The 72,089-nt window shown below is 34.8% G+C and overlaps 1 protein-coding gene across 1 annotated transcript; it reads left to right on the forward strand.

Moving 5' to 3' along the window:
• The first annotated feature begins 2,246 nt into the window (after positions 1-2,246).
• On the forward strand, positions 2,247-52,738 carry LOC129220214 (Y+L amino acid transporter 2-like). The gene is made up of 10 exons (XM_054854579.1): positions 2,247-4,418; positions 22,254-22,379; positions 25,870-25,969; positions 28,959-29,003; positions 32,240-32,363; positions 33,767-33,870; positions 42,355-42,451; positions 42,760-42,909; positions 47,212-47,389; positions 52,411-52,738. The coding sequence occupies exons 1-10, from the start codon at positions 3,944-3,946 to the stop codon at positions 52,572-52,574; spliced, it is 1,563 nt and encodes a 520-aa protein (XP_054710554.1). The 5' UTR covers positions 2,247-3,943; the 3' UTR covers positions 52,575-52,738.
• Positions 52,739-72,089: the final 19,351 nt, after the last annotated feature.

A 72,089-nucleotide genomic window follows, 5' to 3' on the forward strand; every position in this document is an offset into this window, starting at 1 on the left:
AAAAAAGGAGTTTGGTTTCACATATAAAAATCCCCTTTTTGTTTTAAGACCAATGGCTTTAATGGATAAAGTAGTTTTCTGATTGTCAGCTATTGTAGAACAGTTACATATTGAAAATAAAGCATCAGTAGATGATCTATACGATGAGTTTTCACAATAAAGGAAGTTCTTAATAGCTTAGTTGCAAAAAAACACGCTATGAACATTGGCTACAAATGGTAAATAAAAATTATTTTACTCATTCAGATTTCTCTATTGGCTGGGTGTGGCATTAAAAAACCAAGTTTTGTTCTACGATTTCTTGCATTACTATTTCAGATAAAGTAGCGAACGCAAGTAAAAAAATTAATTAGCACCTGTTCCTATCAACGTCGATCTGTTTACTGAACTTCGTTCTATTGCTTGCTTTTTTTCTTTGAGTTAAAGTTCCTCCAAAAATGTGCTCACCCATAAACATACTGTGAGGAATCTTCCGAAAGCTATTCAAATATGGTTATTTATCACCCCCTTAAAAATACATAACCAGTAATTGCCCTCAATCTCAAAAATATACCCCTACTCCCCACTCCTCGAAGCCTGTCCCGTATATACTGTTCTTAAATCTGGCAACCCTGGTCCCGACGGTCCGCACCCTGTTTACGGCACAATGTAGACGCACATATTCGGTGAAAGTGTAAAAGTAACTTCAGTTCATAACTAGTAATATGAATTACTTATAATATCTATCACTAATCTGCAACGCAAATTGAAAATCCCAAATATTATCTGCAGGACACACCGAATTTGGATTTATTTTTTACATTTTTTCAACAAAAGTTTAAAATACAACTAAATGATTGCTGAAATGAAAAACGGTGTTTTGTTTAAGGCTACATTTCTTGTACTTCATATAATAAGTGCCATCATGTAAAAACTTTTCCGGATTTATACAAAAATTAAAACTCCGTTGCGAAAACTATTGCTTAAGTGTCATTTTTTTTTTTAAAAAGTCGGGCGCTTTTGATAATTAATGTCTTCAATTTTCAAGAAAACTTCAGGTTGTATTTGTAGTACGATAATAAACAAAAGTGAAGTTTCTTTAAAAAAAAAAATCTTATTTATTTGTCCCTGAATAGAAGTCAAAGTTTAAGATCATGAATACATGGTAATAAATAAATGATCGTTTTGCTCCAAAAGCAGTGACTGACCCAAGCATTTTTTTGAAAAATATGGACACTACTTCATACTAGGTGCATGCTAGCATGAATAATTTGGTGACTCACTCTTGACTTTGGGGGCAAAGGGTCAACTAAAAATGCTATTTTTCGTTACTTTTTCTGCCTTGTTGATGTCCGGATGTCTACTAAAGCCGTGAGTGACCCTCGAAGGTAAGTCAAGTTTCAAGATTAATAACTCAATGCGCCAATTGTAAAAAAGTTGAGGCACAGCTATAGTTATAATTTGAGGTTATAAACCTATGGCATCTGATAAACTTTTTTATTTACAAGGTCTCAAAGTTGATAATTTGAAGCAAAAATAATGAAAATTTTAGGTCAAGTACTCTAAAAGGCCAGTGTCAATAACTTTGAGCAAGAGTTGTAATTTACGTGGTGTAGTTTTAGACTTGTTAAATAAATAAGCAACTCGTTCTTTAAGATGTACCGGTAGACCAAATTCTGTCTGAATCCTTGTATTATTTCTTGAGATATATCAGTCACAAATAATGAAAAAAAAGGAAAAAAAAAAGCATTCGACTGCTCCCCCCCCTGGTGCTATCGGCAACAGCATCTGTCCCCCCCCCCCCCCCTGCTGCTTCCTAACATTTTATTTGATTCCGTTTTCGAGTTCAAATATAATTTTCTGATCTTGTAATTTCTGAACAATTTTATTATATCTCTTGTTAATTGATTTTTTATTTATAATTGCCAACTACTTGCGTCAACATTTATGTGTTTTACCCTAGTTGTAAGGATAGGTTTTTGCCTTGCTTTTAAAACCCTAAATTTTCTTTCAAAATACCCTTTTAAAAGAAACAAGCTTTGATGATTTAATACTGAAGTTTCCATTTCATTGTTCCAGCTATGTATTGGAACTTTTATAGCATTTTCGTCAGGTGAAAGAATTGTTATTGTCTTCCCCCAAAATGTATGTATCACGAGATTCTCAGACAATGTGTTTGAAGAACAGTTCGTTTTTTCCCAGGTGCATAAACATGAACGGCTGTGACGTAAGAATATTACAATGAGTTTCACAAACGCTGCGGGTGCAGATCCAGTAGCTATGATTGCTAAATCGCGATGTTTTGGGAAATTGTCTCAGAAGATCTGATTAATTCTCTGATGGTGTCGAATTTGATATTTTCTCTGACGCAATGTGTTACAGTACTTTTTAAAAAACGTGTTTGATACTTTGCACACGAAAGTATCTATTACATTGGAACATAGTTATTTATCAGGAAAAGGTTTTGGACCGCGGAATGTCACAATTACGTGCGTCTAGTGCTGAAGGTAAATACCATTTTACTGTTCCAGACATTCTTATAATCTCACTTTTGGTTTATGATTCCTTCAGTAAATAAACTTTGAATTCGAAGCATTTGAATTAGTTTTCATGTTTACCAACCAAAGATTACTTCTGCATCATTATTTAAACACCTTCATTCTTCAACCAGCAATTTTATTTTGTAAATGACTGTTAGCGTCTTGCTGTGCTATGGATGACTTTTCAAAAACTGTTTGTTGGCATTATAATACGTGATACTAGTGTGAGTGATTGTGCAATGATATTATTAGTTCCTAGTCCCAATTATAAGCTGGTTGCTTTTTAGAAAACCTTCTCTGAAGACTCGAACAATGTTCGACAAGTTTAACATTTTTTGACGTCAGAAGATTTTTTTCATAGAGTACTTGTGTTGCGAACGAAGTTATTTTTGTTTATTTATTTATCCATTTTCAAGTACTTAAAACTAGTAAGGAAGACTAGTGAGAAGGAATTACTCCGTGGAAGCAGAGTACTTGTGAAGTTTAAAGAAAAATCATGAGAAATATATATGATCTATTTTATATGTGAGCAAGGAACGACATTAATGAAGTAACTATGCATATAAATGAAGGATCAAAATTGATGGCGCTGTCTGTTCAGTTGCAAATATCAAACATCAAACAACTTTTTATGTAAAATAAAGTAGTATTTATTTATCAATTCTTATCGTTTTACGTACCTTTGTGATTTTGAAGAAATCTATATTGTTTGGAGAAAAATCATCTGAAGTAATGGATTTGCTTTTGTTTTGTTGTTGTGGAGTTACAGGTGCAAAATGCTTTCCACTGAGATTGGAACAAAATTAATACAGCTAAGGTTATTAGTTGATCATAAGATTGTGCTGTTTTTATTTTAAAATGTGTATATGCATCTTCATGTTTTGATCAACACAATAGATGAAGAACAAAGGTGTGTGCTTATACGCTGAATAAACTCTTGTTTGAGTTGATCTTTTTAAGTCCAATTTACCCTTAAGAACGTTTTACGGAAGCTACGATGTGCAAGTATTTGAACAAAAAATCACAGATAAATAAGACGAAAATTAATTCACAAAATTTGAAATTATCAAAGCTTTATCAATCTGAAGTAACAGAACTTTTTTTTTTTTGTTAACGAAAGCTAAGATAACTCACTTTTTCACTATCGACAAAAATCTTACGTATCAGATTTAGAATTCTAAAATAGACATGAAGAACAAACTTGAGACGTTTCAGACAGTTCATACTGCAGCGTGCACTTTTTGGCTTGCGTCCAGTGAACGAAATACAGTCACTATACTCGCACACGGCTGGGAAAATAGAGCGATTTTAAAATATTTCAAAACAAGAACATCAGCTACGCTCTTTGGAAATCATCATCGAAATTCTGTTGTCTTTATCGACACGCATAAAAACTGTACGTCGCTTTATTCTGAAGAGAGAAAATGATAGAATTGGAAACTTATCCTCTAATCATGGAAAAAGCAAACGAGAAATCACCTCTAAAGAGCGTTTCGCTCCAAAAAAATCTGAACCTATTCAGTGGTTCCATGTTCACCATAGGCAGCATGATTGGAACAGGGATTTTCATCTCTCCTAAGGGTGTGCTGTTAGAAGCTGGATCTCTGGCCATGTCTCTCATCGTGTGGTGTGCAGCGGGTGTGACTTGCATGTTGGGCGCATTTTGCTACATGGAACTTGGAACCACTTTTCCCGAATCGGGATCAGACTACACCTACTTGCGGATCTGTTTTGGAGACTTCCTTTCCTTTCTGTACCTGTGGGTGAGGATGGTGCTTTCTTCGCCGATTTCAGGAGCAGTGCAGTCTCTGGTATTCGCCAATCACATTTTGGAGCCTTTTTTCCCTTGCCACTCTATACCACCGAACGCTTTGCGTCTGACTGCTGCGCTGGTTTTATGTGAGTATATCAATAAGTATTTTTGTTTTCCAAATTAAAAAATAAATATATCTATGAGTAAAAATATAACAATGGTTATACATGTACAGATGAAAGCAATTAAATTAGCTTACCTGAATAAAAACAATTAAAAAGAGTTTTAAAAAAAAACTCTGCAAACTGGTGTTTCGGAATTATAAAACCAAACCCCTTCATCAGTGCATAAAAGGACGATGAATCACAAAGTCCGACGACGGAACCGTCGCACAGACGAGCATTTGAGCCCGAAAACTGGCCATGAATTAAAATTATCAAATAAATGGTTATTATGCTCATTTTTCGCTTAAAAATGTGTGCTAATAATAAACTCGCTCTAGTTATATGTATAATTTTAATTATGCTTACTCAAATGCAACGCATAATATTTATATAGACTACGAACTGGCTTGGGCATATAAGAGGAAAGCTACCCAATTTAATAATATTAATGTGATTATCTAGTATATAGGTCATTCTTCAAAAAGTGTAACTTTTTTGTCACACGGCTTTTACTGTAAAAACATTAAGGAACAATTCATTAACAATGATTTTTAATTTCATCAAAAATATATCTATTTTAACCTGCGAACAATTTTTTAATTATAATTTTTATTTTAGTATATTTTTGGTTCACAAAATGTGAATTCTCACCTCCATGGCATGTCACACACCTGGTGTGACTGTTTATTATGCTTAATAATTGTTTAATTAAAAGTATATACTTATTTATTGATTATTCCTTTCACAAGTGTCTCAAATACTAATTGTTTACGTATATTTAATTTTTTAATATTGTGTTTTAGTTCGTTTTAGTAGGACAAGGAGTTATGTCGCACAATAAATTCTCACTTCCGTCACCTAAACAGAAAATGCCATTCCTCATTAACACGTGGCAGTAATGACATCAAATTTTATTTTCCATGATACAAGGGAGCCCCCTTGTTTATTTTTAGTCATAGTTGAAGTTGTGAAGTTTTTGTCGATAAGCAAGAATATACATTCTTCTTTAAAAACTTAATGTGGTAATTCTGACTTCTCACCTCCGTGAACTTGAATTTCAGGGATGTAAATTGATGTAAAAGAAGAAGTGAACATGTTTTCATATGCTTAACATGTGCTGATTGTAGCAACGAAGAAAAAAATTTCCCTGAAAAATGTATCTATTATTAGGCCTATATTAATGGTAAATTCCTCACCTCCGTGACAGACCATATGAATGTCATTATTTCTGAGGGGAAAATAAATGATGGAGGGGAAATGCATCAATAATAGGCATTCTACCAAAATTATAAATTGCCAGTATATCCTCAAATTTACTAAATACTATTTTTAACATACATTTGAAACTACTAACTAAACCGTACTTTAATTAAGAGAGCTTAATATTATATTCCCACTAATCATTAAAATAACTGATTGTTTGCACAATTAACAAAATTAATTCTTTGATATTATATTGGCCTCGATTTTTAAATATTAAAAGTTTTTTCTCCGTGAACAAGGCAGTTTTTAATTGTTTTGATTTATGAGTAAAATAAATGGAACTTAGCTAGGTCCATTGTTTATGGTTACTTCAAGTACGTAACACTTTCATGTAAGAATGAAAAAAAAAAAGGTTTCGAAATGAAAAATATTTGCGTTCAAAAATTATGTTTTCTAAGGAATGACCCAAATGTTTAGCAGTTATTCGACATAGTAAAATATATATAAACTAAAATATGCCATATTAATGGAAAATTTACACTTTTAAACGTAGTTGGGATGATGATGACGGAAGTCTACAATCTTTCGCCATCATTATAACTATAATCATCAAAACAAAAAGGTTTTAAATTTAAGGCTTCCTTTTATAGAGTTTCTTTTTCTTTTCATGTTGATCTAATGCTAACCAAAATCGGGTCAGAAGAAATGATTGTTTCTCGCTTCTGCATCCTCTTTCGACAACTGACCAATTGGGAGCCAAGAACGTGGTATAATACTCGGGGCTTACTGTTTGTGCTGTAAAAAAGTTGCTATAAAGAAAGTTGTAGGAAATTTAGGGTTCCTTAAACTTTGCATTAGAGATTTTTTGAAAAAAGTTTAAATAATTTAAATGTAAGTTTAATGTAACTAAGTTTTAATAATTTAAGAATTAAAAAAAAAGAAAAAATAAATAAAACAACAAGTTTCACATTATCGTACTCGTAGTTTTTTGTCCCCCAAAACTTTTCCTAGAGTGTTGGATACCTTGTTTTTTCCACCCATATGTACAAATTAAAAAAAAAAAAAAATCTTCTACCCCATTTTTTGCAAGGAACAGTTGTTTTGCAACTAAGTTTAGTCCAGTCAGTATTTAGTGACTGGACTAGACATTTTTCCGTTGTTTTTCAACTCTTCGATCTTTCACACGATTCTCCGAATTCCTTACTAGCTCTCCCTTTTGGTAAAAGAGCCGGAACTGACAATACTGGTAAAATAACCACTTTATTTAACCTTTCTTAGTTGTTTTCCCAAAAGTTGCTTTCCATTTTATTACATGCTGTCCAATGTCCATTTACGATTGTAAACAGTTAGAAAACTGTTAATGGTGTTTCTCAATTTGGGCTATTTTTCGGAAGGGCAATTTGTAATTTAAGCTAGTTTTGTATACTAATTATTTAAAACTTTCCATCAAAGGGCCTTTCTGTACTTCAGATTATAATATTATGCAGTTGCTTTCGAGTCATAGATATAGCTGAAGCCTGACAACCTAAAAATACATGAAATACATCGGAGAAGAAAAATAAATAAAAACCTCAATCTGCTCTATTTATGGCATTATTATATTTTCGGGCAAACTTTTAGTTTAGATTATTGAAATAGACACTCTGAAGTATCTTTGGATATAGTTTACAATTGGTACAAATGAGTACAACATGTTTAAATTCTTTCCTTTACATAAGGAAATGTAAAAAAACAACTGTCATTTTTGTGAGGTTTGAGGAACCACATTAACATAAAGAATAGCACTTTAAAATAATTAAAAACTGATAAATAGTAGTGCACAAACCGGGTATAAATTAATTTTAACGCACGAATTAATTCAATGAAGTTACTTAGAGTTAGAGAAATTGTAGTGCTGTAAACGAAGACAGCAGTATCTCGAAAGTATGCTAAGTTCTGACTGCTGGTAAATTGGACTGGTTAGTCTCAGTAAAGAGAGAACACTTCCACGAGATGCCGAATTTATCTACGTTTTTTGACACATGGGGTAAAAGTCAGGCTGTAAAGTTTGAATTTTCGACTTTTGGCCAGCTTTTTGGCTCGCTGAGTTTTTTAAAACTCTTTTTAATTGATTTTATTCAGATAAGCTATTTCAGAGATTTTCTGAAACAGATTGGGAAAGCGCTATCGTTGTAGTAATAGACAACCAGGCTTTAAAAAAAATGTGTAAAAATTTCCCGTCAATGTGTAGAAAGAGCAATTTTATGACTCAAAATTAAAATTTTTCATCTTGGATTTTTTTTTTTTTTTTTTTTTTTTTTCAATTTCAAAAATTCAGTCATTGTTATTAATAACGTAAACATTCCATTTCGCGGATTTTCTGTCGAAAGATCCTTAGGTGGTTCATCCCCCTTCCCCCCTCCATTGGGGCGAAAAAAAAAAAACTATGTGAAATCCTGACTATGAAACTAATGTGCAAAATTTGGCAAAGATCTGACGAAAACTGGATTTGTATAAGGAAACCCCGGAGGGTTGCCCCTATTGCGAACGAAAACTACTCTCTGTGAATTATTGTTGGTAATAAAAAGAACTACAACTTTTGTACTGGCACTTTTTTTAAATAACCTCAAAATTTATGCGAAAAATTCAAAAAACCGACTTTTTGTTTTTTTTAATTTTTATTTCCCATAAAAAAAAACGATTTTTTTCACTAAACATGATGAAAAGTTACCTTTTTATGTCTCAAATACACTGCAGTTTTTTGATGTAAAATAGTTATTGTTTCTTCCATTTTTGATTTAATATTAAAAAAGCATCATAATTTTCAAACAGAAAATCTCACGTCAAAAGATCTGATTTTTTAAAAAATCGGTGCGTGGTTTTTTTCGTTGGAATCTCTACTTTCTGATGGTATAAAAAAATGTATACACTAGTATGGGAAGATTTCGCAGAAAATGAAAAAACCGAAAAAGTTTGAATTTAAAAAAAGAAAAAAAGATCATTACGTAAAATTTTAAGCTATTTATCAAAATTTTCACTTCAATTACTTAAAAAATGTAAGTTTCCATGTTAAATTGCTAAATTAAAAAAAATGACATAGAGATTGCAAAAAACACGCGAAAATAGTTAACAAAATTCGACATACAATCAGTATGATAATGCGCTTTAACTGCAACTAAATCAGGCACATTTCTCAAACGAGCAACAATGTTTTTATCGAAATTCTGTGTGTTTTGATTTTGAATATGCTGTAATTTGTAATGCATTATCTCTTTTATTATTGTTTAAAAACCGTTCGTATTATTTCTTTTGAAATATTACAAAAAACAAAAGAAAAAAAAACGCCATGAGATTGGAAATTAAACGTGACAGCGTCTTTATTTATTTCTTTTCCTTCCTTTGATTTTCTTTGTTTTGAAGTACGAAAGGTAGCTATTGCAGTCTCATCAGGGGCGGATCTAGAGGGGGGGCCATGGGGGCCTTGTGATTGTAGGATTTTTTTTAAGGAAAAAAAAAAGAAAAAAATATTATGAGAAGATAACAAAATTTAACACATGTGTTTTACTGAAAAAGAAGTATAGGCCTTAATTGGGAGATAAATTATGTCCCTATCCTCAAAACAAAACTTTTATTTCCAAAATTTTTCTCCATCTTTTGCATCATTTCTTGATTTCAACAGACACTTGGACGATCTTTAAATGCTGCTGTTCTCCGAGTATACCTACTGTTCACAAGACCAAAGAGAGCCTTAAATTTCGTTTTTATGGCGTTAATTTCGAAACTAGTGAGAGAACCTCCTTTTCCCATACCCTTTCACAAATGCCTTTATATGTAGCAAAAAATTGCATTTTTAGTCTTTTATTTGGAAAAATGTCATCGGAAACTAGCTTATCCAGCCCTTATCACTTAACTTGCTTAAAAGCAACTTAAATGAAATTTTTTGAGGTGAGGCTGAGGGGGCGCTACAGTTGCTAGAAGGCGCTAGAGGGCGCTACAATTGCTGGGGAGTGTTTTTGCTGCTCCTGAGATAAGTGATTTTTTACTGTAATTGTTTATTTTACTACTTTAGTTTCAATATTTTTATTGTATTTTATCATATAATTAAGTATTCTTGTGCTTTTAAGTCTTATTTTTGATTTACTTGCTTTCTTAAAGTGTTTTTCTATTCTGTGTAGCTAAGCCTAAATTGTGCTGATTTCTTGTTGTTAATCCTGAGTGCTCTGTTTAGGGTGTAACTTGTTTATTTTAATTTACTGCTTGTCTTAGGATTTAGTAATATTTGTATCTTTTACTTCCAATGCTTTCTAATTCTAATAATTAGCATTATTTCTCCAATTTTGTATTTTTGTATTGACTTTTTAAGTGTACCATTTTGAGCTAGAATGGGAGTTATATGCATAATGAAGGAGGTTAAAAGTGGTAAAGGGGACAAGTGGATTTCTTGTGACCTATGTCAGATGTTCTGCTTGTTTAAGGGGAAGGATTAGTCTGAGAAGGATTTCATTTACACAAATTGTGTTGAAATCTCAGAATTCAGAGTTAGGATGCTTACTTTGGAGGGTGAGTTAGCATTAGGCTGTAGGCGTGTAGATGGGGTAAACACTCCAGAGGGAAAGGGGGAAGTTAGCAAAAAGGAGGTTGGCATTAGCTGTGTGTTAGATAGTGGGAATATTCCAGAGGTAAAGGAGGAAGTTAGTAAAAAGGATGTGGGCATTAGCTGTGTGTTAGATAGTGCGAAAATTCCAGAGGTAAAGGGGAAAGTTATTGCTGAGGCTACTGACTGGGAAACAAAGGGTATAATTTTGGGAGATTCAATGGTGCGTGAGGTGGGAAACTCAATAGGCAGAGTTAGACGTAAGATGGCTAGATGTTGTTTGCCAGGGGCTCGGGTGAGAGATGTTAATAGGGTTGCTGAAAAGAAGGGGGTATTTAATAAAGAGGATGTAGTTACTTTGTGGGTGGGAACTAACGATGTAGGCCATAGTAACAACGATGAGTTTACAAAGGAATGGGATTCCCTGTTGGACAAAGCAACCAACTGTTCGGCAAATGTCCAAGTGGTTGGTTTGCTTCCCAGGTATGGAGTGCATAGGAGTTGGTTAAACCAACGGGCTAGGTGTATGAACCTGGTACTCAAGGAAATTTGCGTTAAGCGTAGTATCAGGTTTATTGATGTGTGGAGTAAATGTAAACGAGATTGGATTGCTAGGGATGGCCTGCATCTGAGCTCTACAGGGGTCAAAATGGTGAGTGGTTTGGTTTTAGAGGCTTCAGAATCAAAAAACTAAGTTGGAATGGGGGGCATGGTTTAAGGAGCAGAATTCGAAAGGGTACTAACTATTGGGATTTTAGTAGAAATGGAAATAGGGTGGCTAATAAGAGAAAAGATTTTAACAGTTGGGATTTAAATAATCGTGCAGCATTAAATAAAAGTAAGATGGGCTTACTTAAGGTTTTTTATACAAATGCCCGTAGTATTAGGAACAAGATGGAAGAATTGAAAAGCATAATTATTGACGAGAGGTTGGATATTATTGGAGTTACCGAGACATGGGCTACCGAAAGTGATGATGATTTATTATCTATTGCTGGGTATAATTTGTTTAGACAAGATAGAGTAGGTAAAAGAGGTGGTGGGGTTTTATTTTATGTCAGCGACACTTTAACTTGCAATGAATTGGTAATTAATGATAAACCTAATGAGATTGATATGATTTGGCTGGAGTTGATGAGCAATAAGGGAAATAAATTACGTTTAGGGAACATTTATAGGCCACCCAACTTAAGCCAGGGTCAAGACGAACAGATGTTTAGTATTATTAGTGACATTTCTAGCAAGGGGTCAGTCATCATAATGGGAGATTTTAATTTTCCAGGAATTGATTGGAATAATTTTTACCATAGTAATAGCAGAGAAGAGGAATTTTTGAAAGTAATTGGTGACTGTTTCTTAGATCAAATTGTAACTCAGAGTACTCGACAGGACGCGATTTTGGATCTAGTTTTCTGCAACATGGAAGGCTCCGTTCAGGGGTTATGTGTAGGGAAACACATTGGAGATAGTGACCACAACAGTATTAGGTTTGGGATTAAATTTAATATGCACAAAGTAGAGAATTTCAGGTTTGTGCCCAATTTCAGAAATACTGACTTTGTGGCACTTCGGCAGAGTTTGAATGCAGTTTTTTCTTCTGGATTGGACAATAGCGATGTGAATCTTCAGTGGGCAGAGTTTAAGGAAAATCTAGAGTATACGGTTAGGGATCATGTTCCTTTTAGGAAAAAGGGTGTCAACACTAAAATTTGGCCAATGTGGTTCTCCAGGGAAACTAAAGACGCTCTAAATTACAAGCAAAAGCTGCTTTTCATAGGTTTAGAGAAACAGGTCATAGTGCAGATAGGCTCCAATATTGTAAGGCAAGGCGTAAATTTAAGTATTTGGTACGGATTCAGAAAAGAGAGTTGGAGCAAAGACTGGCAGATAACATAAACAGGAATCCCAAGAGGTTTTTTGCATATGCTAATTCGGGGAAAGTTCGAAATAGTCATATTGGGCCACTGGTTGATGAGCACGGAATTTTAATTCAGGACGATAGTGATATTGCTAATGTTCTTAATAACTTTTTTTCGAGTGTTTTTAACGATAACTGTATCTCAACAGTTGACACCAACAAGACACAAGCTATAGTACAGCTTGAGGACTTTGTATTTTCCAGGGATGACGTTTTACTTCATTAAAAAAAATTAAAGAGACTAAGGCTCCGGGGCCTGATAATATTTATCCGAAAATTTTAGTTGAATGTGCAGAGGAATTAGCAGATGTAATCGCAAACATTTTCAATGCTTCTTATAATTCGGGGACAGTGCCAGGGGACTGGAAGCTGGCTAACATTACACCGCTCTTTAAGAAAGGGTCTAAAGGGAGTGCGGGAAATTATAGACCTGTGAGTCTAACTTCAGTGGTTTGCAAAATTTTTGAAACATTGATGAAAATTAAGATAGTAAATTTTCTATTAAATCTATTGACTAGTTTTCAATACGGTTTCAGGAAAGGTAAATCTTGTGCAACTAATTTATTACATTTCTATGACAAAGTTACCATGGCATTGGACAATAAGAAGCCTGTAGAATGTAGATGTTGTTTACATTGATTTTCAAAAAGCTTTCGATAAGGTACCGCATGTTGCTCTACTTAGCAAATTAGCTGATATAGGAATAGGAGAGAAAACTTTCATTTGGGTAAAAAACTGGCTGACCGGAAGGAAACAAAGAGTAGTTGTAAGGGGAAATTATTCTAATTGGAGTAAGGTCTTAAGCGGGGTTCCTCAAGGATCAGTGTTAGGGCCTGTTTTGTTCATTGTCTTTATGAACGATATTCACAAAAATATTTCTGGGAACATGAATTGTTTTGCTGATGATGTCAAAGTTATGGGGACTGTAGAAAATGAAGAACAAGCAAATCAGTTGCAAGAGGATCTAGATCATATTACGGAGTGGGCTGATAAATGGGGTATGGCTGTTAATGTTGGGAAATGTCAAGTGCTACATTTAGGGCATGGAAATAAGTGTACAAGTTATTATTTGCAAGGTTCAGTCATTAGTCAGGCAGACAAAGTTACTGATCTGGGGGTCTTAATAAGTCAGGATTTAAAGTCTTGCCAACAGTGCAGCATTGCTAGCAACAAAGCCAATAAGATGCTTGGGTTTATCAATAGATGTATTTCAAACAAATCTAAAGAAGTTCTTCTGCCCTTATATAGAAGTTTGGTAAGACCCCATTTGGAGTATGCTGTTCAGTTTTGGTCTCCTTATCTTAAGAAAGACATTAATGTATTGGAAAGGGTTCAAAGGCGGACTACAAGGCCAATAAGTGGACTTTCCCACTTAGATTATGATTCCAGGCTCAGAAGGCTAAAAATGTACACTCTTGAGCAAAGAAGAGACCAAGGGGACATGATTCAGCTGTTTAAATTTATTAAAACGAATGATGTTACAGGGCTAAAGTTTAGCACTGAAAACAGGACAAGGGGTCATTGTTTTAAGCTATTTAAATCTCAGGCTAACATGGATATTAGGAAAAATTATTATTTTAGCAGGGTAGTGGAACCTTGGAACAGCTTACCGGAAGAGGTGGTAATGAGCAAAGGAGTAGACAGTTTTAAGAGGGCCATTGATCTTCACTGGGGATTGTAAATTGACTAGGACCAGTCTAGCTGGGCCCAGAGCCTGTTGCTGGTCGTCACTTTTGTATTTGTATTTTTGGGACTTCAATTACAAACGATTTTTGATAGGACCCCCTCCCTCCCTAGTTTATATTGTGATGATAGCTTTAAAAGGAGGATTTTGGAGGAGCTCACGAATCTTCCATCCCTTTCAAAATATGTATAAATATAGTTAAAAATCGAATTTTTAGAGCCTCAAAAACAAAATATTACTGGGAAGGAAGGATTCTAAGCACCTTCACACTTCCTTTAATGTAAGCAAACATTACCTAAAGGTGCATTTTTAGGCTGGACAGTTGAGGAGTTAAAAGAGCATCCCTCCTCTTTTCGAACTTCTCAATGCATAATGACAGAATGTTTTGGTTTCTAAGCTTTATTTTAAAAAAGTATTTTGGGGCCAGCGCCCGAAACCTGACCTTTCTCCGTACATCATCAAAAATTGACAAAATGCGTTTATAATTTCCTTATTTTCAAAAATTACTCGGAAATTTAAATTTTGAAACATTTTCGATAGAGATTCCTAAATCCACCCACTCACCTAATGTCTCGATACCCTGAAAATTGAGTTTTTAAAACTTCATTTTAATAAAATTTCTGGGGAGCTCGGAGTTTTTTCAAAAATTTCGGATGGCCCCTCCCAAAACAATCGGTTTTATCCGCCACTGGGTCTCATTATACTGACTTTGACAAGTTCGATAAATTAAAGCTGATGTTAAATTCTCAAATTTTTCGTGTTTATTGTCGACACTTCTCTTCATGGTGACGTCAGAGCATTAGTCGATCAGCGATATTCGCTATTCTATGTATGAGGATAACTTATATACTTGAATGGTCTATATAGAACGTTGTAGCCTTCAGCAGCGGCGTAGCGTAGGTTTCTGCCGCCCGGGGCAGGCACCAAATTTGCCGCCCCTCTTACATTGTCTTGCTATATGCACCCCCCCACACACACATACACAAATAAATAAATAAAAACGCATACACAACAAAAAAACGATGTGATTAATGTTTTACAGAACGAAAACAAGATTTTATTATCTGAAGCATGTTTTTACATTTTAATATAATCTTACTTCAACAGTTGTCAACAGTCAACAACTTACTGTTGGTCGAAAAATTCTAATAAATATTTTTCAAAAATTATTGCATTATGAGAGACAATATTTTAACTAGATAAAAGCATTTAAAGCGTCATCTAAAAATGTGTATACTGGTATAGTATTTCTTAAACCTTTTATTGAATAGAAGAAGAAGAAAAATATATGATTATAAACTACCTGATCGATACATTTTTTTTAAATACTTAAAAAGATTTTTTCTTTTTAACCTAAATTTTTTAAATTTTCTACTTTTTATCAACGGAAATTCTTTAACAACACTATCAATATCGATTGCATCAATCATTTCTGTGAAATGTTGCATAAAATGTCATTTTTTAAAATAACCCCCAGAATCCAAATATGCAGGCCCGGATCTGCGTACCCGCAGTATCCGCAGTGCAGGGGGGGGGGGCACGGCCTTGGGGCCCGATGACCCAAGAAACTGGAAAAAAAATTGAAAAAAAAAAAAACTACCACCAAGACTTATTAACGCTGCAAATATACACTGCTGGTCTCTGGGAAGAGGCCCTGCAGATTTAGTTGCAGGGGGTCCAAAATTTGCAAATATGACCACTATTTCCCCCTATTACCCACCCCGTTTTGGAGTTCTGGTGATCAACCTCCTCCCCCTCCAAACTCCTTCTAAGCCAAAAATTTTTATTTGGAGTGGGAGGGAGCATTATATTAATAGTTAACATTCTTCTGGGGGACTAGAGAAAAGAAAAGTTTAAAAAAATGAGCATTTTTAGGAGGAACTCTCTCAAGGTGGTACTCGCCCCTAAAATATTTAAAAAATCATCATAAAAACTGTTTTTTCTTTTTTCCACAGTTTGTTTTCGATTGTATTTTTTGATGTGCAATCATTTACTTTTCGATGTAAAATCCAAGTATCGGCTTCACTTCTATGAGCCCCATGTCCGGTAAAAAGTTCTGGTTGAAAAAAATATATATAAATAAATAAATAACTAAAATGAAATAAATATAAATTTAAAAAAATAATAAATCTTGAAGCACCGATCTTCAGTCACAAACTTTCCCGGATTATGTATATTTATTGAAGTTACGATCTTACTGAAGATTACGAATGAAATTATGTGTGCCTATAATTCAGCATTAATATCTTCTTTACATAAATAAAACACAAAATCCAAATGTATGTGCACCGGGGTAAATTCAGAAGCTACCGGACCGATTTCGTTAAAATTTTCAGATTTGCTAGGAAGAATTTAGGCATTTTCGAAAAAATTTCGATGAATAGTTCTTTCTTTATTCGAAATTTACGTTTTGGACCCAAAAATGGATCTTTCTACCAGGGCCGGACTAGGTCCCCTAAAAGGGCGCCAAAAATGACCTTCAAAGGGCGCAAAAAAAAAAAAAAAAAAAAAAAGCGCACAAGTTCAAAGGGCCAAATAAAAATTTAAAAAGTCGCACAGGTTTGAGGGAGCAAAAAGAAACATGCTCACAGGTTCGAGGGGAGGGTACAAAGAAAAGAAAACGAAGGCGCACACGTCCCAGGGCACGAAGAAAAAAACAGAAGAGGACGCATAAGGGGCAATTCCTTAACTAGGTAAGGGTCCCGAGGGGGAGGGGATTGGAAAAATCTCGACATACCCCTACTTGGGGAGGGGGGGGGGTCAGACCCATTCTTACGTAATATTTTCCAAGTCGATATTTTACATTAGAAATCGCGTGGTCAAGTGCAGGGATCATATTTCATTTAATTCTGGAAGGTAAAAAAAGTATTAGGATGAGTTGTTTTTTACTTGTTTCTCAAGAATGAATAGTGTAAAATATAATAAAAGAATCGCACTGTGTATGGAATGTCTTATTTTTAATTAGTATCGCATCATATACAAAAGATATTTGTCGAAAAACATGCAGTCTAGGTTCCTTTTAGTAAATATTTCTTTGCATAAAGTGGTTTTTTAAGAAATAAATAATAATAGTGAATTTAATAACGATTCCAGTGTTGTAAGATTCGTTATTTTATCATTTTGAAAAATGAAATGGAATCTTACGTAAGATGGGGGGGGGGGGGAAATCTTACTTACCCTGATATGGGGGAAGGGGGTCAAAAATCATCCTTACGTAACCAATAAATGGTCCCTAAGTTTGAGAACTCAAGAAAAAAAAATATTTAAAAAACCGACGAAGGCGCACGTTTTCAAGGTCGAAAAACAAAGACCCCCTCCCCCCCCCCCGAAGGCGTACAGGTTTGAGGGCGCAAAAAAAGAAACAGGCGTACAGGTTCGAGGGGGGGGGCGCAAAAAAAGGGGGAAAAAACCAAAGGCGCACATGTTTGATGGCACGAATAAAATAAAATGGAAAAAAAAAGGTTTGAGGGAGCAAGGAAAAAAAAAAACCGCTCATGTTTGAGAGCGAAAAAAGGGGGGGGGGAGCTCAGGATCAAGGGCGCAAAAAAAACCGAAGGCGCACACGTTCAAAAGCACAAATAAAATTAAAAAAAAAAACGGTTCGAGGGCGCAGAAAAAAAAGGAACTCAGGTACAAGGGCGCAAAAAGAAAAAAAAAACGAGGGCGCATGAGGTTTTTTAGTCCCGTCAAGGGAAACACGTGGAGGCGCAGTCACGTTAGGCAGTGACTGCTTGCAGAGGCGGACCGGCCACTGCAAGGTTGCAAACGCGGCTTGCAGAGGCGGATGCGCCCTCGAACGTCCTCTGTGTGCCTTCGTTTTTTTTTTTTTTTGACTTTCTCAAACTTGTGCAACTTTGTTTGCTTTATTTATTTATTTTTCGCGCCTTTGAACTTGTGCGCCTTCGTTTTTTCACGCCCTCAAACCTGTGCGCTTTCGTTTATTTTTGCACCTTTAAAACCTTTGCGCCCTTGAACCTCGCCTTGAACCTCAGTTCTTTCGTGCCTTTTAGTAGTAAAAGTTGGCGCCCGCTTGGGGGACCCAGTCCGCCTCTGCCTGCTTGTCAATCTTTGTGATTTATAATCATCTCTAACGAAATTGTCCTCTCACTTCTCGTCTTTCTATGCAGCGCCAGTGATAAGAGTCCGCATGCAAGTTAGCATCCAATATTTCATGCTCGTGCCTCAACGAGAAAAATTTCCTAAAACAAGTTAGAACTGAAGAGTAAAAAAAAAGCATTTTGATGTTAATTTAGTAATACTTCCCAAGCAAAGCACCGTCTTAATAAAAAAAAATTTAAAAAAAAAGCTTTTTCGATGTAAATGTAGTGTTACAGAATTTGCCGCCCCTAGCAATGTGCCGCCCGGGGCGAGTGCCCCCTTTGCCCCCTACGCTACGCCGCTGGCCTTCAGATAATATTTCGTACGGAAGTGGGAAATAGGTACCCGAACATTGAATATGTGAAGCTGTTAAAAATAACAATGCAAGAGATAATACATTACAAATTACAGCATATTCAAAAACAAAACACACAGAATGATTTCGATAAAAACATTATAGTTCGTTTGAGAAATGTGCCTGATTTAGTTGCAGTAAAAGCGCATTATCATGCTGCTTGTATGTCGACTTTTGTTAACTATTTTCGCGTGTTTTTAGCAATCTCTAAGTTCCATGGATTTTCAATTTTTTAAATTTAGCAATTTAACATGGAAACTTACATTTTTTGAGTAATTAAAGTGTAAATTTTAATAAATAGCTTAAAATTTTACGTAATGGATGATTTTTTTTTCTTTTCAAATTCGAACTTTTTTTTTTTTCATTTCCTGCGAAATTTTTCCATTCTGCTGTACAAATTTATAATACCAAGAAAAAAAAAGTCAACGAAAAAAACACGCACTTAAAAAAAAATATATATCAGATATTTTACCGTGAGATTTTTCGATTGAAAATTATGATGCTTTTTTAATATTAAATCAAAAATGAAAGAAAAAATAAATATTTTAAATCAAAAATATTGCAGTGTATTTGAAACATAAAAAGGTAACTTTTTACCAAGTTTCGTGAAAAGAATCATTTTTTTAATGGGAGATAAAAATAAATAACCAAAAAGTCGGTTTTTTGAATTTTTCGCATAAATTTTGAGTTTATGTAAAAAAAAGTACAATTATAAAAGTTGTAGTTCTTTTTATTACCAAGAACTTTGTCATTTATTTTTTTTTTTTTCGATAGGACTCGTAGTTTTGCTAGAAATCGTGATAAACCGTTTTCAACCCTTAATCCCGCCCCTCCTCCTCCCCCTTCCTGAACTCAGATCGACCGTAAATTATTTTTCCTATTAATTTTGTTAGTTTCTTTCTTTTCCAATGGGTTTCATCCTGCTCTAAATTTTTTTGGTCTCGAACATTATTGGCACTGTCCTACAAATGGGCCCACACTATCCTACACAGGTCGTCATTTTCGAATTTTTCAAGGGGGACTAAGGGTGTGTTCTCAATGCAAATTTCATAACAACAAAAAACCACGCCCACTTATGTGTAAAAGCACTAACTTTTCAAAGCTTGTGGAGGGGGGTATACACCCACTGACCCCCCCCCCCCTAATGACGGCCCGGGGACAGGGTACAAATTCAATACGGGGGGAGGAATATATTTTGAAAAAGGAAAAAAATACAAAAATGTGCAATTGCATTATTTTTCCAAAATCGGGGGGAAGGGCGCCCTTTCACCTTATTGCTTCGCTTATCAATGGAAAGATCATCCTTAGCCGAATTCATTTTCCTTCATACATTCACATCTTTTGCATTGAAAACGGAGCTCTTAATAACTCCGAAATGTAATTTTTAGTTCTGATGTTTATGCGTTATGATGTTTTTATTAATGGATTTAAGCATTTTAAGCTTTGAAAACTTGTAAACTAACAAATGTTCAAAACAAATTGTCAAACGTTTGCAGTTATATAGAGCTATATATTTGCAGTTATATACAGATATATGTTATATATATTACCTATATATTTGCAGGGGGTCTGCCCCCTGCACTATTTTTGGGGTTGATAACATCCAAATTCGTTTTCCGCGTGTCAGTACTTTTCAGAAAAACTAACTCTCGTAATTGTATTACAAAAATTGAACGGAAAACCACTCCCCCAGGGGCGGCAAATAGGGGGGTCAAGAGGGGGCAATCGCACCCCCAAATTTTTGGCGCAGAATGGTAAAAAAATGGGTGAATTCAATTTATGAAAGTCGCAATTCAATGTTTATTTAAAAAAATCTCGCTGGTTCTCAGAAACTATTTGATGAAACTCGACATATTCCCAGACTATAAAAAGTGTTTTTCGTTATTTGGATGATGACTTAGAAATTCATGAAGTATTTTCCGGCATTTTCAGAACATAGAAAACTGATAGAGAACCATGGTTAATGTTAACTAAAGAAGACATTTTCTCATATAGGCTAAATATTTCATACTTGTGTGCCCAGAGTAACGACGGTGTGTCTGATATGAAAGGCTCATCTTCAAAGATTCACCTACATGCTCCACAAGATATGCCAAGAATATAATATGAAGATCTCAATCCCGAAAACTAAAACAATGGCATTTAGGGGTAAAGAGCCAATTAGAAGTAAAATTGTTATTGATAATAGAATTATTGAACAGGTGAAGCACTTCAACTACCTAGGATGTGACATCACCTTTGACCACGACAATGATGTCCAAAACAAACTACATAGGTTTGAACATATATGTGGAACCCTTACAAGAACCCTAAAGGGAAAAACGAGAAAGGAAACACAACTGAAGTTCTATAAGGTTATGGCAGTGCCAATCTTACTATACGGTTCTGAAACATGGACTTTGAACAGTCAAGAAACTAGTTGATTTCAAGCAGCAGAGATGAAGTATTTGCGATCACTGAAGAACTGCACTATCCTAGATAAAATAAGGAATGAATCTGTTCGAAGGGAATTACAGATATTCAGTCTCAATGAAAAAATTGCGGAATATCGTAACGATTGGAAAAACCATGTTCGACGTATGACACGAGGGAGACTTCCAAGAGCAGCCTTTTATTACAGACCAAGGGGCAAACGAGACCGTAGTAGGCCCAGGAAGCGGTGAGGCGACCAAGAAGCCGGAACAGACTTTTTGCCTAATCCTTGAAGAAGAAGAAGAATGAGAAAAAAATTCATAGATGCTGAAGGGCATGAACCTTTTCATCATCTTTTATGTTTAGCTGTACTGGCAAAACAGCACGTCACTGGGTACTGAACACTGATAGATTAGTTACATGATTCCTTGCCTCCTCTGAATTCTAAAACTCATGCATTAAAACTTTTCCAAAAGGTATAAAACTTTAGTATCGAGATGTTTTGTATAACAACTTATTAGAAAGTGATTAAAAATTTTAATTGTTTCTAAACACTAATTTTTAGTCATATTATACCGATTTTATGACCACTTCCTGTTAGCTAATGTGTGTTTGGGACCGCACTGTGGTAATATATATTTAAGAAACTTGACCTCCCGAATGAAATGCTGAAATGCCGCCCCTGCACTCCCCCCCACCCTCTCAGCGCAGTCATAACCGCACCCCTGCACCATTTTTGGGATTGTCACATTCAAATGTGTTTTCCTCATGTCAATACCTTTCAGAAAAAAACTAACTCCCATAATTGTATCACAAAAAGAGAACAAAAAATCACTTGCCCCCCCCCCCCCCCGCCCACCAGCGCAGTTATAACCGCTACCGCACCCTTGCCTCCCTGCACCATTTTCGAGGTTGGCAGCATCCAAATTCGTTTTTCTCTTGCCAATACCTTTTTGAAAAACTAACTCCAGTAATTGCATCGCAAAAATTGCATGTAGAATTATACACGCCCCCCAGCGTAGTTGGTTCGCCCCCCCCTTACCCCCTGCACCCTTTTCGGAGTTGGCAACATCAAAGTTCGTTTTCCTTGTGCCAATATCTTTCAGAAAAACGTACTCTCGAAATTGTATCACAAAAAATTTAATGGAAGATCACTTGCTGCCCAGCTCAGTTATAACTACCCCCTTTGCTCCCTACACCATTTTCGAGGTTGGCAACATCCAAATTTGTTTTCCTCGTGCCAAAATCTTTCAGAAAAGCTAACTCTCATAATTGTATCACAAAAATCGCACGGAAGCTAAAATTTGACCATTTGCTCCTCTACTATATGGTATACAGGAAAGCAGGCTCGTTTAGTTCTGGACGGAACTTTTTGTTTTTTTCCACAATTTGAACTTTAATTCCATCCAGTTGACAACCATTATCAACAAACATAGCGGCACTGGCTATTGTTTCGTTGTATTAACACCTCGAGTCAACAATTTTTCCATGTCAGAAGCTCTTTATTTCTAATTTCAGTGTTTCCAAGAGTGGAATTTGGAAGATAATGATTACCATGAACTTTCATTTTTTAGGTCTTTTAACGTACGTCAACTGCAGAAATGTTGACTGGGTGACAAAAGTTCAAAATGTCTTTACTTTCGCTAAAGTTTCTGCTTTAATTGTGGTTATTTCAACAGGGATGTTCTTCTTAATACGTGGTGAGTATGAAATATAAGTCTTGATCACCTGCATTAATAATGATAACATTTATTTATATTTTTTAAAATTCTTGATAAAATATTGTAAGAATAACACATTAATACATAACTCCACATTTCTTCTTCGAAAGCATTAACGTACCTCTCTGAAAAATGTTCGAGTTCTTTAGACAGGGATAGGGCACTATCGGCACTGCCTAAAAAAGTGCACATACTACCAAAACGAATCAAAGTATTGGTGTTATTGTGCAGTGGATGAGTGGATGTGATCGCTTGTCAATGCCTAGAATATAACCACCATATTCAGCTCGGACAACTACTAGGCGAGCCGAGAAAGATTCATTGTAGAGTAGAAATAATATTCAAAGAGAAAAGCAGAACCAATCGTAATGCAGTGCAGGCATGAAATTTGAATGTTAGAAAACTAAAGTTTACCCTCTTGTCGTTTGCTGAACACTCGATATTTTCACAGATACACAGCACCTTATGGAGAGTGGGGCACATTGACACAAGGGCCACGTATATACACTGACAATGTGTTGACAATGAAACGAGTGAAACGTTCACAGAATGACATAGAGATGGTGCCAGTGGTGGCCCTGTTTCCAGCAAAGCTTCATCACCCATCAGTTGAAAGAAAGTTATCAAAGGGACACAATACGTTTCTGCACCTGCCGAGTAATTTTTCGCCGTTTTGCTTGTAAACACATTGCAGGTGTGGAATAGCGATCATCAACTACAGTTATATGCACAGGTTAGAACATTGGTATAATGAATTTATTGCGTTTTCCTTCTAACTTGTTAGATTTTTTACAAAAGCATTATGTTTTCAAAGTGGCCTCTAGGGGCTCATTGATACACTCGATGGTAGGGCACATTGATGTGTAGATGAAATTGAATATGCATCTTTAGATTCTCTCGAGACTTTCAGCGACCTTGACGTTGTTCAGTTGTGCTCGAGCGAGATTAATGTTGATGACTTTCTTCTCTTACAATTCCTAAAAAACCTAAAAAAGAAAGAGTATGGTACATTAGGTTGGTAAGATTCAGATTTTGTATGACCGAGATGAGTATCAAGTGTCCTATTTGCGATGGAAACAGGGTCAACTTCGTTACTTCGTTTGTGTTTTCCCTTTTAGTTCCAGATAAGGCATCTGTTTATTTATCAGATGTATGTAATTCGCAAACTGCCTCCTCCCTTGATTGCAAGAGGAACTAAGAGAACATCTTCGACTCTTTCATTTTCTGTCAATTTCTCTTTTTATACTATGCAATGACTCATGATGGTAAAATTATGATTCATAATATTATTATCCGATGTTGTTCAACCACCACTATTCACATATCTTAGCGTATTTTCTCGCCATTTTTTGCTCATAATTTGTAGTCAATGTGTTATCGCAAAGAAAAATGTATACCTACCTATTACAAAAAGTTGATTATGCAAAGTTTATTGACTTTCGCAACTTAAGATGTGTTATAAATGTTATTTTCGCGTAGCTTCATCAAAAGGTTTGTCAAGATTGATATACACTTGTTTGTGTTATTTTTATCACTGTGTTTAATCACTCAATGTACGCACCTTATATCAAACTGAACAAGGTCCGTATCAATGTGCCCCGTACGTGGGGAACATTGATACAAATGACTTAGTTCAAAAAAAAAAAAAACCCAAGATGGCATAATTAGCTCTTAGTTAAATTGGTTCATTTTTTTTTTTTTTTTTGACGATGATAGGAATTATACCCTAGAGGTTAACAACAAAAACGTCTGAAAATATGTGTGATAAAATACAATGGCTTTTGAAAACAGGTGTACGAACGTGCTCCACTTCCTCCTACATTGTCGTACGCTTAAGGCTTAAATATTCTCAATTCCAGGAAAAAGGGAATCTGTTAACCTGCATGCATAGTTATATGCACTGCGGTCTCGACACTTGGTCGTACAGCTGCTTTGTGACGTCATCAACAGGGCCTGATTACTGAATAGGCAAACTCGACCGTGCCCTAGAGCCCCAGCTTTTTAGCCCCCTCCCCCCTAATGGCAAAAATTGTTTTAGCCGATGGCTAAAATTGTCAGGTTTGACTACGGAGAGAGGGCCAAAAATGGCCTCCTGATACCTTAATCCGGCCCTGATTTTCACTAAGGGAAGAAAGAAAAGACGGCAAGGGTATATATCTCGTCTGCAAGGATCTACCATGGCCCCACTAAATACTCTTACAGCCCTTGACAATTCTGTGTTAAACCGATGCAGCTCATGCAGCCACCAATCATAATCAATGTTTCAAAGTTTGTTTAAAATTTTGATTGGACGTTGCCCATTTTAACCGCAAGAGGCGACACTGGGAACCACTGCATCGACCAATCAGTAGCGAGGTAATGGAAAAAAGGAGTGCCCTGTAGCGCCCTCTTTGTTGCTATGGGTTTCTGCGATTGCCACGACCCATAAGTATTAAGTGGGGTCATGGATCTACACATACTCTATAATATTCTAAGCCTAGTTCCATCAACATTAAAGATTGAAACTGCAAGGTGTTTTTTGCGACAAAAATGCCGTAAGACTACCAAAATGATTTATGCATTCAACTACCACGTTTTATCTAGCGACTTGCATTATGTCTATAGATTACGATATCTTAACACCTCCTCCACACAAGTAATATTCGTAACATGTGCAAATAATATGAGGGTCAGTCAATAAATAACGAAGCAGAGGCTATAAAACAGGTTTTATACGACTTTCTTCAAAAATACTGACCAAAATTTGTTAAATACTTATCCCTCTGGGAAATTAGTCGCTTAATTCTGTGCTCATAAAAGTCATTTTGCTGCTGTTGGAACCAATTGCGCAAGCACTCTTTATTTCATCGTCCGAATGAAATCGTTGTCCCCGAAGTCCTTCTTGAGTTCCCCAAAGATGTGGGATCATATGGGGATCGATCTCTACTATAAGGGGGGAGGGGGCAGGGATTAAGACTTTCCACTTAAAATTCCTCAGTTGCATTGGCTGTCTGTGGTCTAGCGTTATCGTGCAACAAGATGACAGTACGTGAAAGTTTACTGGAACCACACACAGCCAATGCAAAAAAGAAATTTTTGCGGAAATTTAAGTGAGAAGTCTTGAACCACTCTCCATACCTCCATATGGTCCAGATCTATCCCCATATGATCCCAGATATTTGGGGAACTTAAGAAGGCACTTCGGGGACAATGATTTCATTCGGACGATGAAATAAAGGAGTGCTTGCGTAATTGGTTCCAGCAGCAGTCCAAAGACTTTTATGAGCACGGAATTAAGCGACTAATTTCCCAGAGGGATAAGTGTTTAACAAATTTCGGTCAGTATTTTTGAAGAATGTCGTGTAAAACCTATTTATAGCCTCTGCCTCGTTATTTATTGACTGACCCTAATATAATTAACATCAGCATTTAAAACACGCATACGAAGTTGAGAGGAAATACGACATGATTGTTTCTAAATTCATTTCAGGATACAATGACAATTTTAAGGACCCTTTCGAGGGAACTACAACAGAACCTGGACGCATTGCTCTGTCGTTTTATTCAGCTCTTTTTGCGTACACTGGATGGTGAGTTTTTTAAACAATGTATTAGAGAGAGGATCATTCCACGTCAAATCGCCTAAATTAAATAGTTGACCGTGCCGTCTTGTCGCCGATTTTCTTCGTTATTTTTTACGAATAGATATCTATGAGATAAGCTCAAAGTATTTTTTTTTTTTAGATTTTTTGAATGAAAATTACACTTCGGAGATTTTTTTCAAAAATTCGATATTTGATCATTTTTTGGAATTACCGTTTTGGAATGAATTTAGAAAATCTCTCCAATTTCTTTATTTTTCAAACATTTAAGATGAATTTAGTGTCAATTTCAAGCTAATACTTTTTTTTCATTCAGTGTGAACAGCAGAAAGTATTCTGTGAATAGTTGGGTGTTGCCACTCTTTATCTAAAGTCGGTTTTTATGCTTTTTCAATTGGGATATTAAATAAGTCATATCTCCGGAGTACCTACTATGATCTGCATCAATTTTTTTTGTAGCATATTTAAATCATCCTCTTGCTATGTAGAAAAAAGTAGAAGGGTGCTTTTTGTTGTTTTGGAATTTAAAAAAAAAACTGTTTTGCAGAAAATACAAGTTTTCCATTGCTTTAAATCCCTTTAAAGCTTAAAAAAGCCCAAAAACTTTTCAGAATAATTAACACTGGACTGTCAAAGGATAAAAATTGATTTGTATCAATAGTTACTCGCTAAAAAAATGTTCACTTTGGAAAAGAACTGTGCAAAGTCTCCGTTTCAGAGTTCACAAAAAAAAAAAAAAAAAAAAAAAAAAAAAAAAAAAAAAAGAAAGATAAAAAAAAAAAAATTTGTGACCTACTTCCCCCAATTAACTCTAATTTTAATTCCGAAACTTTGAATTCAAATTATGTTTTTCGCAATCACGAGTTGCGACAAGACCCTGCTGATTAGAGTTATTGTTTCTAGAAACGGCTCCCCCCCCCAAGCATGTCCCTCCTCCTGGGTGGCTACGTGTGTATAGTTGTGTGTGTAGGCTTACGTGTGTGCACGCAGACGTGTGTATGTGTGTAAAGGCGTGCGCACGTAGGGGAGTGTATATGACCATGCGTGTGTAGGACATGGACGCCACCGCCCAGCAAAAGTGGATTCCGGTGGACAGTGCTCAGGACCAGCCGCACCGCCGCCGGTGGACGGTGGTGCTGCAGCCCTGGTCCAAGCTGAAAAAGGAACCGTAACGTCAAGGACAGTCAAATGAAAGCAATAAGCAATCGTGATTGCTCAAAAAAAAAAAAAAAGAAAAGCACCTCTGATTGAAAGTGTACTAAATATTAAAAATAATAATTTGAAGAATAGTGTAAAAAATACTTCTAATGGCATTATTTTGCTCTTTTTCCGACACTAAAAGATGAAAAAAAAATTTACTATTGAAAAGTTTTCATAGCATAACCTTGTTTGAGTCACGTTACACCTCACAATAATCTTCCATACTTGCAATGCTCCTGCAGCGGAACTCTAGATTTCTCTGAAGAATATTATTTTCGCTGACTGATATTTTAAAATCTCTTTGAAACTTATGAATAGAAATTCTGTTTTTCTCATCTTTTGATACAAAGGAAATAGTAATTTTTTTAAAATTAAATGCAGTCCGCACAAGCATGCCTTCACATTTTATTATCGTCAAAAGCTATGTGCCGATTCACTTTTAAAGCGAAAGAAGAATGATGCGTATTGCATGAGTGTTTTAAGAGTGTAAGATCATTTTCAGGTGTTAAGTAATCCAAACAAGTTTATGCTATAAAAATTTTTCAATAGTAATTGTTATTCTTTTTTTTCCATCTTTCAATGTTTAAAAAAATGCAAAACAATGCCATTAGAAATATTTTTACACTATTCTTTAAATTATTATTCTTAATATTTAGTACACTTTAAATCAAGTGTTTTTCTTTCTTTCTTTCTTTTTTTTTTTTTTTTGTGAACTCTGAAACGGAGACTTTGCACAGTTCTTTTCCAAAGTGAACATTTTTTTAGCGAGTAACTATTGATACAAATAAATTTTTATCCTTTGACAGTCCAGTATTAATTGTTCTGAAAATGTTTTGGGCTTTTTTAAGCTTTAAAGGGATTTAAAGCAATAGAAAACTTGTATTTTCTGCAAAATACACTTTATTTTTTTAATTTCGAAACAACAAAAAAACACCCTTCTATTTTTTTCTACATAGCAAGAGAATGATTTAAATATGCTACAAAAAATAATAATAATTATTATTATTATTATAATGCAGTAGGTTCTCCAGAAATATGACTTATTTAATATCCCAATTGAAAAAGCATAAAAACTGACTTTAGATAAAGAGTGGCAACACCCAGCTATTCACAGAATACTTTCTGTTGTTCACACTGAAACAAAGAAGAATTAGCTTGAAATCGACACGAAATTCAGCTTAATTGATTGAACAATGAAGAAATTAGAGAGATTTTCTAAATTCATGCCAAAACGGTGACTCCAGAAAATGATTAAAAATCGAATTTTTGTAAAAAATCTCCAAAATGTAATTTTTATTCAAAAAATCTAAAAAAAAAAATAATTTGAACTTATCTCATACAGATTATCTCGTAAAAAAAAAAAAAAAAATAACAGAGAAAATCGGAGATATGACGGCACGTGCGATTAGGCGATTTCACGTGAAATGAAATTTTGGAAATGTGTCCCTTTCAAATTTCACATAGAGTTGGTGGCTGGATCTTTATGGTTTATTTTTAACCCTTTATTATCATTATTACTGTTGTGTGAACATAAGTATAGTTACGAAGGGCTGTTCTATTATGAACGTGTGGGTCACTAATTGGATAAAAAAATTACGCTTTTTTAGCGACTTTTAATTACCGACATATCTTCTATTTCGAGATCTTCTCCAACCCCGGCTAAATCTAATGCCATGCATCCTTTTGAATCTGAAACATTCATCATTGTCAATCATTTGTTTCAAAATTAAGGAAGTGTTATTATTTTTATCATGATTGCATCTTCTATTTCTTTCAGGAATTTTTTAAATTGTGTAACTGAAGAACTGCATGATGCAAATAGGTATGAGCTGCATCTGAGAAGTGCAACTTCATAAATAAGTATCGTTTATATTTTACTTAATATCGTTTAGTATTATATCTTTAGAAATTGAAATTTCTGTGACTCATTCATTGTAAATTAAACGTGTGTTGTTTCATCGAAAACAAGACAGTACCGGAAGAGTTACCACAGTGTATTTCATAGTGAAAAATTATTTCCCGTTTGGTATAAGTTGATGTTATTTATTTTTTTAAATCGAAGCTGTAAAAATCGTTATTTATTTATTTATGTTGGGGGGTTTTTTAAGAGCGTAAAAGTATTGTATTTTTTCTGAGAACCTGCAAGAGTTTTTCGCTTTGATCAGAAGATACCGTAAACGGGGGCTACTTTGACCCAGATATTGGAAATTTTCTCATTTTCCACACAATAATTTTGTAACTATTCGTATTTCCAAGCTGTGGAAAACTTGTTCACGCATTTAGAGTTCTCTTAATGTAATTTTTGAATACTGATCACTGTGTTTCAAAGAATAATTACCATTTTTAATTGTTTTTATTTGGGCCAATTTTACCCTTACGTTTGGGTTACTTTGGCTCAAAGTAGTTTTCCCTATTTAAAACCATCGTAGAACTAACTAAAACCAAAGAAATACGTGTGTTCATATGGAAAACTATTTATTTGAAAGAAAAATACATTTTGCGAAAAGTTTGAGTCACACATATCTTTTTAAGGAAAGTTTTTTAAAAAATGTGTGTGCAAATCTAGTTATTGTTTCAGAAATTACCGATGGAAAACAGTCCTCTTTTCATTGGTTTTGGAGGTTTAATGATTTCATTAAGATAAGAGCATTCGTAAAACAAAGGATCTGAAATTGTCGGTCACTTCCAATGCTTTTTGACCTGTTTCATGGTCTCAACAGTAGCTCCTTTTCCTCTGGCATAAACAGCTATCACTGGAAACTTGAGCTCATTCCATTCTACAATAGCAAAATTTCATGAACTTTCTAACAAATTTAACAAAATTTGTCAGAAGTAGATGCATCTATCGTTTTCTAAACATCCTACAACTTTTATTTCATCTTCATTTTCTTTACTAATAATACAGCTGAAAGTCTGACGCACGCACATAGCACCTAGACCGTTCGGCCGATTTTCATGAAATTTGGCACAAAATTAGTTTGTAGCATGGGGGTGTGCATTTAGAAGCGATTTTTCGAAAATTCGATTTTGTTCTTTTTCTATTCCAATTTTCAGAAAATTTTACCGAGCAAATTATCACAACGTGGAATAGTAAATTACGGAACTATTATAACGTGGAACCGTAACATGTGCGAGCCATTTAACAAAGCAAATTGGCGAGAAATTCATCATCCATTATTTATAAATATTTTTCTACTACGGGCAAAGCCGTGCTGGTCCCACTAGCCCATAATAAAGGCCATGTAACTGAGCCTTAAGAAGTTGAATCTGCAATCGCTCTCTTAATTCGTTGCTGAGAATTCCTGGTTTTGTTTTTCTTGTGTTTTTCGTGGTAAGAGTTCTACTTTTAGCTTTTCATTTCTTTCCCAAATCTTTCTGACAGTTTTTTTTTTTTTTTTTTTCAAGTTTTTAAGCTGGGCCAAAGTAGGTCGTAATTTTCATGTTAGGAGATATGTTGTTATTGGATTTTTTTTAAAAAGAACATAAAAAGTACAACTATAACCTTTACTAATAATAAAGCTCAAAGTCTCTCTGTCTGGTTGTCTGTAGGATGTCTGGATTTGTGTGAAGCGCACAGCGCCTAGACCGTTCGGCCGATTTTCATGAAATTTGGCACAAAGTTAGTTTGTAGCACGGGGGTGTGCACCTCGAAGCGATTTTTCGAAAATTCGATGTGATTCTTTTTCTATTCCAATTTTAAGAAAATTTTACCGAGCAAATTATCACAACAAGGAATAGTAAATTACGGAACTATCATAACGTGGAACCGTAACATGGGCGAGCCATTTTACATAGCAAATCGGCGAGAAATTTATCATCCATTAGGCGAACCAAATGACCTTTTAATTTTCTTCTACGGGCAAAGCCGTGCAGGCACCACTAGTCCATAATAAAGACCATGTAACTCAGCCTTAAGAAGTTGAGTCTACAATCGCTCTCTTAATCCGTTGCTGAGAATTCCTTTTTTTTTCCTAGTGTTTTTCGTGTTAAGAGTTCTATTTTTAGCTTTTCCTTTCTTCCCCAAATCTTTCTGACGTTTTTATTTTTTCCAAGTTTTTATGTTGGGCCAAAGTAGGTCGTAATTTTTAGGTTAGGGCATATGTTGTTATTAGAATTTTTTTAAATAAAAACCCACGAAGTAAAACTATAATATTACATAAAGTATCGAATAGTGTTCATAAAAATGCAATTAACAAGCTCTTAGCTTGCGTAGAACAGCTTCTACATGTTAAAGCTTGAGGAGTTATAAAGACACATGTTAGCACAAGGAACGCTGAACCACTAGTGTTGCTTCTTGAGCAGAGCGAAGAACTGCTTGGTATATATTACTGAGTTCTTGGGACTGCTCTCCAACGGAAAATGTCAAAATATGTTTAAAAATTGCTTCCTGAAAAGGTTGACAGAGAGCGCTGTATCTCTTTCTTTGTTTAGGTCAAAGAAGAACCCCAGAGCCAAAGTAGCGCGCGTTTACGGTATTTGATACATTTTATTTAGAAAGAAATCCGGGTTGAAAATTCCATTTTACCGGATTTATAACCAAAATAAAAATCTGTATCGAATGTTGTATCAAAAGTTTTGAACGAATGAATAAGTTTTAAGAAATTCCTATTTATCTCAAACAGAAGAGTAACGTTTAGGGCTTTTTTCAATAAAGGACTTGGAGCTTGAAAATTCCGGTTATCTGGTTCTTGTCATGTTTTGAAAAACAAAAGATGAAATATATTTTTTATCTTAGTTGAATGATCTACTTATTCTTTCATTCAAAACGTAGGAACTATAGACAGAATCTCGCAGTACCTTCAAGAGAATAATATCCTCCCCCCCCCCTCCAAAGTTACCTATATGAAGATTTACACAAAAATGCTAACAACAATTAGTACTGTATGATATGAAGTGGGTTTCAGTCACTTAGTATCTATGTCATTCACTTGCTACTTAGCTGACGGAAAAGGGGGTGGGGAGAAAAACCCCAAAGAGTTTCCGCTTTTTCATTCACTTTCACTCAAATTAAGCAGCGGGTATGTCTCCTAAATAATACATTTAATTTATATTTTGCAGGAATTTGCCCAGAGCAATTCTTCTATCTCTCTCTTCCGTGATGGTCATCTACATTTTAACGAACGTTGCGTATTTCGCTGTCCTAACTCCAGATGAAATCATAGCCTCCAACGCTTTGACAGTGGTACAACGATTTTCTTTCTCTTTCTCTTTTTAAAATAAAAGCGAAATATGCATAATTGATTGGAAGAACATCCAAAAGAAGCTAATCAAAAATAGGGGCTTGCTTTGATCCTATATACAGTAGAACTCCAACGAGGTCGTTTCCAAAATTTTAAAAGTATTTTTTTTTTTTTTTTTTTTTTTTCTGAAAGAGCATGCTTAAAAAACATAGTATCTGACTTTAAAAAATAATTTGACTAAGTTTAATATTTTTAAAAATGCTTTTTTAAATCGGTGTGCTTTCATTGTTTACGCTTCTGCTGATGACATCCCAAATGATGAAATGCCATTCGCTGTTGCCATTCGCAGAGCACAATATTAATTTCGCTTCTTTAGTCATATGTGTTGGCAATGATATGGTTGATAGCAAGCGTAGAACGCTGTATTTAATTCGCTGCTTGATTATCATAACATGGAAACGCGGTAGACAGATGCGCCAAAGTACATCCTTTGTGACGTCATCAAGATCACGCCATATTTTCAAAATCGGAATTTTTAAGAAATTAATTAAAAATGAAGCGTTGGAAAAATGAAAGTTTTTTCCCGCCATAAAAAAATAAATGACTGAAATGTATTGCAAATTAACGAGTGTCTACGCTCGCTATTATTCCTTCCTCCGCAAAACTAGTGTAGGCGCACAACGAGCATTACTGGAATGATGATATGATGAATCACCTTCTCTATAAAAGTTCTATTATTATTTACTTCTGATGTACAGCACTTGTAAGTACGCTCAACGTGTAGAAGTGTTGACTTTTTATTTAATAAACTAAAAGTGATTAAAATAGTTTTTATTCCCATTTTCAACATAGATACAGTATTAAAATAAGCCCTTTTTTTCGGAAAAATCTAGTTACTCGATTTTTTGTTCATCCAGATGGAGTCCAGTGATTCGGATGGTTGGAGACCTACTGTACTAACGAAAAGTGTTCTTGAAGCATCGAAACGCATTAATGAAAAAACTCGTAATTTATGAAATTTTTGCTTTATAGAAAGCAACTTTGCACTCTTAAGCAAGTTTACTCTCTGATGGTAATGTTTCAACAAACTACATAAAGTATATCCAAATCGTCACCCTCCTGAGTTAAAAATTTCCTTTTTTTTTTAATCCAAAAATTCATTGCATTTTTTTTTTCTTTGATGTTCCCTGTTCTTTGAAAGGACAATATCCAATTATTAATCAATTACAATGCATCTTTCGAGAAAAACAATGTTGAATTTGAATCGGACTATCATCTCATATATTGTTAGGAGGAGATAGGCTTACTAACCTACAGACCGACAGTCATCTGCTTCTCCATTTCTTCCAAGTCAAGTGTTATTAACATCTGATGGTCCAATCACTGAATTATTTTTCTTTTCCAGGTATTTGGAGATAAAATACTGGGAATTTTGTCTTGGATCATGCCACTTTTGGTAGCAGTTTTTTCATTTGGTAGTGTTAACGTTCACATATTCTCATCTGCAAGGTAAGTGATGCTAAAGCTCTGGAAATCATTGTCTAGTTAAAGGTTGAAAATGAGTTTTTTTCTAGAAACTGCTTTGCATTACGAATTTTTTTTCTTTTTTACATTTCACTCGTGACTGTATACAATGCTGAACAGCAGGGGTGCTCACAGTGAGGGATTATGGCGCAGGTTGCGCCATCAAAATTTTTGTAGGAGAATTTTCAATTTTTAACTCCCGACACACAAAGGAAGAGGGTTATACGTTTGACGTGTCTGTGTATCTGTCTGTGGCACTCTAGTGCCTAAACGGATGGACCGGTTTTGAAAGAAAAAAAAAAGTTCGAAAGGAGGGTTTATCGAGAGTGTTCTTAGCTAGGTTGCATCTTTGGATGACACTAATTAACGAAAATATTAATTAAAAACCTCTAAAAGGTTTTCGCGATTTTTGCAGAGAAAACATAGCTAAAATTTTTGAAATTTAATACCAAAATAAAGAGAATTTTCTTTCCACGTCTGATAGAATATGTTTGAAACTTCCATGTTTCATAGAATTCGAATTATAACGCTTTTTTAAATCAGATTTTAATAACGGCTAAGCCTTTATTCACGCGATTGATAACTGAATTCATTGTTGGCCGATGATTTAAAATTTTTATCTGTTACCAGTTTCTATTTAATCTTTATACATAAAGGGCTACTTCTGTCCGGATGTCCGGGGTAAACTTCAAAACTACTGGACAGATTTTAACCATTTTTTCACCATAGATGGCTACATTATCAGGGAACAACTTAGGCTATAATTTATTAATTAAAAACTTAGTTTAAAGAAGTTATGTTGGAAAACAGTAAATTTCATGTAATTTCCCCATGTTATGATTAAACATAGAGTAAAGAAATATACATAGAGAGGCCACGTCTATGGTAAACAGGAGATAAAATTAAAACCGGAATTATGGGATACATACGGTGCAATGATGAGCGGGGTTATGATAACGTGATCGCTTCGTGAGTATAGTTTTCACCGATCTCGCAAAGAGACCGCATAAAGTAGCTGGCGGATTGGTTTGCATTTTAATTCATGTTTTAATGCAATTTAAAAAAATTGCTTCATAAACTTGCAACTATATCTAAGTTTAAATTAACAACCATTTGAGATTCAGTAATGAAATGTTTTGAATCAAGATGTATCTTAAAATACTTAGCAAGAATCTAAAGATCTTGGGATACAGCGATGCAACTTCCGGTATCAATTTCTTAGTATAGCAGGACCTCGCTTTGTAATTTCTTTATTCTATGTGATTAAATATAAAACCCATTGTTACAAAAATTCGTTGCCTAACAACAGCATAATTAAAAGTAATCATAATGAAAATTTTTAATCAAGACTTCTCCGGAGCAAACATGAGTTTAGTCATTAAAACATTTGGAAACTCTACTTTTCGCACGCTGAGGGAAACATAGTAGAGAGCTTTTTTTTTTCTTTTTGCGTGTGTATGTGTGTACTAATTAATTAAATGAACCAAGCGCACGGTTTTTTTAGTGATCCTTATTTTTGTTAGTTCATATTTCGGAAATTCTTCAAATTCTTATATGCTTAAATTTGTGCTTTTGTTTCTAAATGAATATTCGTTATTTTACTTTTATAGGAAATTAAGAAGCTCGATTTTTAATCACGTCAAAGCGGTGTGTTTTGAGTTCTTTCAGTTAAAACAGAAAACGAAAGAAAGTAGCGATTATATCTTACACTGTAAAAAAATTCCGAAACGTTACTGGTTATTTCCGTGGAACGTTTCGTGATTTCAGAGGTTTTCACCTAATTCCCCAAAAAACCAAGTATCTTCGCAAAAAAGTTTCCTGAATTTCTGAAAGATGCACGAATCAGACCTTGCACTGGTGTGAAAAATATTTTTTGCTACCAGTTTAAATATTGACGAAGCGTGTTTATTAAGTGTATCGGCTTTAGATTGTTTATGGTCCATCCGGATTGACTAAGCTTCCAACGGGAGTAAATAAGTCACTGGATAGCTACAGCTTTGCGAGGCAGAAATTGCAGGCAAGGAATATGCGTGGTTCTTGCTTGCAATTTTCGCGTAGCTTGGCCGTCGTTGCTCTAATATTTCTGGAGCTGTCTTGGTAAATCAGGAAGGTTCTAATCAAATAAATTAAACCTATTTAATCTATTAAGAAGGTTCACGACTGGCTTTAATAGGGGAGATTTCTTAATATTTCAGAAAGGTTACTGACTTTTATCGGAAATTTTCCTGGTTTTTGCAAGATGTGTTACTGGTTGAAATTGGGCACATCAGCTGCCTATTATTTTCCAGGAACGTTTCTGAATCGTTTTACAGTGTACAATTATTACTGACCCAGGCAACGCCGGGTATATTTGCTAGTAGAAAATAAAATACTTGACATTGATTTATAATAATATAAGGCTTTTAAAAGAATTTTCCCTCTTAATTCTACAGTTGCGACTCAATCCGTTTTTTTTTTTTTTTTAATTTTATCGTTGTTTAAGATTATTTATTTAAATTTATTTATTGATTTATTTTTAATGAAAGGTTTTTATTTTATTTTATTTCATTCTGTTTATATTTTATAGGGTGACTAGTAATTAAAGCGTTGAAAATAAATGTCAATTTTTGGAAAACTTTTAGACGTACCCAGTCCAATTGACTTTTGCTGTTTATTTTTCAGTGAAAATGTCGAGATGCAGCGTTTTTAAGCGCATTTTCACTGTTCGAAAATATTATTTCAACAGCAACTGCCCAATTGTCACTCAAAGAAAGTTTGCCACTTAATCCTAAGACAACGAACAGACTCACTTTTAACGATCTGTGGAAATGTTGAGAAATGAGTTCATTCCATCAATTCAAAGTGAGCTGGATTTCGAAAACAAGTGGTTCATTTAAGATGGCACAGCACCTCATCGTATCAATGAAGTGTTTGATCGCTTAAAGAGCACTTTATTGAACGTATTCTGGCTTTTGGGTACCCAAAATCGAAAAATATGGGAATTGATTGGGCACCCTATCCTCCTGACCTGAACCCTTGCGATTCCTTTTTTGTGGCATTGTGGCCCCACAGCACGTGTTTCCATCAAGCTCATTATTTTTAGAGTAAAAGTCCTTTACCATTCCATACGGACGGCACACTTTTGCTGACCAAACGATAATTGCTAATTAGGATCTGACTTTGTAGTGCTTTACACTTGTTGTACTGAATTCAAGAAGACTATTAATTTAAGTTGTATAAAATCAGTCCTTCCTAAACAGCACAACTTTTCCTCTTTGTCATAAAAGTTTAGAAGAATAAAGTCAATCTCGCGTGATTTCGCGGGATTGGCTTTTTACAATCTCAAAATCCCGCGTAACTGAACTTGGCGCGGGATTGGAAACCCTAGTACGTTGTCGTTAAGTCGTGATGGAACGTACTTCAAGTGGAACAACAGCATTTACGGGCAGAAGGACGGTGTGGCCATGGGGAGCCCATTGAGTCCTGTTATTGCCAACTTTTATACGGAGAAATTTGAAGAAGCGGCTCTCAGCACGGCAGAAAGGCAACCAACTTGCTGGCTCAGATATGTCGACGACACCTTCGTGATATGGAACCACGGAAAAGAAGATCTTTATCAATTTTTGACTCACATAAACAGCCAACATGAGAATATCCAATTTACGATGGAAACTGAAACTGACGGGAAGTTGCCTTTCTTGGACGTCATGATCAACCGTAGAGTTGACGGAACCCTAGGCCATTGTATTTATCGTAAGCCTACACATACGGATCGCTATTTGTACAAGGACTCCAATCACCATCTGCGACAGAAGAGGGGTATCCTGAAAACTTTATTTGTCAGGACAACAGAATCTGCGAACCAACTGCTATTGAGAAGGAACTTTCCCATCTCACAAATGTCTTCCAAGCCAACGGCTTTTCGAAGCAAGAAATTAAAAAAATTTCCACCCCAAAGTGGAAAGACAACCACCTGAAGAAGAACCAGTCAAATCTACAACACACCTTTCCTACGTAGAAAACGTCACTGACAGAATTGAAAGTCTCTTGCGCAAACACAACATCAAGACTGTTTTCAATCCTACTCATCGAATCAGAGCCTTACTACAATCAGTGAAAGATGCGAGAGACCCTTTGTCTGCGGCAGGAGTTTACTAGATCCCATGTTCCTGCGGATCGGCCTACATTAGAACAACAAAAAGAAGCGTTAATACAAGAATAAAAGATCACCAAAGAAATTGTTGTCTGGGCCACACTGAGAAATCAGCAGTCGCGGAACACAGTTTTAGTGATGGCACTCATGACATTAAATTCAAAGAAACCAAAATACTTTCAATGACTTCCCATTGTTACGCCAGATTAAACGGGGAAGCGATCAAAATTTTCAAACATCCCAACAATTTCAACAAAAAGGAAGAAGGAGTTAAGATCAACAAACCCTGGCACGCTACACTTAGGCAGATTATCATGAGAGATACTTCGAGCCAACCAGAAACAGCGACGGACGCCCAGCAGCCAATCCCCAACCAGAATGAAAAGAGCTCAAGTTTCAGCGAACCAGAAACAAGGACGAACGTTCATCAGCCAATCCTGGCCCATAACGAAGAAGATTCTTCCCACATAAATAGTGACAATACTTCGATGTCTGCATCAGTTGCTGGGAAGTCACTTCCCTGGAAGCTTCGACCACGCTAACACTGAAGATGACCGCCGCAGATGCGGCCAAAACGTTTGGAGTAACAACACTCAGACCACGGCACAACAGCCCGGAATCTTACAACATTATTGACACCGGTCGTGAAAGCCTGCATTCTTACAAAAATAGTTCTATCCACGACCAACAGATGGCGCTGTTGGATTTCTGATGTAGGATCATACAAAGCAACAAACGATAAAAAAAGGAGCACCTGCAGCAGATACTGGAAGTTGAAGCTTAGATCTCTCGAAATACTGTCCACAGTTGACAAGGCCCTCATAGTTAAACTGTAATATGGATAGATTTAAAAAAACTACAGCGCCATCTGTTGGTTGCCAACAGAACTATTTTTGTTTCGTTGCTACGCAAAACTCGGCTTCATTTCTATCCATTTAGTGCAAACCGCATCTTTTTATCTTTATTCGTTTTTGAAATATTCATTTTTTAAAGTTCGTCCTGACTTTTGGATCACCTGGTACATTAATAGTGATGTTCCGGATATCTGTATCCGTATCCGCGGATATCCGAGGGGAAAATAAAGATCTGTATCCGCATCCGTTACTTTTTTGACGCATCTTTTCTATTCTAAAAATTCTTAAATATTTGAATAAAAGACTATTAAAATCCGTTTCAATTAGGTTTTATTCCCTATTTAAATTATAAGGGATCATTTCCGAGGCCAATTTGTACCCCCCGTCGCAAAAAGGAGGTGATAATAAGTTTTAAAAATGTGTATATGTGCGTCTATTTGTGGTATCGTAGCTCCTAAAGAGATAAACTGATTTTGATAGTTCTTTTTTTCGTTCAAAAGCTGACTTGATCGAAGATGTGCTTAGATTAGCTTCGTTTTTGTAAAATTTGAATTACCGGAGTGCCAGAGATATTAAAAAAAGCCGACTTAACGTTTTTCACAATTATGGTAGTAAAAACTTACCCGTACGTTAAAAATATTGGAGCTAATTGAAAGAACGAAGTTTTCTGCGTTTTATATTTGTTTGGAACTTCTAAGTTATATACAGCAGGAGTAGTGTTGCCAGATGGTTAAATCCAGATTTCCCCAATTCCTTTTCAACTTTTCTCCAAAAAGCGATGTTTCCTATCAAAATTCCCCAAATTCAAAAAATATTTTTCCACTAATATTTTCATAAAATGAAGCGACTCCCGCTAATATTTTTGTCTTTTGAAAAAAAAAAAAAAAATTTCCCCAAATAGCCAAATTTCTTATAAAATTCCTCAATTTTTTTCTTCCCGTTTTCGCTTTTTTTTTTTTTTTTTTGTCTTCTTTATCTTTATCTTTACTAATAATAAAGCAGAAAGTCTCTCTGCTTGGATATGGTCCGGATCTCTGACGCGCATAGACCGTTCGGCCGATTTTCATGAAATTTGGCATAGAATTAGTTTGTAGCATGGAGCGGTGTGCACCTTTAAGCGATTTTCCGAAAATTCGATTATGTTCTTTTTCTACTCCAATTTTAAGAACATTTTCCCGAGCAAAATTATCATAAGATGGACGAGTAAATTACCAAGTTATCTAACGTGGAACCATTACGTGGGCAAGCCAATTGGCGAGAAATTCATCATGCACTATTTGTAAATATACAGGGGAACCAAAAGAACTTTTAATTTTTTACTACAAGCAAAGCAGTGCGGGTGCCACAATACATAATACAAGCGCCTGACCGGTAATAAATACAAGCGCCTGACCGAGAGATAAGAAATAGCCAAATATTTTTTTTCTACTCGCATTTACTACTCTGCTTCTGTATATACATTTACACTATGATTTTTATATATATTTATCCAAACATTCTTCATCACACTTGTTTTTACCTTTTTCACGTATCAACTAGTTAATCACGCAGAACATTAATGCGAATTCCGTAGCATAATGTTCCACATAATGCGAATTACATAAAGTTGAGCAAAGCTAAACCAACGCTGTTTGATACAAACAATGTAACTACTACTTCTTGACACGAATTTAAATAGGAAAAAAATTCTTTTTTCCCAAGGTTCCCCCCCCCCCCAAGAAAAAAATTTTCCCCAAAGAATTCCCCTCAAAACCCATTTCCCCAAAATTTCCCCAGAGAGCACCAGATTTCCCCAAAATGGGGAAAATTCCCCCAATCTGGCGACACTGAGCAGAAGCTATAATCTTGTTAAGTAAGTTCTAGGGGCCGCGGTAGCCTAATCGGTAGAGTGTCGGATTCGGGGCCGGAGGGTCCTGAGTTCGAACCTCGATGGATCGAAGATCCACCGTCGTCATTAAAGGGGACTGGGCGACATTAAATATGCTCGTGGTCTCAATGTCCTCCAAGTGAAACGATACCTCTGGGGGTGCTAGCACCAGGCAGCTAATAGCTCCTGGTCTAGTTCTAAATTCTCATTAACTGTTCGATGGGGTGATGGTGCTGCCATCTATCGGTATAAAAAATAATGGAGGCAAGGCACTTAGTATGCAGTCCTCGACATAAATACAGTTGTAGTCAGTTGTGACTCGGAATCGAAAAAAAAAAGTAAGTTCTAAATGCAATTCTAAGTCTTGATACGCGTGATTGATAGCGATTTCATAGTCGGAAAACAAGACGAAAAAGCTCAATGATTTAAAATTTCTATCTGCTGTCAGTTCATATTTGTTAACAATGTGTGTTCTGTCCCGCGAAATTCATCTTCATTTGAGGTCGGCCTTCGGGGACATGTTTTTTTTTTTCTTTAATTTAATATTGGCTTTTGTCATGTGTTTGGGGGGGGGGGGGTTGTTATTTTTATTTTGGTTGTTCTCGGCATCCTTCAAAAAAAGTGATACTAAATTCTCTATTTACTGATTGTAAAAGTGTTCCCGGCTCCGTTATTTCGTCGGTCGGGGTAAGTTCGTCGGAATGGGTCAGCGCTGCATTTATGCTGAAATAAAATGCGAAAAACTATTTCTAGCATGTCCAGAACCAGCTATACACTCTTGCTCCTGTATCCTACATCTAACGAGAAAGCTAAAAATAATTTTTCACATTCTATCTAAGCATTAATTCAGCGCTGACCCGTTCCTTCCAACTCTCCCTCAATCTTAACGAAGATTTCTTTAAAGAGCAAATCATATTCTTGATTGTATTTTCGCCATAGATTGCATTTTGTGAAGAAACAGTGCCATTACCCTGACGGGATACCTTCCCTAGCAAATTTTACACTTGGGTAGTTGATTTGGGTAAAAAAAAATTGTTGAGGTCCGTATCCGCGGATCTACTTTTTTAACGATTCGGCACATCACTATACATTAAATCCTTGTTACAGACATCAAGATAATATCGAAAAAGAGTATCAAAACTTTTTAATACTGTATCAAATGAGTAAGACATAAAAATCAAATTCCAGTGTTGTTTCAGAAAAACAAAGAGTTATTAAAAACAGTATGGTTGGGGGAAATATTAAATGAATGAGACATCGAATCAAAATTACATTCTGTTCCAATTTTAGGAAGTGGAGGTGAAAATGATCAGCGGATTTTTACACATTAACTAGTAAATTACATGAAATTAAAACTGTTGAAAACAATCTTTGAGCATGCACTTTTAATGCACATTTCGCCAAGATAAATGCTTTATACATCAAATTAATGAATTGATATGTTTTTGTACATAAAGCTAACTCATGATGTACGGGAAGTAAATGTAAGTCTTTGTGTATTTCCTAACGAAATACATTAAAAAGTATGCTCAAATGCAAATTGCAAAATCATATTCGCTAATTTGGCATTTAATTCGCAGCAGTGCCACTGAATGTACTGTTATTTGCTTTATCAGGTTACTTTTTGTGGGAGCTCGTGAAGGCCATTTGCCGAAGGTGCTTTCCTTCATCAACATACACTACCTCACACCAGTGCCAAGTCTCATCGCTCTTGTAAGTATATACCTACGTACTTTTTGTGAATATGTGTCATGTAAAATTAAATGCCTAGTCGAATTAATGGATTGTCTTGAAGTGCAGCGATGAAGGATGAGGGTTAAAACCCTCCAGAACCCTTAATTTTAAACCATATTGACAATTCTGCTTCAAATATTAAGAGAAGATTTGACCCTGACATCACATTCATTTTTACTATTAGGAAAAATAGATAACTGAAGAAATGTGGACAAAAATATTTGTCCTGGGTTTTAGACTTTCCAGCATGTATTGTTCAACTTCCTACTCATTTTTGTCCTTTTTAGTGCCTTATGACCATGGTGCACCTTTCAACGACACAAATATACGTTCTGATCAATTATTTATCTTTCGTGGATTCCTGTTTCTCATTCCTGGTTGTCGGAGGTTTGGTTCGACTCCGGTACAGTCAACCAGATATCAAGAGACCCATTAAGGTAAGGGTTTCTTTTTCTCAATCACAATACCTAGTTATGATTCCTTTTGCTGTTTCCAATTTAAGACATCTGTATTAACAGCGCGAGTGGCGTTATTCCTGAAACCGTTTTCTACCATGTCTTGAAGATGCAGTATCATTCTTGAGTGCGCTTCTTCTTGACCAGGGCTAGTAACATCAATGAAGCAATGAAGAAAGTTTTTGCAGTACTATTTCCTTTAACGTTTTCACCTCAATTCGTTAAAACCTGTAGATTTGTTATGTTACTTACAGCTAACGTACCTAACAGAGCAATAAGAGCTCTTCTTTGTGAGTTGAATTTTTTAAAAAAACCTTGCCAATTTTTAGGTAAAGTACCGTATGAAAGCACTTGTCTTCTTATTCCTGCTCCTCTCTTCTCTTAAGTTTGATTTTTAATGATTGGTGCGACATATCTGTCCCAAATAAAATCAATTTTCTGGCATTGGAAACTTTCAATATCTTTACAAACGTAAAGTTTAATGCATTTTCATAGTAATCAACAAATGTTTTAGAGGTTTGTGGCTTTAAAATATGAGTAAGAACTGTACATTCGTAAATTACATCGTCACAAGTGCCTACAAGAGCATAGTCATTTGTCGCGATAATATCTTCTAAAATGTGTGCCAGGTCAGCTTTGTACTTGATCGAAATTAACCATTACCGGGAAAACGGAAATGGTTGATTTTCATGTTTGAAAAAATTTGACCTATCCAACTGACGATTTACTGAACTACTAAACAGTCTGGAAAACAATTAAGCGTCTGCTTTTAAAATTTTTAGTTCATTATTTGTTTTTTTTTCAATTTCTTCTCAGAACTACAGAATAAAGGAACGTTGTTCTTTTCCAAAAGTTGAAATATAGTAACCAATTTTTTCAAAAGTCTTTCTTTGATGAAATTATGGAATAGCTGAAAGCCAGTGGACTCGGCTGAATAAACTTAGGTATTGACATCACTGTGAAGAATAACCCTGTTAGCGATTACGATCAAGTCCTGCTCATTTTCCAAAAACGGATTTCCAAGCTCTTTCAAAGTGCTATAAAGAGTTTGAACCTTAGCAACAAATTTAACTTGAAATGAGTGGTACTGCTCAAGAAGAAGCCGAGTATTTTCTTCACGTTTTAGCTCAATACCACACTCACTCTTCCATCAATCGGCTTATTTCTGGTCCAGAAACCATCCATTTCCTTAGTGCCGATCCTATTGCACCCCCATCCTCTTTAACTATTGCATTATTTTTTCCATTTGTCTGGTCTATACTAATTGCTGAGAATAATCTGTTCGATATTTTTTATCACAATCTGTCCAAAAATAAATGATCAATGTAGTTCTGTGGTAGTTCAATCTCTGCATCATAGAGGTATTTTAGATGGGTTGACAACCAACGTGCGTAATGATGATAATCAAGCAAAAAAAAAAAACAAAAAAACAAGGAATTTTTTTCTTTTAAGCACTGACAGAACAAAATGTAGTTTCCATCTCTGATTGAGCGAACAAACAGGAGCAACAGAATTTCTATATTAAGACAAGTTAGCCTAGCCAATATTCAAACGTTACACTGTCTTCAGCTCGTTCTTCACACCATGGCTGAAACTCAAGCTTGGAATTTGCTTTTTCATAAGCATCAAAACGCAAGTGATACAGGGCATCAGCAGCTACTTGATGAATTGCTCTAGCTTTCTTAACGAGCTCAACTTTCAAATAACTTTCCGCAACTGTTGAAGCAAGAGTAGTAGCCCAATTCCATCCACTTCCTGACATTCATTGACATAGCACCTTGAGAAAAGCTTGTTCATTGTGAAATGCACCAAATATGATGAAAAATTTCTTTTCATCATATACTTATGGGTTATTCCACTGAATTAATTTTGCTTGTGTACAAACAATGGTTGATCCGATGCCATGACTGAAATTTGATTTCCATTAATAAATTGCTTTTAAACTTTTAAGTATGTTCATCGCATGCTGAATCGTAGCTATTAATAATGAATCTTCGTAAAATAGTGGTAAAAATGTGGAAATTCCAAGCATGAAATTAGTTGAGTTGTCTTACTAGATGCATGGTAGGCAGTCCATGAAAAATTGAGTACAATATTGGTATCAGTACTGACAAGGTGTTTCACAGCCATGTGATCTCTTCCTTCTTGTTGTCTACGGCAGTGGTTGATAACATTAGTTTTGATGTAGCATCGGAACAAACTGTTATATCAGGTCCTTTTGAAGAAAGGAATGTTGGTATCACAACCGTAAACTCTTCTGGATGGCTATGGGCACACTTCATTTTTTCAATGGAGTGTTTGTTATATTGTATATTTTGGGTAGGCCTTTCTTTAGCGAAAATATCGGACGTAGGGCAGTGTATTTACAGACAAATGTAGATTTATAGCACAATTAAAATAATTTTTAAAAATCTCTTTGGCTGGATTTCGGTGCTTTCTTAATGTTTAAAATCAACTGAGAATAACAGACTGACTAATAATAGTACCGCTTATGATCTTATATTGGCTTTAACTCTTTTTTTCAGCACAAAAAAAACAAAATCCTTGACTTGAAAAACCTATAAATCGATATAGAAACCTTTTTTTATGACATATATTTAAAAAAACTCGAATATGGGTAGTCATTTTGAAAAATTCCGCCATCTTGGACTAAAACGATTTTTTGAAAGTGCCTCTGGGGCTTAATTTCATTTTGTAGTCATAAACAACATTCTTACCAAGTGGCATCTTATCACAATTTACGGTTTTCCATTGATTTTTGTCAATTAGCTCCCCAGCTATTTAGTAAGTTTTATTTTTGCTTCATTGCACGGCACATACCACGCGAAGGCATGCCTTTTGGAACTTCGGAAAAAACGGATGATAAGCCGAAGCTGAAAAAAAAACGAGTCCCACTTTCGTGAAAGTAGTTCTGGTAGATGAAGACAATTATTTAAATTTTCCTGTGTACTAATCTTCCGTGGAACTTAGACATGACAATAGAGGAAAACAGCTCACAGTCACAGATAACATTAGACGGATCCCTCGGAATTCAAAACTGCTTGTTAAATCCGTCCACGCGTGCTGCAATCAGCTACCACTTGATCTCATGCTGATCAGTAGTAGCTTGATTAAAACTATGGAATACACAGTTGAGTAGTGAGAAGCAAAGGGAGGTAAGTGGCAAAATTAAAAACTTGGAGATAATCATTACAAATGGTAGGTGAACCCCTCCTCTGTCTTGGGGCAAGAGATAGTACTAGCAGCCCTGGTAGGTGCAGTTGTACAGCATGGTTTAGAAAAAAAATTTATGAAAGCCTACCTAGGACATAATCTTTTTATGCATTTTACTCAAAACTTGAAAATGTCCACTTACATCCCTTTGCTTCTCACTGCCTCAGTTGTACTGTTTTGTTTTCTTCCTATTATTTGTCTATAAAGCATAGTTTTGTAATTCTACGGAGTGATCACAGTTTGGTTCATTTCAAAAACGGACATGGTACTTTTACATGGTAAAGGAAATATCGTATTCGCGAAAAAAATTTCCCTCGAATTTCGGACCAATTTTCCATTTTACTTATCCCCGAATGAAAGTTGAGTGTTTTTTTCGACCCTACCGTACGTGCATATATGCCTAAAGTAGTTATGGACGCCCGAACTATCTATTTTGAACATCTCCGAGTGAATTACCACGAGTTTTCTCGGGACGTCTGTATGTATGTACGTGTGTATGTCTCATAACTCAAAAACGGTGTGTCGTAGAAAGTTGAAATTTGGTATGCAGGCTCCTAGTAAAGTCTAGTTGTGCACCTCCCCTTTTGGTTGTATTCGGGTGTTCCAAATTGGGTCTTTTACACTTTTCTGTGGGGAAATCAGCGTTAATATCAGTGCAAACTTAAGGGATGTTATACTTAGGTCGCCACGTTTTATTGCACTGCCAAGTTGGCGACAAAATTTGGCGAAAAAAAATATTTTTCAAGTTTGGTTTCAATTTGGTGATATTTAGAGTGTTATCCATTGAATAATGTTAAAACTGTCGATACTTGGAAAATTAATCTCTGCAAAACGTTTTTTTCGCATCGGTTCGTGATGAACTAGGGGTAATATTATTTAAAGTGTTTCCTTGCTTACCCCAAGGAGCTATAATCATTAAATTGGTGTAAAAGGAAGTCAAATGATGCACACATCAGCTCCTTTCGTTTTAGCTTAGAATCTGGTTAAATTCAATTTAAAATAGTTTTACATTAGCTATTATTTATTTACATTCCCCTCTGTTTCACTTATCCAAGGAATGCTTCCTTTCAGGTGAATATTCTGTTTCCAGTGCTGTACATGCTGGTATGTCTTTTCCTCATAGTGTTACCCCTCTACAGGGAGCCATTGCGGATGAGCATCGGTGTCCTCATGATGTTGACCGGCGTTCCAATCTATTTTGCAGCCACCGCTTGGCAGGACAAACCTCTCATCTACAAGCAAATCAGTGGTGGGTATACGTTGTATTTCTTCATATCAGGTTTCTTCTATGCGCTTAGTATTGTGGTATCTGGTATTGTGTGAAATGGTGTTTTACCCTTCCTAACGCCAATGAGAAATTTTTTGGTTGTCAACATGTTCTAGTATTTTTGTAAATTTGAATTCATTAACCTTTGTGTAGCACATATGCAAAGTCTGGACAAAACGCAGCAGAGAAACGTTTTCCTGGATTTTAAAATGTCATAAATTCTAAACAAAAGTGATTCAAATGCTCGAACTTTGTAATTCTATTGTCAATAAGCATGTTTTTAATGGGTTATAGTTGCAGAGTGTAAATATTGATTTTCTTAGAGATATTGGCATCCAAAGTGGCTATCAAAATAGTTCACATGAAGAATAGCCTGTTTTTAATGCCCTGTACTTGTAGCTCAAGTTTGTCACCTTGTATCTTCTTTTCGTTGGTACCATGAGATAGAATATATTTTTTCCTATAAAAATAACTTTTCTTTTCGATGGTGTTCTTTCAGATAAGAGGGAAAAAATGAGCTTGAAATACTATTTGTCGTTAGCGAGAAAATCTCGTTCTACAATAAATAAAGAATGGTGAATGCCGTGACAACCGACTTATAGGGATTTTGCAACTGTTATAATTCAGAAATAGTTTTTTATTAATCATTTAAAAATATACTTTGCAAATGAAATATGATTTAAAAAAAAAAGAAAATTATTTTGTTCTGTCTATTGTATCAGCTTCCTGAACAAAATATTTTTCTGATTCTATCATATTTAATTTACAAAAGCTAATCCGCCATCTTGAATCACATTTTTCGGATCTTCAGGATTTGCATCTAGGAAGCTGAAAATTTGCATAGGTTAGTTTCAAAGGCATCTCTACTCCTCTATGAAATTTCATCCAAATCGGAGATGGTCGAGTGGGGATCCCTAGGTCACTTGACATGGAATGACTCTATCTTCTATACATATAATAAAATAAGATGTTTGTGTGTGTGTGTGTGTGTGGCGCGCATCCCGGGAAAACGGTAAGGCCTAGAAAGATGAAATTTGGTATACAGGTGTAGTTTTTGCTGAAGTTGTGCACCTCGGGCTTCGATTTTTGATATTTTAATTAGAAAAAAAGTTATTTAATGTTTTATGTGATTTTTAGCAGTTTTTAGTACTTTTAACCTCACAGACCCCGAACCAATCGCGCCAGACAAATATTTTTTGTACTATAGGGTCGGAAATTAAATTTTAAATATGATGAACAAAAAATTTTTGAAAATAGAGCAATTTTTGTATTTTTTATAAATTTTTGAAAAAGCTTTATTTTGCATTTTTTTTTTTTTTTTTTTTTGGCTTTTATATTTTTCTAATATCATCCTGCGATAAGTATCAAAGCCTCATTTCTAAAATTTAAGTTGGTAATAGTAAAAACATTTCGCCCTCTTCAGAAGAAAAAAGTTCTTAAAAATACGCAATAGTTTTTTTTTAACAATTTTTTTAACGCTGAACACATCATGTCTTTCCACGCATCAGTCGAAAAAAGCGTTCTTCAATTATCTATGGCTCTGACGTCACTACTTGCATTTCGATTCGATATTTACGACGGAATCTTAATCGCAAAAATGTTAATCTTTTTTTTTTTTTTACTATATAGCTTACTTCTAATTTTATGACGTGATGACCACGTGTTTTTTCGGCAGCGCTTGCTTTTTTTCTTTCCTTTTTTTTTGTTTTATTTAGGGATTGCATTTATTTCTTTATTCATTCTCTCCCCCCCCCCCCCAAGCTGGACGTTTTGTTGTATCTATATTACGTTACATTTCATAGTTGTGCGCATTTAAGTCACTAAAAACAGCGAGATTTTTTTTTCTTTGTCACTTACTTTACTTTGTTACTTTTGGCACAGTACGGGGAATTTTGGAGATAACTTTTTTTTTTGCTCTACTTAGATAAAAAAGCGGTTTTTTGAGTGATCTTTGTTTTTGTTAGGAAACTAGCCGCCTTCGGCGACCAGCTGGTTCGCCTTCTTACGCCATTCACCTTTATATGCAAGCAGCCACCTACGGCGGCTGTTTGGCTAACTTGTCATTTATCTTTGTACTTGAAGTTTGCCGCCTTCGGCGGCTGTTTAAACAAATTTGACTGCAGTATTAATCAATCCATCTCTATCTTTTTTTTGTGCCATTCACATTTTTACGCCAAGATTGCCGCCTTCGGCGGCTATCTACCTTTACGATCAATCTCTAAATTTTCTTTTACATCTCTATATATTTTAACCTCCCCGCTCATTTCCTAATAAAAACAAAGATCACTCAAAAAACCGCTTTTTTTTTCTTTAAGTAGAACAAACAAAAAAGTTATCTCCAAAACTCCCCGTAGTGTGCAAAAAATAACAAAGTAAAGTAAGTGACAAAGAAAAAAAAATCTCGCTGTTTTTATTGAATTAAATGCGCACAACTATGAAATGTAACGTAATATCGAAACAGCATAACGTCCAGCTTGGGGGGGGGGGGGGCGGGGGAGGAGAGATGGAAAATAAAATAAATGCATTCCCTAAATTAAACAAAAAAAAAAAAAAAGAAAAGAAAGAAAGAAAAAAAGCTGCCGGAAAAACACGTGGTCATCACGTCATAAAATGTAGAAGTAAGCTATATAGTAAAAAAAAAAAGATTACCATTGTTTGCGATTAAGATTCCGTCGTAAATATCGAATCGAAATCCAAGTAGTGACGTCAGAGGCATAGAAGATTGAAGAATGCGTTTTTCGACCGATGCGTAGAAAGATATGATGTGTTCAGCATTAAAAAAATTGTAAAAAAAAAAAAAAAACTATTTCGTATTTTTAAGAACTTTTTTCTTCTGAAGAGGGCAAAATGTTTTTACTATTACCAACTTAAATTTTAGAAATGAGGCTTTGATACTTCTCGCAGGATGATATTAGAAAAATGTAAAACCCAGGAAAAAATGCAAATTGAAGGTTTTTTCAAAAATTCATAAAAAATACAAAAATTGCTCTATCTTCAAAAATTTTTCATTCATCATATTTAAAATTAAATTTCCAACACTATAGTACAAAAATATTTGTGTGGTGCGATTGGTTCGGGGTCTGTGAGGTAAAAAGTACTAAAAAGTGCAAAAAAACACATAAAACATTAAATAACTTTTTTTCTAATTAAAATATCAAAAATCGAAGCCCGAGGTGCACTTCTTCAGCAGAAACTGTACCTGTATACCAAATTTCATCTTTCTAGGCCTTACCGTTTTCCCGGGAAGCGCGCCACACACACACACACACAAACATCTTATTTTATTATATGTATAGATGAGCTGGGAGGTTAAAATAAATAGAGATGGATAAGAAATTTTAGAGATAGATCGTAAAGGTAGATAGCCGCCGAAGGCGTCAATCTTGGCGTAAAAATGTGAATGGAACAAAAAAAGATAGAGATGGATTGATTAATACTGCTGCCAAATTTATTTAAACAGCCGCAAAAGGCGGCAAACTTTAATTAAAATGGTAAATGACAAGTTAGCCAAGCAGCCGCCGCAGGTGGCTGCTTGCATAGAGAGGTGAATGGCGTAAGAAGGCGAACCAGCTGGTCGCCGCAGGCGGCTTGTCGTAAATAAAAGTAAGGTTTCAAAGAAATTCTGGAAGGAAGTCTGTGCCGAACGTGCGTCCAGGAGACCCCATAGCACCTACAACCTTGAAATACTTTGAAATTTTGTACAAAATTACTTCGAGCCACTGGGGTGTGCACCTGGGGTTTTATTTTTTGATTTTTTTTAAATTAATTTTTTAAGCTCAAATTTCGCGCAAATTGCCTATTATTGCATATTAAAGGGGTGAAAAATTACTTGCACATACTAATATTATATATCGTTGGAAATGGTAAAATTTTCCGCGTTCTACGCAATACAATGCTCTAACTTAAATACGGCGGGAGTTATTTGCGTTTTTAGCTCGATTTTTTAAGGCTTAGCTAAAATTTAGGCTCTACTTTCTTCATTAAATCTATATGTAAAAAGCGAAGGAATTGTCTCACAATTTTCTTTTTGACACCACTGAAAAGAGCCGCTTTTTTACTCCAGATCTAACTCGATCAATGGTCGAAAAAATAAGCTTCTATCTCCAAAGGAAAAAAAAGTTACAAGGCGTTAAAAATCATTTTCGAATAATCTCATCTCCATTAAAATTTCTTAAATGTTCGTTTGATGGCGTTGAAACTTTCTGGGGAGAAAGCTGTGACACACACGTTGAACCCCAATTAGGATCTCTCTGGACGAAACCTAGAATTTCCCGACCAACGTCCGTAGTTACAACCGTCCGTGAGTACAGCAGCTTTCCCTATGTTTGGCTTGAAACAACATTCACTTTTGGCACAGAATTATAATACTTTCTACGAACTTCATAAGAAAACCTTTCCATCAAAGATCATTATTTTTGCCCAAGCGAACGCACTTCCCCAAAAGGTACATGGCAAACCTTCTGGCAACCTGTTTCTTTACTTCTGGACTATATTTTCCGTGAGAGCAGAACAGATGTAGACAAGAAATGTGCCATTTTTGGTTGCATCAACTACGTGCTTGGTGTGGACAATAGCAAACAACGCCAAGCAGACGACGGATTTCGTTCTTTTTTTTTTTTTTAATTACAGACAAAATACTCAAAAGTACCTTCTGGTAACCCATTTGTTTACTTTTGATCTATCTTTGCGCTGAACAGAGTATAAACAATTTTCTGTTTCAGCATTATATTGAAATAAAGGCAGAAAAAAATTGCGAATAGTACTAACGACAAGAAAATATCGAGCTTTCATATCAGATGAGAATATTACAATGCCTGATCCGATATTTTAAACGGATGACTTCAGAGTATGCAAGAGAGAGAATGGGGGGGGTGACTTGAGAAATTCAACCAAACTTTTTGCGCTAAATTCTGTGAACTGCAATATTTAAAAAGTATTGTGTAATGAATGTAAAAAACACAGCATGTTGAAATTTTTATTATATCTTTTTTTTTTCTTTTCAGAAAAAATTACTGAATGGTTACAAAAACTACTGTTAAGTATTTCGGAGGAAAGAAATGATTCCAATTCACCAGTCTCACAAATAAATGAGAACTCGTCAGCTAAAGCTCAAGTTGTTGGGGAAAAGGAAAACAAATCCCAGACAACAGTTCTCCCTCCTAAATAGGATGGATTTGTTGGAAGTTCTAGAAGGTATAAACAGTAGCTTTTCTGAATGCATTATGGAGCTAAAAACGTAAATGGCATTAGTATGGAAACACATGATGCGAAAAAGTTGAATTCATGGAGGGAGAGAAGTAAAACATATGAACTGCATTAAAAAAAAAAAAATGTCTTGATTCTTTAAAGGGCAAAATAAAAATGCGGAAGTTGTTTTGAAGGGTTGAATTGGAATATTCCTACTCCTAATTTTCTTCAAGATACATATCTCATATCTCTGATGCAATAATCAAATTCTACCTACTGATGGTGAAGCAACATAATGTCAGTTAATCAAGGTTATGTACAAAACATACGTTAAGGTGTTTGACAAGAATGCGTACCGGCCGCCTTGTCTAGTGGTCAGAGCAGTCTGTCAGCGATGGAGAGGTCTCGGGTTCGAATCCCGGGTCGGGCATGGATGTACTTTCTCTCTTCTGTCCTTGACTTTTCTTTGTGTGAATGTGTTGTTATACTGTGAATGGTTGCCCACTCTATAAACGGGTCCTTGTGGCATGTGTGTACTGTGGAAGTCGGACTTCACACCAAATTACGGTACAGTTGGAAAAGTGAAGCAGCGCACCCAAATTGCCAATCTCGCTGGCACATATCAGCAACAAGAATGCGTGAACAAGCAAACCCGAGCGTGTTGAATAATTACGAGCACGATACTTGTGCAAGCAACTTGAGGAAGATTACCCAACCATGTTTGTACAAAGTATAACGCGTGTATTGCTGCTGTTGTTACTTGAACTACATGCCAAATCGAGCTCGAGTAGTATATACTAATAAAGACTAAAGACAAACTAAAGACAAAAAATTACGACTTTCATCTCAAAGAGCATCACTGAGGTGGAAATTCGACTTAGCTCAGACAACTTACGATAAAAGAAAAATATCATCAATATTTCAATGTTCTGATCCAGACCAGAAGCCGAACTGACGCTGATCCAGTTTTCCTTAAGATACTAATTTGTAATCGGAACGTGGCAGACTTTATGATCGCGACATATTTGATGTGCAGCAGTCACCATTAGCGTACACAGAAGGTCTTTGACCGGCCGGTATCGACAATTTTTCGGCGTTAGGTTGCACATCAAGGAAACAAGCTATCATTAGAAAATATTATTTTAATTATCGAAACGAAATACTTGGCTTGACAATTGTTCGACATTTTTTGCGCATGAGAGTGCTTTGTACTTGGGGATGAAGAGAAGTCGCGCTTACTGGTACGAGCATGCTTTTGCTGTGTGCAGGTGCACAGTAATGTCGATTTTGGCGGAAGTCGTCGTGTGACATCAAAAATGCAAAGTTTGTCGGAGAAGTTCGTATTTGAAATTCTGAATCTGTATTCATTGCTCAGCTGCTTCATTTGTTAGATATTTTTTAATGTTTCAGGATGTTTTTATAGATTGTTGCATTGTGGAAAAAATATGCATGACACATAATTGTCAGCACAATGAAGGAATTACAATAAAAGTTTCTGATAATCAACCATACCATTTTTTGTCTTTTTTCATAGTTGAGTAAAACAAGTTTGTTTGGCCAACACCATGTAATTCTATTGTATCCATTCAAAACGCATTTACACATTCGTGGGCGTAGTCAAGGGGGGCAGGGAGAGGCAACTGCCCGATCTTGGAAGAGAGCCTATGACCCCTACCCCTCCCTATTTAAGATAGTTTAAAATTGCACTTTAAGGACTTCAATTTCAAAAAAAATTTTTGGATAAGAGTCCCATGACTGCCCCTTTTACCCACTTCTGACCAAAAATAGAATAAACTGTTTTTAGGGGTAGAGGTGAACTTGAACTTTAAGCAATTTCTTGGGTACCGCACTGGGGAGGGTGGTAACTAAAAACCACTATGTTGTGGTACTTGTGCTTGCCCCTCCCTGGCGGGAATCCTGGCTACGCTCATGTACTCATTTGTGTTCTTGTATATAAAGCCATTTTTTAACACAATACAAATCTATTCCATCCATAAGAATATCCATTCCACATTCAGGGTGTAGTTTTCTTTCTTGTCGAAAGTAAGGGAAGGATTGTTTTCGCGAAAAAATTCCCAGAAAGATTTCCACTTGAACTTCGATTTTAATCGTCCATAAATCCGTTTTGAGTGGTTTCGTTGTATGGTCTCTACATATGTGTTGATTTTCGAGTAAACAATTGAAACCCTAATTTTAGCCACTTCCAAAGTCGTTTTGATAAGTTTGTTACGTGACATCTGTAAGTAACGGAATGTGGGGCAAAGTGAAATAGCGGCGCAAAGTGAAAAGGTGAAATTTTTACTCTACGTTTAGCGTCACCTATCTGATAATATTTTAACAATATAGTTGCACATGAAGTTTATTCCAGTCAGGAAATAATACCGCCGAAGACTAAAGCATTTGGTAATACAGGCAATTTTCCAAAATTGATGCTTTTATTATAATACTAGTGGTACCCGCACGGCTTCGCCCGTAATAGCAAATTAAAAGGTCTTTTGGTTCGCCTGTATATTTACAAATGATGTGTAGTGAATTTTCTCGCCAATTGGCTTGTGCCCACGTTACGGTTCCACGTTATGATAATTTCGCATCTCGCCAATTGGCTTGTGCCCATGTTACGGTTCCACGTTATGATAATTTCGTAATTTATTCGTTCATCTTATGATATTTTTTTTTCTTAAAATTGGAATAGAAAAAGAACTACATCGAATTTTCGAAAAATCGCTTCGAGGTGCACCCCCCCATGCTACAAACTAACTCTGTGCCAAATTTCATGAAAATCGGCCGAACGGTCTAGGCGCTATGCGCGTCACAGACATCCTACAGATATCCTACAGACATCCAGACATCCTCCGGACAGAGAGACTTTCTGCTTTATTATTAGTAAAGATTTGTAGTAGTCAAAAGTTATTTTGCATATTAAAAAATAGTAAAGTTTTTGTTATTAACGTTTAAAATATGAATTGAGACCTTCTTATATGAGGTGCAATATTTATTTAGTTAATATTAAGCCCATTTGTATTTTGAATAGTTTCTCAAGTAATCGAGTACGTGCGGGGCAAAGTGAAATAGCTTATTTCGTTTACTCAATCATTTACTAAAACACTTAGGCATTCATTTATTAATTAATCCTTTTACATTCTTTCATTTAGTTATTCACTTATTTATTCATCCATTCACTTATTTTCTTATTCATTCATTCTTTTACGCACTCATTTGTTTTTCTTCATTAAATTATTCGTTTATTGTTCCATTTTCTTTTCCTTCATTCATTCAAAATTTTACTTACAGATGCATTTGATCAAATCGACTTTTTATAATCAAATAGAAAATAGTTCATTCTTCATTTTGCTCCATGAAAAAGAAAAAGCGAAAAACTTCCATTTAAGGTTCAAAGTTATAGCCAAAAATAAAAATAATGTTTCAATGCAAGTTTTATTTAAAATATTAATGCTCTTTCTTTTTATACTGTAGTTTTCAAAACAAGTATTCAATTTGTTCATTTTGAAAAAGCTCGGTCATCTTAGCCATTTCACTTTGCCCCACATTCCCCTACTTAAATTTTTATCGCAAATAACAAAAATCTGTAGGCAGGGCCGAATTTAGTTTCATGCCGCCCCATGCAGGTTTAAAATCTTCCGCTCCCCTCCACTTAAGTGATTTATTTATCCAAGGTCAATTTAAATACTGAAAAGCACTTATTTTCACGAGCATGTCGTAATAGAGAAAATTTAAGACTCGCGAAATATTTCAATTTTATATATTACGATAATCTAATTTTGATTCTGTTAATAGTAAATTTACAAAATATTCAAAACGCGAAATCACCGAAAGCTATATTTTCGTAAAAATATTATGTGTATGTAATCTTTATACTTCTTATAGTCATGTAGTGCATGCACCCCATGTTTCTGCTTTTAAATATTGAAGTACGTATTTTGATTGCTATTAAAATTTGCAATCAAACTTTTCAGGCAATCCGTAAGGCATGTTGAATCTCTATGGGGCTTCAAATCTACACAAGGCTTAGAGAGTTTTTTTTTTTTTTAATTCTTTGTAGTTCGTTTCAAAACCTATTTATTACAATTATATTCTGCCTTTTAGTATTTGTGTGTCTGAAATTTTGCATTCGATTTTCACTTTCATAAGACTGTGTGACAACGGCATTTAAATTGACAAAAACAGAATTTAGTTCATATTTTTGTTTACAAAGTAACCGCACAAAATTAACTGAGCAATAAAACACACCGTTATTTCAAAATCATTCGGTTCACTTAGTTTTTTCCTCCTTCAATATTCAAATACATATATTAAAACTGTCAAGTTGTGGTGTTTTAAAGAGTCATTTCGCAAATAAACAATACATATTAAAAATTTAAAAAAATATTTTGATTCCTTCTACAAATAAACGGTTTCTACAAATAAATGAACAAAATAGTATTTAAGCTTTTCCGAAAGGAGTAGGTTTTAACTAACCTACTGAGCAGAAGTAATAATCCCAAATTACTTTCCAATAGGGAAGTTGCAACCTATTAAATGTTCATATTTTGACTATTGGATATTGTTAATTGACCCTCAAAACTGAAAAATTCACCATCGCCGAATTTTAAAACACCGTGATTGATTTTTAATGAATTTTCAAAAATCCACGCGCAAAAGTGCGCTCTTCTGAAACGTCACGAGCTTACGTCACAGGGCACTAATGGGCAGCCTTCCGCCGAAGATGCCTTGTTTTCACTACGGACATTTTGAGCGCGCTGATATTTTTATTTTTTTAAAAATTCAATAATCCTTTTGAACACACTATGGAGGCCGGATTCGTTAAAGCACAATCTAATAATCTTCCTCAACTAACATCAATGATGGTATTTGAATATTTCCGAGAGGATGAGAGGTTTAATGTTCCAGAAACGCGAGGAGTTAAATGCGAGGAGGTAAGCCTTACGTTTCGTCTTCGAAGTCAACTGCGCGTCCTTCGGTTTCTCCCGCGGCGGAAGAGGGCATTACGTCACTTCCTGTGCCACTTGACGTCACAAGCGCTTGAACTTTAAAAATTAATTTAAAACAAAACTACTTGTCGTATCGCAAAAAATTTTTCACCTCTGATGTTCATACATGTTACTCTATCATATAAAAATAAAATTGAAAAATCGAAAATTTCCCTATTATTTTATTCTCAAAATTTCCTTTTTTATTTCTAAATTATTTGTCCGAAAAAATGGAAATATCCTTGTAAATACCTTAATAGGGTCGTTTCCAAAAATTTAAAAGTAGCTTTTTCTGAGAGAACATGCTTGAAAACATAGGATTTATCCATTTTTTAAATAATTTGTTTAAGTTTAATATTTTTAAAAAATTACTTAAAACGGTAAGCTTTTATTGTTTACATTTCTTGCCGATGACATCACAAATGATGAAATGCAATTCTGTGTTGACATTCACAGAGCAAAATATTTAATTCACATTTTTACTCACGTGTATTGGCAACAATATGGTTGATAGCAAACGTAGAGTGCAGTTTTAATTCTCTTCTTGATTATCATAACGTGGAAACGCTGTACAAAATGCGCCAAAGAGCATCATTTGTGACGTCATCAAGACCACGCCTTGTTTGCAAAATCGGACGTTTTAAAAAAATTAATTAAAAAATAACTGTTGGGAAAATGAAAGAATTTTCTGGGTCCATGCTATTTTTTTTTTTTTTTTTGCTTATTCTATCAATTTCTGTGGCTAGAAGTACTACCTTTGATTCAAGGAAACAACCCCATTGAAGGGGTCCGTACAATAGAGGTTTCTAATACATTAGGCTTCACGCCTTACTGCCAGGGAATTAAAAATTGTCCGCATAAGATGGGGGGGGGGGGGAGCGTTGGAAGGGGCTTTACAGTTTCAGCTAGAGAAATCGCAGTAAGCAAAAGTAAGTACCTAAAACTGGAATTCTATACAATTTAAGGCCGACACTTTTACAAAACATCAGAAAAATGGAATAAAATATCCTACATAAAATTCGTCTGCGTGATATAGATCATACTTAATCTGTTTTTTATTTCAGAGTAACTTATAAATACATTTATCGGAACCGGAAGTTGCTTTATCTGCCAGTAAAATGAGATAAGTATATCCTCTTTTACTAATACCAGTTTAAGAATACAATTAGGTGATGGATTTTGTAGAAAAATGTAATCATACCGTTCGATGTTCAGGTCAGAACATTTAAGACCTGCTGTTCTTCGTTTGTTTTCCTTCTGTGTGTGTGTGTGTGTGTGTGTGCATTAAAAAAAAAAATCATTCTCTTTTGCCATCCGAATTTAAAAAAAAAAAAAAAGCCTATTTTCTGAATTCGTTTCTGACAAATTAAATCACTTTTTTCTGCATAGGAACCTTGATTTCTTTTTTCGCTTCTTTGGAAGTTTTGCGAACTATATGAGTTGAATTTGTTTGATGGTTACGAATTCAAGCTCATGAGCTTCCCCCCCCCCCCACCTTTTTCTCTTAACTTCATGTTTTGTTGTTTGTTTTTGTTACAATATTTATTTATTTTTTCAATAAAGTTGCTTTTAATTCTAATATAATATTTTTCCAATGTGTTTGGCTTCCAAAAACTCTGTTTATTATCAGAAAGAATTAGAACTTCAAAAGTGAGAACAATAAGCAATCGTGATTTCTCAAAAAAAAAAAAAAAAAATCCGTTCCCATTCCTCATTCACATACATTTTGAAAAATTTCGAACGATCCAGCTTATCCTCCAATATATACTGGCTGGAGATCAAGAGAATTGGCAGATGACCTTACAAGTTTTCCTGCAGGTTCTTGTTTTGGAAACTTTGAAAAATAGGTTGGAATTTTGAAAAAAAAAATCCAACCTTTTACATAAACTAAGAACATATGTTGCAAACGACATAATTTCAAGAGCAAAAAAAAAAAAAAAAAATCACGTATGTAGGGGAGACCGAGGTTAGTTGTACTAGAGGCAAGTTGTGCCATCGAGTCTCCTGACTGAGCCAATAGGTTTCAACACCTGTCGCGTCATGGTAGTGAGCAGGTAGATTGTCAAACTGTGTTGTGTATGTTTGAATGTATAACGTTGGCCTGTTTTCAAGATAAAAATACCCCAGTAGCACCAGAACGTTCAAATCTGGTACAGAAATCGTGTTATTGGTCGAATGACGGTGTTAAGTGTTACTTGCACGTAAAATTAGACGTACAGCAACAGTGATATTATCACGGTGCCAGTTTAGTTCTGAGGTGATGTCATATTAGACGTTCAAAAAACGTTCTAATGTCACGGTGTTATTCCCGTGCTAAAATAACGTAATATTTGACGTTCCGATATCACTGCATCCGAGCGCCCTCTATATCTGTATACAGATACAGAGATCCGAGCGCCCTCTATATCTGTATACAGATATAGAGGGCGCTCGGATATACCTTGGAATAGTTCCAGAAACTTTCTTTGCTTGCCAACTTCAACAGCTTTCGGAGCAACTGCTCAAAAACAATCGGAGCAAAGGATATTCTTTTATTAAAAGTAAGTGATTAATTTAATTATATTTATTTTTAAATCTTTCACATGTAAATTTTGTCTATAAGTCGAATTTCATTTAAATTTTGAGTTTATTGGGGTTTTTTTTCCTTAGCTTCGAACATTCTGCAAAACTTAATTGTTCCATTTGTATAACTTAATATCAATGACTATTTCGCGGATACATTTTTTGCTAATATTTCTTTGTGAAATTTTCATTTCTGATCTGAATCCGAAATGATTGCTACCTTTATTTCCGTAAAAGGGGTTGTTTTAGTTATTCCATGCAGAATGCATATTTCTTGTTTATTTTATCGCAACAAAACAAAATGGCGAGCGGCTACCAGCTGTTGATTGTCATCACCTGGTGCTTGAAAGTTTTCTGCGTTTATTATTTCTTCACAGACTTAACAAACAAAAAAGACTGGCAAAAATCAACTAATGAATTGGAAACTGATGGGGAAAGAAAAATAATATTGAACAGAAGCGTTGGCTTTAAGAGTTAAAATTATCTGCTATTTTTGTCTGCATTAGAAAAATATTCGCAAATATTCGCCGTGTAATAAAGTGTTTGAACTCAGATTTGTTTTTATTTTTTTTTATTTTTATTTTAAGTTTTATTTAGAGTTTTAGATTCGGGTTTTAAATTTGTAACATCTTTTTGACGGGAAAAAAACAGCCTTGCTCTTGAATCAATCGGCATCTTATAAGTGGAATTAAATTTTATTTAATTATGAGTTGAGTATGTTTTGTGTGCAATTTTTAAATGGGATCGAATTTATGTCGAATAAAGGGGCAAAAAAATCCCCAACCTGACCTTTTCATATTTTCATGAAATTTTCAAAAATCTTACTCTTCCACATCTTAAATTTGTAAATAATTTTAAAAAAGAATTCAATCATCCATAACTTATGATTTTGAAATTCTTTAAAAAGTATTTGTTTTGCTGGTCGGCAGTGCTTTCATGCTTAACTTCAATTCTCTAGGAACTTCAGTCTTGTAAAATAACTCCTTTTAAAAGACAACTACGTGCTCTTTGATTCGATATGTAAGTTGAAAACCTTTTCAAAAAATGCTTCTCACAAAATTTCAAAATTTTTTTGAGATATTGTCTTTCATCTCAAAAAATGAGTGCTAATCAGGGTTGTTTGTGATCTCTAATTTCCGAAAAATTTCGGCCGACAGATTCTAAAACTAAAAAAATATTTAAAAAAAATCTTTTAAAGTGGTATTTTTCAAATGATTTCAAATTATTTTTCTATGCATATTTGACAAGTTTTTTTCACGGGGAGGGGGAGGGTAAAGGTGGGGGCAACTTCCAAAAATTTCAGTTTCCAGAAAATTTTACTTGAATCCACCATCACCCCTGGTGCTAATCTCTCAATAGTTCCAGTGAAAATCCTTTTTTTTTCAAAATCTCAAAAAGACAATATCTTAAAATTGAGAATTTTTTTTTTCTAAATATTAAATTATGTGAAAAAATTTTTTTTTTTTTTTTTGAAGAGTATTTAAGTTACTGACCACCACACACAAATCAAAGTTCATGTAATTGTCAGCTATTACACAATCCTGATGCTCCCATAGCTTTGAGATATGATTTCAAAAGCACCGAAGGAAAGTACATTAACAAACCTCAAAACTTCATTACGCATTAGCTGCTCTCCCGGCTTTGCACGGTCTACCTCGAAAATGAAAGTTGTGTCAAGTGACGCGTGTTCAACAATCACGCTAGAACAAAACAAAAAAAAAAAACAAAGAAAATTAATTTGAATTCTGAAATTTTGAATTCAAATTATGTTTTTCGCAATCACGAACTGAGACAGGACCCTCCTCATTGGAGTTATTGTTTCTAGAAACAGCTCCGTCCCCCCCCCCCCCCAAGCCTGCCTCTCCTCCTGGGCGGTTACGTGTGCATAGTTGTGTGTGTAAGTGTGTAGGCTTGTGTGTGTGTGCGTAGACCTGTGTGTATGCACGTAGGCGTGTGTGTGTGAGTGTACGTGTGTGCCTAGGACATGGACGCCTTCGACCAGGAGAAGCGGATAGCTCAGGACCGGAGCAGCCGCGTCGCGCCGCCTGCAGAGGAGGGTGGGCGGTGGTGCTGCAGAGGCTTCTGGTCCAAGCTGAAAAAGGCACGGAACATCAAAAACAGTCAAATGAGAACAATAAGCAATCGTGATTGCTCAAAAAAAACACACAGTAAAATTTTGCGACAAATTCCGGAAAAATAACGGAAAAGGAAACGTTTTAAGTCTACCGATTGCAGGAAAAGCCTCAAAGCAAAACCCAGAATTTTATTTGTTTATGTTCAAGAAATAAAATGGCTACAGATCTTCCTTGGTTTTCTTCACGCTATAAATTTCAATAAAAGCATTGTTAAGGAAAGTTGAGATGAAGCACTGATAACTTGAATGGATGAAAGTCATCGAAAAATAGAGATTTCATGTCGAGAAATCTAAGTATTATCCTATGTATTATCCTCATATAAATAATAGTCGGTGATCAAGTAACCCGCGTGTTTCAACAATGAAACTCTGAGAATGTTTTGGTAATGTTTAACATGCAGGGAAGTGCTTAATCGTGACAAGGCTGAACTCGATCCGATGACTTAACTGTTTTACTGGTACTAAGACTCATTTTAGGAGAATAAAGAAACGTAAAAATGGTCAACAATGACCACTATCTACTGGAGTTAATGTTTAATCCACTGGAGTTAGGGTTAAACTGCCAAATTTAACTTAAACTACCAAAATATCACCAAACAGGCATTCGCTGCGTTTAAATGTATATCGAAACAAATTTTCACTAGAGTTTAGGGTTGATCCACTGGAGTTAGGGTTAAAATTTAAAAGTACCAAAATATCACCAAAGAGGCAATGGCTGCGTTCAAATGTAGAAGCAAATTTTCACCTGTCATACTATGACGGGTGACATTCTAGTAATAAATACTTTTCAATTGACATCTCTGCTAATTATTATCGGAGGATTATGTTAAACAGCGAAACATAAGACGGGAAAATTACGAATCCAATTGTACCTGGTTTGATGGTCAGTTTACTGGCGTTCGGGAGAAGTTACTCGGACATATGTATATAGATTAATAATAGATTGATAGGTACAGACGCTCAGATTTATTTTATGTAGGATTATTTAGGAAAGATTTTTTTAAAACCATATGTATCTTTATGATATAAAAGAGCAATATTTCTGAAAGTTTTATGTTAGTATGAAATGGTCAGGTTCAGTGCCCACCTGATTTAACATGAAGTCACCCAATACAAAATAGAACACAATGAAATTAATACAGTAACAAATGAAATAAGCTTATTAATACGTTTTGAATTATACTGTCTACAACTCCTAGACATTAAAGTCAATGACAAATCTTTGCATCTTTCGAATTATAAACAAAATAAAATAGTTGAAGGAAGTACATGTATTTCAAAATAAATAACAGGTAAAAGCATCTAAGCACTCATTAATACACTTGTTATAATTCGTTACGTAGTTATAAAATTATTAGAAGACAAGTGTGTTAAATTACATACTTTATAGCATGAATTTGGGGAAAAAAACAACTAAAATTAGACATGTGATCCTCGCATATAATTTTGTTTCTTGAAAACATGAAAGTAAGATGCATACAAAATAATCAAAACAACTATATGTCACACCAAATAATTAAATGACATTTTCCCATTAAACCCCACGTATTCTCAATATAAAAGATACAGCATGTGCTTTTCTATACATAATGGGTCTTCTACAACCTCAAAATAGTGAATAGTATCAGAAAGAGAAAATTACTTCATCCAATGATGAACATTTTTAGTGAAGAGGCTTTGTTTCTCTGTATTGGAAAGGTGGAAAGGTTTTTAATTCCTCCAAAATATACCAGCTTAATTTTGGGAAGATTCTGATAGGGACAAAAACTTTTCTGTTTTTCGCAGGATATGTTACCGGCAGGAATAAGATACTTTAGCTGTCCGTTATTTTCTAGGAACATTTCGGGGGTTTTTTTACAATGAAAAAAACAAATTAGTGCACATCTCTTCTTTGTCCGACAACTTCCATTTCATCCTTTGTTATAAGTCTTAATAAACGCGATTTTGGAAAAATATCAATGAAAATAATTCTAGTAATATCTCTGAATATATGTGTGGTACATTGATTCTTACCTTTCTTCATTATTTACTCTGAGATGTGCACAAAATAGATAATTTAAGTAATGCAACTAGCATCTTCTCCTGAAAGCAGCAAGCCATGTTTTATATGTGTGCAAACTAGTTTTACTGTGTAGAAGTAGAATCAAGTTATGACACCTAAAATTTTTACCCAATCAGACTAAAAATACTAACCAACTTAGGTTCCAAATCAAACAACAAATAAACACGCAAAAATGATGCATAAATGCAGAAATAAAGAGTATCTATTTTTAAAATAATGAAAATATGTTTTTTTCAGTATGAAATGGTGGGAAAAAAGTACTATCATAGGAAACGCATAGAACTTTCTTAGTGATTTTTTTCCCCATTTGGACAAATTAAGGGTCTTGACCGATATATAGCGCACACAAGTCACAAACATGGATACTCGAGTTGGATTTTGAAATTCCTTTAAAAGCAGCATGGTTTTCCCATGATTAAAATTAGAATCATCCTTTATGTTTTTTCTTTCACATACATTATTATGTAATTTTTTTCATCAAAGAAAATCAAAGTCAAATTGTCTCTTTTGTTAAATAATGTATTGCCTCTCTATGACTATTTCCAAAAAATGATTAACATACTGGGCTCCCAAGGTATGATCAACGGTTGTATTGTACTATTGGATTTGAACATTTCGGGTTACATTTTTTTCCAACTTATTTAGTTTAATTTGTATCATTCAAAAAATAAGAATGTTTACGTCAGGTGATTTCTGACTGTACTTCAAATTTTTTACGCACTTAATCTTATTATAAGCTGCAATTTTTGTCTTTTTATTTGTATTTTAATTTCAGGCAGCCAAGGTCATTAATGGGACGAAACGATCAACGCATTTCTTTTTAATTCCTTTTCGGTTGTTCCTAAAATCAAAATATGTGTAAGAGTTTATCATGTAAAATAAAAGGTATTTTGTGATTAAATTTTTTATTAACTTGTATGTATTACTTCATTGATTTTCTGTGTGACTTACGTGATTCTTTTGCAATTAACTAAGGAATAGAAGAATATAATTCACATGAGTTTTTCTGAGGTCTAAGGAACATCTTGCAGTTTTGGGGAAAGAGAAAAGGGGGAGTAGAGGAAATTCAGAGTTTTAACCATAAAATTCTTTAATCAATCAAAAAGTTAATGGCGTAAAATAGCTTTAATAGGGAAGTCCATTGAAAATTTGAGACCCTTTTCAAGTAGAATCATAAAATGATTCAACTAAAGTAATTTTTTTATCATCCAAATGTTATTCATCACAGACCAACTAAAAAGAAGCAGGCACTTCAAAAAAAAAAAATTCCCTAGCAAATTTTTATATTTGTGATAGTTTAACTAAGATCGCTGTATTTCATTTTTAAAATTTATGTCTCCATATATGTAGTAGACACATCTTAGCCATTATAGTGCATCATTTGAAAATTGTAAGAACTTTTAGGGGAGTCAATACCCTAAATACTTTTAAAAATTCGATTTTTTTATTTCTAGATATTTTGATACTCCATTTAAATCCTTTTTTAATGATACAAACTTTTTGATTTTGCTCATATGAGAAGTAAGTTAAAATAAGCTTTAAAAAAATGTAAATATATTTTGATAAGGTATGATTTTCTTCTTTAATTGCTATATCGAGAAATGGTATTTTTGAAACTAAATGTTCCTTTTCTCAGAACCTAGATTGTGTTAGGCTTTGAAATTTTTGCCACCAATTCCATACATCTAATTAGAATATTTTAAAAAAGCTTTCTTTCTGTAAAATTTTACTTCAGTATAGAGAAAAAAGTCTACTTAAGGAAAAGAAAAAAATCATAATTGTATCTTTAATAGATTTTCAGAAAAAGGTACATGAACATGTGGAAATTAACATTGACGGTATAGGGGGTACTAACTCCCCTTAAAATATGTATTTTATTTATTGAATTATTTAAATTTATTAACGTACAGGATTCGTCAAACCGGGCACAGCACGAAAAAAAAAAAAAAAAACTCGTGGGTTTGTTAACACGGGCCACTTGAAAAAAATAAACTATCTCGATAAAGTGGATTATTTTTCAAAATTTACCGCATATTGAAGCATTTACTTCAGAAACAAACTACATATTAGATCTAAAATAAATAATACCAAGTATGAAAATTGGCATCTGCCTTTCTGAACAATTTCTTAAGTTTTAGGAATTAAAACTGCTATGGATTTCACGATTAATTAAAAAAATATATTTTTGCTGGGAAGCCAAACTAAGCAATTTACTTAATTTATTTCAATCACTTTTGAAGATTTTATTTTATTTCCTTTTTTTTTTTTTGTATTGTTGAAAAAAAAATGATATGATTAACTGCATCAGGAAATCTTTTTTTTAATAGATGTTTAATGCAGGATTGCAAAGTGTAAAGGTAGATTACAATAATCATATAAAATTAACCAACCTGTGTGATGACTATTCCAGATTCCATAAACTGTAATCATACCTGAAAATTTTCTCACATATTCTGAATTATTGTGTGCAAAATTATTTTGTGACTTTATAGTTACTAATTTTAATATTTTATACAGTTCAAATTTTTATTTCCAACTTCTTGTGTGGAAGGATATATAAAATACTTGATATGATTCATGGTTATGGTTCATGCGGCTCTTTTTAACGCAAAATTTAGTCAGAGGTTTTTTTTTTTAAACAAACTGAAGAAATAAAATACTACTAAATGCCTTTTTGGACTAAAAGGAAAGCTTTTCTCAAAATGTGACATACTTGCTTCTCTATGGATGAATCTGTTTTCTATTTATGGTGTGGTTATGTTTCAGAAAAATTAATTTTGATAATATTTCACCTAAATGCTAAATATTTTCAGTAAGTTTTTCAGAAGTTAGCTAGCGGTGTATTTTATGTGTTTTATGTAAATGCACATGGTTTTCAAATTCTTTTTTTTCTTCAATTTTGACGATTTTTGTAATAAATTTCAGTAGAAATAAATTCAGGATTTAAAATTATTCATATCTCTATGAAAAAAAAAGTAACAAAGTAGTACAGTTTAAACAATGTTAAAATAGTGATCAAGATTAATTTTTTTTCTTGTCCGCAAAAGTCCGTAATTTTCAACAATGACCAGGGTACTTCATAAAAAAAAATCCAGGGTAACTAAGGTTTTTTAAATTACCCCGGTTTTTCTTCAAACTCTGTTCATGTACTCATGGGAAATTACTTTTAAAGTAATGTTGTAATACACCTTGAATAAGTCCAAGAGTCGAACCTCGAAATTGTGGTGTGGCTGCAAGACGCACTGCTATAAACTGCTCTATGGAGTTGCATTTCAGGACAGTAAAGCCTCTAAAATGTTCATTTCATCAAAATCTGTAAATTAATCGGTATTTTTGTAAATTTTGTGTTATTATTTAGTCTGCATAACAGAAAATATAAAACCCTAATTTACAAAAACTGTACACATTTAGCAGATATTGTAAACAAAAGGTTAAAAAAAAACCTACTTTTAGTAAAAAGTGCACAAAATTTGAGTATTGTAATTCAAGGTAGTATTTACGGGAGGAATCGAAGTACCTTGTCTCCTCTCAATGTGCCAAAATTTTGCAAAACGTTAAATTTATGTGTGCTAAATTTGGCTAAGCTTTGATATTACCTGGATTTTGTATAAGATATTTTTGCATTTTACTAGAGAAGCGAAAACTCCTCTACTTGAGTTTTCGAGCATCAAAACACTTATGTGCTAAATTTGGAAAAGATCCGTCGTGAACTTGAATTGTCAGAGGAAAAACCCTTTATGAAGGGAGGCCAAACTCCCCCCCCCCCTTTGTAAATTTTTGCGCATCAAAGGAACTGTGTGCCAAATTTGGCAAAGATTAAAACTCGATTTATTAAAAGAAAAACACTCTATGGGGTTTTTCTTCCCTCAGGGGTGGAGAGAAAACTCCCCTATGTGAATTCCTGAACATCAAAGGATTTCTTAAACGATCCAACATAAACTGAATTTTGCATAAGGGCAAATCTTCTTTGGGGGAATTTCCACCCCCATAGGGAGGCGAAAACTCCCCTATGTGGATTTTTCAGCATCAAAGAAAGTTATGTGCAAATTCTATCAAAGGCCCAGTGTAAACTAGATTTTTGTAAGAAGGAAAACCCTCTATGGAGAGTTTCGCCCCTATAGAGAGGGGCGAAAGCCTCTATGTGAATTATTGAGCATCAAAAGACCTATGAGCCAAATTTGGCAAAGATCCGACGTAAACTGAATGTGTACAAGGAAAAACCCTCTATACATCGTTTCCCATCGGCAGGGGGCGAAAACCCCAAGGGAATTCTTGAGCATCAAAGTATCTACGGGTCAGATTTGGTAAACTCACTTTGTAAAAGGAAAAGTCCTGAATGTGAGCATCTGCACACCATAGAAGGGGGCGAAGACTCCCCTATGACACTTCTCGACCATCAAATGATTTAACAAAATTGACTGTGGCAAGTTTGTCAAACATCCCACATAAACTGGATTTATTTTGTAAAGAAAAATCCTCATTGTGGTGTTCTTTGGAAGGGGGGGGGGTCTTTCTATGAGGAATTTTCGATCATCAAAAGACTTCAGCTCGAAATTCGGCAGAGATCTGACGAAAACTGAATTTGTCAATGGAAAATCCTCTTATGAGGTACACAAGTATTTTTTTCGATTTTTTTTTACCTGTGAAAGCAGAATATTCAGTATTGTTTTGCTAACACCAAAATGAAACGTCATCCTACCACTTTAACATAACGTAATATTCCACGTTCAAAATAGGTGCAAAAGTGGTGGTACAACATCATATTTCGACGTGCTACACGACATCGATCGACGAGACACATAGACGCTTTTTAGACCGTTCTGAGAGAACGCAAGTTGAACGTGTCGGCTGGTGTGCTCTGAACGTGTTATAGAACGAGCTTTGAACTCCTTTGTGCTGCTTGGGTATTCATCGTGTTTTCTAAAGCAAAAGTAAATTTTGTGACCTACGATGGAATTGTAATTACGCAAATCCGAATGAACTCTGACATTCTAACAGTTGAAACAAAAGAGAAAATTCGAGCAGAACAAAAAAAAAAAAACAAGAGAAAGCAAGAAACAAATTGAAGAAAAAGCAATAAGAAACGCCAAAATGCGCATAAATAATTACACTAACGTAATTGAAAAAATTGAAGAAGCAATATTCAGATAAATCTGAAGATGATAAAAATGGATTATGTGTTATGTTTAGTCAGTCGCGTAGCTATAGGGTGGGGCGGAGGGAGCGATTCGTCCCAAGCGGCACTTTTCTAAGGGTGGCAAATTGACCCTTTTGGTGGAAAAAAATAAACGTACGTTTATTTTTTCCACCAAAATGGAATGAAAATCAGTTTGGAAAATACGTATTTTCCAAATTTAAAAAAAATTATGGTTTTCATCTGTTTCTGTAAGCAAAAAGAAAATCTCTCCGAAATCTAAGACTTTTGTATCACTACCAGATTTAAATTACTCTGATACAGAACAAATTTTTTTCTTGACAGCATATCAGGTTGGATGGCTACGCCGCTGTGTCTTGTTACAAAGTTTTAAGACTAGTAGAAGACTGTGTGTCAGGCCCGGCTCTTGGGGTAGGCGACCAGGGCGGCAGATTTTAGGGGCGGCAAATGTCGAAGTCGAAACATTTTTTTAAAAGTGAACATTTGTTTCCGCGCTATAAAATTCACTGCTTCAATGCTGTAAATAAAATAGAGTGTACCAGTGCTTGGATGGATATGCAAAACATAGTTCAGAATTTAACTAGAAATTAAACAAACGTTTAGAGGCGGCAAATTGCGTGAATTTTCAAGTTCTAGAAAACTTTGGAAAAGTGTCTACAAATCTTAAATTTTAAAATTTCTAGCAAACAAGAGGAGGTAGAGTGGGAGGGGGAGAAATTCCAAAATATGTCAAATTCAGCTCCTTGCTACATCATGCATCAAAATCGTAAAAATCATGGTTCTCACCTTTCTGTAACATTTTTCTTGAGATAAATTTTTATGACTCATGTCTTGCTAATTATTTGATCCCGAATGCAGTATTTTGGAAATTCTCTTGTTATTGCTTGCTTTTATCTTACTTCTATTCACTGTTTGTAACTAAAAAAGTTGTTCTAATAAGAAATCTATAGTTTTTTTTCTTTTAAACTAAAAAAAGCTGTTTCTTACTAAGTTATAACAATGGGGTCGTTTCCAAAATTTTAAAGTATTTTTTTCTGAAAGAGCATGCTTAAAAGCATAGGATCTGACCATGTTTTAAGTAATTTGTTTAAGTTCAATATTTGTTAAAAATTACTTAAATCGGTGCACTTTCATTGTTTATGTCTTCTGCCGATGACATCACAAATGATGAAATGCTATTAAGTGTTGCCATTCTCAGAACAAAATATTTAATTCGCGTCTTTTCTCACGTGTATTGGCAACGATAGGGTTGATAGCAAGCGTAGAGCGCAATTTCAATTCGCTTCTTTATTATCATAACGTGGAAACGCGATAGAAAGATGCGCCAAAGAGCATCATGTGTGACGTCATCAAGACCACGCCTTGTTTGAAAAATCGGACATTTAAAAAAAAGATAATTAAAAAATAACTGTTAGGAAAAGGAAAGTATTTTCTGGATCCATGTTTTTTTTTTTTTTTTTTTTTTGCTTATTCTATCAATTTCAGTGACAAAATTGTACTGCTTTTGAGTAAACAATCCCATTCTATAAAACTATACAATCGAGTACTAAAATGTCAGAGACTGGAAAGTGCAATTGAAGCCCCTTAAATAATTTTAATTGTTCTATAGTCCTTGAAAATGATTAGATATGCCATGCCTTTGAGAGTTTACTTCTATTTTATTTCTTATCCAGTAAATAAATTTTGAATTATTCAAATGCGCACAGTATATTACTATCTTGTTAATTATTTTCTAAATCTGTGCAACATTTCTTTTGAAGCATTTTTTACTATTGAGCATTTTATATTTAATTCATTGTTTATTTGTCGGTGAGTTAAAGAAATGATCAAAAACTAATTTTACCGAAAGTCGATGAATGCATTATCTTTTCCCCTCCCTCCTCACTCTTTCTCTCTGCTGACTGCTGTCATTTGTTTGCCAAATCAAAAACAATTTTTACTGCGTTAAATTGCAAAAGAGCATAACTTAAAAAAAAATTTGTTTGCCTATTTTCTCCGGAAATTTTTGTAGTTACAATTACCCGTTATAAGGCTTTGAAATGCAGAATTTCATATCGATTTTTCAAAATTTCCTCCGGGGAAAAACCCCCAGATCCCCTAAAATTGAGAATATTTTATAACCTTCTTAAAGGGCGCAGCCCTCCATCACTCTCTTGATATCGTTCTTTCTTCTAAGAGCAAAGCAGCAAAGGACAGCAGGCAAACACATTAAAAAACGAACAAAATACGTAAAAGCATGGCTTTATCTATCACAGGAAAGAGCCAAAATAGTGAAAAAACAAAAAACTCTTCAACTGACTCTTTCGTCACCGTTAGAAAAAGTTGCCCGGATTGCAATAAGGGCCCATATACCTGAAATAGCTTAGGGCCCCGTTTGGTCTAAATCCGGCCCTCGCCAAAAGATACACTACTTTAATGTTAAAAAAAGATAATTTAAAGTGTGTATTAGTGCTTGGGCGGTATGCAAAACCCAGCTCGGAATTTATTTAGAAACTCACTTTGATTTTAAGCACTTCATTATAATTTTTATTTTATTAACTATAAAGTCGCTCGTCAAGGTATGACAGGTGAAAATTGCCTCTCTTCTACATTTT

The sequence above is a fragment of the Uloborus diversus genome, chromosome 4 (genome assembly GCF_026930045.1).
Source record: "Uloborus diversus isolate 005 chromosome 4, Udiv.v.3.1, whole genome shotgun sequence".
NCBI lineage: Eukaryota > Metazoa > Arthropoda > Arachnida > Araneae > Uloboridae > Uloborus > Uloborus diversus.

Excerpts from the sequence above, each read along its gene's own strand:
- LOC129220214 (XM_054854579.1), top strand. The coding sequence starts at position 3,944 with ATGATAGAATTGGAAACTTATCCTCTAATCATGGAAAAAGCAAACGAG. Across the intron at positions 22,380-25,869 it reads GATGTTCTTCTTAATACGTG|GATACAATGACAATTTTAAG; the intron begins GTGAGTATGAAA and ends AATTCATTTCAG. Across the intron at positions 29,004-32,239 it reads GAACTGCATGATGCAAATAG|GAATTTGCCCAGAGCAATTC; the intron begins GTATGAGCTGCA and ends TATATTTTGCAG.